The following is a 72,089-nucleotide window of genomic DNA, read 5'->3' on the forward strand; positions in this document are numbered from 1 at the left end:
TGTGTGTGTGTGTATGTGTATGTATACATGCATACATATAGCTATTTCAAGCATGGGTATTAATGTCCATGTAGCTTGTCAATATAGCAAAACACGTGTTCCCATAATAAGTTTCTAGGCTGTTCTTAAAAATATCTAAACTATTACTTGCTTTAATATATCATGTATGTAACATATACATGCTAAATCTAGAGCACTTAATAATAGTTTTCAACCTTACTCACAAACACTGGCTAATCTACAATGTATGTACTGTACCTGTGTACTATGTATGTATTCTACCTATGTTCCAAATTTCAGCTATACACCACAAATCTATTAATTACCTTTATTTTTAAAATTAATATTTTTTTGTTTGTTCTCTCCACTGTAACTGTTTATGTGCCACATACCACTGTAAAAACATGTCTCTTGTAATTTGTGTGTATACTGATCATGTCCAAATAACTAAATGTGTCTGCAATTTTTCTTTGTGGAGCTTTTCTCCCCAGGCCTCTGCTGAAAAAGGGCCTTTACAGCTCAGTCAGACACCCCCGGTTAACAAATGTAAAATAAATAAATAAATAAAATGTAATTTGGTAGTCTGTTCTATGCATCAGCTACTCTGTCAGAGAATTAATTAGTACATTTCTCATTCCTACAGAATCTTCTACATAGGTTGTCTGATGATTTTCTAGTACTTTTTGATAACCCCAAACATTCCCAGAGGTAGTTGTCTCTAAATGCCCTATATACCTGAATAAAATCTCCTCTTAGATATCTGTAAGAAACACTGTACAAGTTCAGATATTTTAGTCTTTCATAATAACTTAAATTTTCACATCCATAGATGCCCTTGGTATATTTCTGCTGTAATCTTTCCAGTTTACTCATGCTTGTTTTCCTGTAGGGTTTCCATATTGTTATTCCATATTCAAGTTTGGGTCTAATGTAATTAGCAAATAATGACTTTATCATTTTTTATTTCCTAGATTTTATAAATCTTTTTATGCAGCCTATAGTTCTGTAACTATCATTAACCAATTCGTTGATATGATTAGAAAAACTCATAGCTGGATCTACCCATATACTCCGGTCCTTTAATGAGTCTATAGTTTCAATCACTGTGTGTTGTGTTAAATATTCACCTTTCAATTTATGTCTCCCAAATCTCATATGCTTAGTTTTTGATGTATTTATCAGTATATTATTCTCCTGTGCCCAAATGATCAATTTGGTCAAGTTATTTTGCAAACACGCCTTATCTGTAGCACATGTAATCAATTTAGACAATTTCAGGTCGTCTGCATATAGACTTTGGAACACCTCAGATGAAAAAGGTAGGTCTGAAAGATACAATCTAAACAAGTAAGGGGTAGGACAGAGCCCTGTGGGACACCCTGACTGTAACCAAGGATTTCATCTGTCCAGTTGCTGTATGATACTTGCCATGTCCTATTTGTAAGCCATGCAGTTATCCATCTTATTAAGAGTACATCAATGCCTAGTTGTACTAATCTCTTGATGAGTGATTGTGTATGACCCTGTCAAATGCTGAAGTTAAATCTATATAAATTACATCATGACACAATTTTTCATTCATAGCTATTATTATATTGTTATAGAACATCATGTTACAGGTGGTAATAGATCTATTTTCAACATATGCATGCTGATATATGGTTTCATGTCCCAGCCTATCCAATTATGACAATAACTTATCCAATATTACCTTTTCCATTATTTTTCCATAACATGAAAGTAGACTTAAGGGTCTGTATGACTCTGGGTTTGTCCTACTCTCCTTTCCCTTAAAGACAGGCTTAATAAGTGCATGTTTCCAATCTTGAGGAATCTCCCCATATTTATATGACCTAGTGAATAATAGATATAATGGTATTGTAAATTCTTGCTGAAGTGTTCTCAGGTCATTGTTACTAATTCCGTCTCCTCCCTGTGCTTTGTTTTGATCCAGTTTTCACAGTTCTTTTTCAATATAATTTAATGTGATTACAGTATCTGGGGTTACCTGGATGTCATTAGGACAACCTACCACTCCTTTTGTGGAGCCAAACTGTTTTGCATAAGATTTTGTACATGTATCTATAATCTGCTTTGTCTGAGAATAACTTTTAGAATCTGCACACAGTTTATTGATTTGTATGTCTTTACTCCTCCCACACCTTATGTATCTATAAAAAGGTTTCCTGTTATGCTCAATATCTTTGTATACATTTTCTTCAAAATTTTCTTGATCTTGTCTCACACTGTGCTTAATCTGTTTGGCCAGCTTGTCTATTTCAGTTTTCAAAGTTGTAGTTTGACCTCTCTTCCATTGTTTATATTTTTGTCTCTCACCTTAATTAGATATCTTGTTCTTATGGAAATATATCACCTAATTTTGTATGCCTATATACTGATGTTAACATGTGTTTTGATTTTTTTGCACTCAAACAGTTTATCTTTCAAAACTTTCCACATTCCATCTGCAGTTTTTCCACCAAACACCTCACTCCAGTTAGTTTTACATAGTGACTGTTTTGCTTCCTTATAATCTGCAATTAACCTTCTGTGTGTTGGTTTAGATTTCAGTTTGGCAGAATTATCTAGCAACAAATTAACGTTTATAACCCCATGATCACTGCACATCAACGGTGGTAAAACCTGACTTGAAGTAACAGTAATTTCTTTAGAAACACAAACAATGTCCAGTATCTTCTCTTCCCTGGCATTTTTTTTACAAACTGAAGCAATTGTTGTTCCTGAATATATGTTGTGAATAATTTCCTGACTAACGTTGTTGAATCAATATTATTCCAGTCTGTTTCTGGTAAATTTAAGTCCCCAGCTAATATTCTTCTTCTCTCCTGTGTTTCATGCAAAAATGCATGAATTCCTCTAGGTCATCTGCACTTGACTTTATATACATCAAAAAACACATAGGATTAAGGAACATGTGGGCTGGAACAGCTGTCAACTGATTCAAGTGAAATTTAGCCTATCCACAGACAGCATGTCATTTCAACCACTATTTATTTCAGAAAATGTACTGTTTAAATGGTTGGAGAAGTTAAAGTACCAAAATATCAGCTAGTGCTCCACTGCCTGCTTTACCACTAAAGGATAAAACTTGGTACTGCATGCGCAGTGATGGAATCAATTTTCCAATATCTACAACATTGCAAAATAACAGTTTACCACCTAATGCTTTGTTCATGGAAATGTCTCCTCTCCAATTAATGCCATTTGTTTCTCTTTTTCTGAAAATTTGAAACAGGCACAGTAAAACATTAACTTAGATGCAGTCTGCTGAGTGTTGATATAACCTTACAGCCTACAGCAACAGTATCTCTATCAAGACATTATAATTAATTCATTCTAGTATGCTAGAGTTGCATTTCCTGAATATTTGACATACTTCCTGGAGATTCTAAAGAAAACTTCCAGATAATGTTTTTTTTTTTTTTTTGCTACATTGTGGAGTTTATTAGTAAGAGTATAGTGTTCAGGTCCAAATATGTGATTATTCCACTGTCCTCAGTACTTATTAGTTCGACCATTGTGACTAATGCCCCTTTTGGCATGTACCTGCCCAAACACTTGATACAACTTGAATGGTCACAGTATTTTCTCAATGTAAGGGATCATCATGCTTTTTTGGAGGATGCAGTTATACTTTTTTTAGGTAAGTTTTAGGCCCTGGCTTTGACATGAGCTATTTCTGGGTCTGTATTAGAACATCTAAGTTTCAGCACTTCGAATGTTCTAATATCGACCCCTATTCAGCGAAAGCTGAAAATAGCAAAGTGACAGAAAACCAAATTCTTTCCTAGGGAAAGAATTTGGTTGTCCTTTCCTTTCGCTTTGCTATTTTCAGCACTGTGGTGGAAAGTTACGGGTCAGGTTCAGGTAAGTGTGTGATTGTGTGGATGTGAGGGTTAGGGTGGGTTAGGTGAGTTAGGGTTAGGGTATAGGTGAGGTGTGTGTATGATAGTGACGGATCTTAGGGTTATGGTTTGGGTTAAGGTAATTGGGTGGATAGTGGTGTATGTACAGTTTAGTGTAGGGTTAGATGTAAGATTTTAGGTGTATGTGTGTGGATTGCTGTTTGTTTGGTGTGCTTATGTTGCACGTATGTGTTTCGGAAGAGCAATTTTTTTCCCTAGGAAAAAATTCGCTGTTCTGTATGTTCGATGTTTTCAGCGTTCGCTGAATAGGGGTCGATATTAGAACATTTGAAGTTCTGAAACTTCGATGTTCTAATATAGACCCTTATTTCTTTGGGAAAGGCCTTCCTGAAAGATCTTGGTATCTTCTGGAGAGGTTATGATGGCTTCAAGTTTTCAGTCATCTGCAGACTTGGTCAGCCATAAGCCCTTAACATTAGCTTTGTCTTTCAAGAAATACATGCCAAAGAGGAGTGGCAAAAGGACTGAACCCTGAGGTTCACTACTAGTGAAATGTCTTTTGGTGTAGTTAGATCCACCCACCCTAAATTAATGGGTCCCATTTCTGACCCAGTTTCCTTTCCAATGAGTTACACAAGGATTTACATTTCAACCATGTCTGAATGAGGAATGGTGTTGAATGCCTTTGCGTGGGTTAGATATGTGGTGTGTACAGATTTTCTTGTCATCCAATGCTTTGCTAACCTCTACAAAATAGTGGACTAGATTAATTAAAGTCTGCCTTTTACAAAAACTGAACTAACATGAATTGAGAGTTTGTAGGTTGCCTGTGTCCTTATTTATTGATTTCATAATACCCCATTCAATGGCCTTACAAATAAGGCTGATCAGGCTTATTCATTTATGGCTGCCTGGGTCAGTTGACTCCCTACCTTTGTGCAGGGGGATTATTGCTGCAGTCCTAATTTGGTACAAACCCTGATTGCAGGATAATATTTGAAAGCCTCTCTAGGGGGTTTGACTGGTCCTATTTTAGGCTGACCAGTTGACATCCTGGTGTGTTATCAAGCTCCACCGAAGCAGTGTTCTTGGCCTTGAACAGTGATTTCAGGACCTGTTCATGGGATATTTGAGGGATGGTGGTGCTGGTATGTTGTCTGGTAATGTGGGGGGGGGGTGGAGGTAGTGTGAAGTTAGAGCTAAATGTATCCATCAGTAGACTGGCTGTGTCCAAAGACTTATATCTTCAGGATGTATCCATCAGTAGACTGGCTGTGCCCAAAGACTTATATCTTCAGGATTGCTGTGTGTGAGTGTGTGATATAATTTACTATTTTCTCTGTACAGTTTTGAGGCTTACTTTTAAGGTTTATAACAAAGAAGGCTTTGTGATTATAATTTGCCCGAGTGGTTAGTTTTACCTCTTATCTAGCTTTGATGGATTCGATCAGGTACCATAGTTCCCTGTTAACTTTGGCAAGAGCATTTTTTTACTTTTGAAGAATTACATTAATTTTTATGTATAATGAGCATTTTCCTTTTATTTTACAGCCTGTTTATATTTGGATTCCATTACAGGGGTTTATTTTTAAATTTGGCATTATATTTATTTATTTATTTTTTGGGGGGGGGTGGCAGATGCTTCTGTACAGCTATTTACATTTTAATAGAATTTGGTGGTGAAGGGTTTCACATTTGTAAAGGGATTACCAGGTTGGAAGGGAGTACTGAATTTTTGCCAGGTCATCATACAGTTTTCGTAGTTTAGCTTTAGCATAATCTCTGAATACTGAGTTATTGGAGGATGCTTCTGGCTTCAGTCTTATGGTGACTATAACTGATTTATGATGTAATTTGACTAGGGAAGATGTTACAACTGGCAGGAAACAGAACTGTCACATATTGGTGAGAACCAAGTCCAGGATTTTGTTTCCTCTAGTAGGGGTGCAGACTAGATAGTTCAGAAAATTCTGGGTATACATGCTTGTGGACATGTAAGTTTCTCAACTGATGGAAGGGTAGCTGAAGTCCCCTGAAAGAATGGCTTTTGGCTGAAGGCTTAGGGCATCCACAACTAGTCAGGTCAGAGCTATTGGTGACATAAACAAAGTTCTATAGTTAGCTATAATTTGATATGGGTTTTGTTAATGATAAGTTGAACATGGAGGAGCGTCAGGTCATTATCCTGCCTAATGAGACTGGACATAAAAAAATGTTTTACAAATATAGAGACACAAACACCTTTAGTGCTTTTATCTGGTGAGGTGGGTCTGAACATGTGGCAGGCATTGAAAACTTGCACTAGGGCATTTTCAATATTCTTGAAGTAAGCCTCCATGACAATGCAAATATCAATTTATTCTAGGGACAGGAGTGCCTGTAGGAAATTTTGTCTGTTAAATCTCCTTAGCAGTAATATTTTCATGTTATCTAATTTTTTTTTGTAATGTTGGAAGCTTTCAAAGACTACTTTACCTAAAAAGCATTATGGAGGTGGATAAAGTTTTTGGCAGCATGTCCTCCATATTTGGGGGACAGGAGTAGGCCATCCCTGGCAAAGCAGTTTTGGACTGTCTACCCTGTTCTCCCAGGCAGATATATATATTGGAACCCCTTTGAATGACACTAGAAGCTAAGACGACTTTTGAAGTTACTCATCTTTTATTCATGTTGTGGTATCATTTGAGTTCAAGGTAAGCTGCTGCTCAGGGCTGGTTTATACCTATCTCAAACACATATTCTGAGAGCTCCATCATGTCTCACTTCATACAGTCAAGGGAGGTACATCTCAGGTCATTTCCTTCCACGTGTACTATGACTGTGCCATATGTGTACTTTTAGTGCAATGGCTTGGGTCACAAATTATGTGATGAATCCTGACCCCTAACAAGCAACTAACCATGACCCTCTTCCTGCTTAGCCTGCTGAGCAGTTTATCAGTGTGTCCCACAACTGAGTCTCCTATGAGTTGGACATTAGGTTGCATGGCACTTTGCCTTATGGACTTTTGAATTGAGACACCATGAGTTATTGGTGCATGCTTCATAGTGGGTGCTGCTTGAGACGGGTGTTTGTCAAGTTGTTGTGGACACTTGTTGGTATAGTATCTTCTGGATGGCCTTTGAGGTTTAGGTAGATTAGTTTAAAGAGCCTCAGAATATATGGGCCTATCTGTTTGGTCTGGTGAGTTATCAGTAAGTTTAGTGTAGTGATATGTGGTGCTGACATCCTTGTTATTTTTAGTGGCTTTGTGTGAGAGCTGTGCCTCCAACAACATTCTATAACCACATCTCTCACATACTGTGGTAGATTGTTTAAGTAGCAGGTGGTTGTTACTGAACATGTGACAAATGCTGCATTGTCTTAGGATGCCTGTTTCAACCAAGATGGCTACAGAGACAGTTGGAAGGTGCAGATGCATGTTTCCAGCTGCTTACTACTGTGGGCTGGAGCAGGCGTATTGCCTAAGAGATTAGGAGTTGCTTAACTGGAGTGCTATCTGTCTACATGAACAATAGAAGTCTACACCTGAAGAGGAACCACTGATCATTAAATATAGTTAGAATTTTTGAAGTAGATTATATAGAGGACGTTATGGTTCTAAGTGTCTGTGTCTCTCCAGTCCACAGTTAAACATCTGAATGAGGGGCAGTGCCTTATCAACCAAGCAACTTATGATAGCAGATAAATTCAAAACAATTCAACAAGCAGTCAGAGGCCTACAATCAGCTTAGCTCTTCCTCTACTCTCTCTAGAGTTTAAAATCAAAGCAATTCCAACTCAGATCAAAATAAATACCGATATACTAAAAATAGGGGTACTAAATGAGTGCTAATGAAATACAATTAATTAGTCAGACACTAAGATGAACAAGTTTTAAAAGAGTTATGGAAAAGGTTTAAACATTCTAGGCACTGCACACTAAGCCAGCAGGAATATAAGAAGCCGGGTAACTTGAACTTTAGCATTCAAACAGATGGAACCTTCCAGTTGACCTACTAGTTCTTACTGGTATAAGCAGATGAAATGAGACAATTTATGGTAAGGCAGATTAACTCAAGAGTGATACTGGCTGGCTGGGTGGGCACTCATTATTATGGATCTGTAGATGGGAGGGGAAAAATACTTAAATAGCTTACACAACTGACAACAACAATGAAAGAGAAGATGGAGGGACTTTGGCAGTCAGATTAGCACGAGGGGTAGAAAACAGAGACAATGGTTTAAATTCAACAGGATGGTAACAAGCCAGAAATGGTATCAGAAACTAAATCTTGTATCCCACAGTATTTCTGATCTACAAGCACTTTAGTTAAAGCAAAAATAATGAACTTATAACAAAATGCTTTAAAAATGATTCTGATTGAATATTAGAACACATCAAGTGCTTGCTTTTCTGGTTTAGAGATACGCATTACCTTGATTTCTTTTTGTTTAAATGGCCAATAAAGCATCCAACACCTAGTAATATATATATAGACTGAAAGAACCAAAAGCAGGAGAGCAATCTAATCAGTAAAATAGATATGTTAAACAACCAGACAGAGCCAGACATATGAGCTTGTAAAAGCACCCCCCCCCCCCCCATTGAGGCTGTGAAATTACTCTAGAGGCCTACTTAGTTAGTTAAAGCACAGAATAATTTACTTATAAGAAAGTCATCAGAACTATAACAAGTCAGAGATGGAATCAGACACTAAACCTTGCACTCCGCAGTATTTCAGGGCAGCAAGCTATTGTAGGCCATGTAAGCTGCCAAGGGTCCAGGAATTGGACAGTTTGTAAGACACGCAGAATGAAGCACTCCCTAACACCCGACTGCTGTCTTGCTCCACTGGAGGAAAAAAAGGAGCAGTTAGGTGCAAGCAGGTGGATCAATGCAGACTCAAAAAAAATTATAATCAACAGCAAAGGAGATTAAATTCTCTGTAGTTTTGGATATTGTTTTCTTGTTCTCTGGCACTTTGTAATATTGTCTCTCTATCCTCATAATTCATACAGCATGAAAATAAAGTTTCTATGCTTCTTATTTATAGGATCCTGTGTAGCAGTATTCCTGTGTGCTCGCTCTATAAATATGGTGCCATCAGATGCCAGAAACTGCTTTAGCTCCCTGGTGATGAAAGCCAGAGGACGACTGCCTTCCACTGTACCTAATAATCCTATTATTCGTAGGTTATTTCCTCATGTTCTGTTTTCCATCTAATTTAGCTTCTAAAGACACAGAGTGAGATTAATTACTTTAGAATGAGGCACATGAGAAAAAATTACCACATTGCGGTCCCCTTGTGGTGAAGTAATACTGTCCTTGATCAGTTTCATTTCATTCAGCTGGTTGGTGGTAATATTTCTTTTTTAATCAGTTGTAGATTTGATGCAGCTTATTGCATCAGCTGAGGTAGTTACTCCAGATAAATTCTCATATCTTTCAAATGTTCTTATGTATCATTTGCTAATGATGCTGTGCACACAGGCCAGCCACAATGAAAGAGCATTGTAGCTACAACTCAGTCTGTGCATTCTACTCCTAAAACTTTGCTTCATGAACTAAAATGTTTCTTAGGAAGAGTGGCAGGGTGATGCTTCTACTGTAAGTGCCCAGGGGACCCCAACTTTAGCCTGTTTGCCTAGCTCTAGAGGAGGGAAGGGGTGCTTTTGTGAATGGGCAGTTTGATCTCTTGATGTAGATCAGGACCTACCACACCATGTTCATTTTCAAAGGGGGGGTTAAGTGGCGGTAACATCACCATATTCTCAGGTACCCCCATCCCTTTACAGGCATCTCATGGTCATGTTCTGAATATATAAAATGGGGAGTAGTTCAGCTGGCAAAAAACCTTAGCCAAGCCAAGCCAAACCAACTGTATGACAGGTGTATGACACCTCAGGTTTCCTGCCTCCATCCTAGTGTGCTTGCTCACCCTATGGCCTTCCACACCAGGGAGGGAAACAGTCCCTATGGAGCAGCAATGGGGCTTGATATATGAATGCAAAAGGATCAAGCTGGACAAAGCATCTAGGAACAGTAAGGTGAAGCCTAAAGTCAATGGCAGCCCAGAAGAACAAAATGTAGAAAAAAAATACTATTACATTATCAGATATGAGATGCACTGTAAAAACAATGTAATATGCCAAGCAGAATTGGACTTTGTGAATCCACATGTCATTCTGGCTGCAATATACTCCTGCAGTGATGAGCCTTGCTTGGCCACCTCCATGCCAGATCACTGCAATAGTTGCCAAGGTAAACAGGTATGCATCATAGTACCTGGTAAGGGAGAGTAGAGTATTATAAAGGTATCTTTCTTGTTTGACATAGCTGCCCATAAACCACCCTCATAGCATGATGCACTTGCCATGTTCTTCATGACGTGAAGTTATTTACATAACTGTACAGATATGACAGCTATACACTTGAGGTCATGCATGCAGAATACAATTGCTGAGCTCAAACATTCATTGTTTAATGACCTGTAGTTAGCATAAGAAATACAGATCATGTCACAGGAATGCATTGCACCTCATGTACACTTTCACTGCAAATAACTAACAATATCCTTGTCAAGTTGGTAGAATTCTATACTGTCCTGTCAGTTTTATGTAGCCTATTTTTAATGGAATGTGTTAACTGGCCATGTAAACAGACGTGTTGAAAGTAAACTCCATTCGGTGAATGAGCAGAGAGAAGTGGCATGAAGTGAAATATTCCACTTAATCAATGAGTGAAACTCTTGCTCAGTATATGCTTGCTGATTCATATACAATTCTGTATCTTGATGGTATTTGTAAAAATGAACAGCTGTCTGCCATACTGTTATGGCAAATCTATGTGCAATTATGACTGTAGATAGTAACAGATGCTTACTAAATCTATCCAATGAAAGAACATGGTTTGCCAACAATCACATATCTACATATACTACTTCACTATTTACCTCTGTTGTGACTGACTGCACATTGCCTGTGATTGTATTTGTGTGGCATCCTTCAGATCTACAACTGTTAGGTCTGTACTATTATATGAATATCTACCCCCAGTAGTATTTCTTGTTCATGTGTCTTATGGTAGCTGTAAGCTGCATAGCTACTGTGACATGACAATTTCACAACTATGGAGAATAACATTCATACCTGTCAACATCTTAGTGCAAGAAATCTAGACAAAGCCTGACATAATGGGGAGAGGGCCCATAAATAGTGACACATTCTAAATACTGCTCTTATAAATTTAGAAAGTTGGCAAAATAACAGAATTTGCATTAGCATGCATTTTCTGAAGGAGATGAAGTCTGAAACTCAAATGCATGTCATTATTTAGTGACTTTAATTCTTAGATCATCCCAGTGATGTGTCAAAAACAAAAACAATTTTTATGAGGAACAGATCAAAAATATTTGTCAAAAATATGGGCATGCTGTGAAAATTTGTACAGTTGAGAGGTATGGGCATATTAATGACGACATTATAGCAACATAGAATGTTTTCTTGGGTCATGGTGGAAAGTGAGGTCATAGCTCGTATCTTTAGCACCATATAGTCAGGATGGTCAGTGTTACTGGCAGTCACAGATGCACAGTGTAGTCCTGTAGTTGCCTTGTCACAAACAGATAGGATCTTGCAATGCTGCATGAAAGCGAAATTGAGGAAACTTGAAATGCCACAGGTGGTAGCCCAGCCAGTACTCCACTGAATGATGATAAGAAGTTCTTTATTTCCCTTGAAGATCAGGGATCAAAGGGTAGGATACTGGGAGACAACATTGATGCTGGTGCCCTCAATGTGCAGTTCTGCGCTGTACATACAATCATGGCCACTTGGGTTGGGCAGTTGCATGATATTTTGTGTTGTTGATAATAAACAACCCCATATGCAACTAATGTATATAGTCCCTTGCAGCAAAGTTGCACATGTAGGTAGTGATGCAGAAGGCAGGTCAGGAATAGTGCATGATCTTGGATGTCACATTTGCCAACATGTCACCTTAGTGCACGTTTCATGCATATTATATGAGTTTTCCAGGGCCCAGCATTGTGGTACAAAGGTTATGTATTTCTTTAAGTGGGTGTGTACTTGGGGTATAGCTGCACGGGTTCCGTACTAATCCCCAATGCACTTTTTCCCGAATCACTGATGGTCGAGCCTACTTATGCGAAAATGCTGTTCACCGAAGCAGCATTTTCGTGTAAGTATGCCTGTTGTGGAGGCTGTACTACGGTGCAGATAAAGGAAGATTCCCTTTTTCCCACTGTAGTGTGGTCTCGAAGTGAGACTATTAAAGTAGGGGGTGTGGGGGGTGGAGGGGGGCATAGCCTCCCTGCATAAAGCTTTTTTTCTTTCTTTCTTTTTTTTTTTTTTGACACATTTTAATGAATGTGCTTTTTCGTTAAAAGTGCTTTCATTAAAATGTGTTAGGTGATGTTGGGGTCGACTATTGTAGCTTCGTGCAATAGTCCTAGACCAGCTGCACAGACTGATAGATGCTTACATGTCCTATATTGAGATGTTTTCACTTCAACAAATGGCATTTCATCAGAAATGCTGTTCATCAAATTCCCCTCACACCCCCCCGTTAATTATATATACCAACTCCGAAATTGCAATACAGTGGGGAAAGGGCAAATTTCCAGATCCTCACTGTACTGCGATCTCAGTATGAACAGTTTGACGAATGGCATGTTCGATGTAATTGCACTGAAAATGCCATTCGATTCAATGATTTTTTGCTGAACATGTTTTATCCCATCAACTTTCACCTTTCATGCAAGACTGCTATTACAGTGGTTGGGGCTCTCACTGATGGCATTGTGAAATAGTGCAATGATGTTATTGCCAGTGAGTCATGGGTGAGTGGACATGTCCCCATCAAATGGCAATGTGGAACAACACAATGATGCTACTAAATGTCAGACCTATTGCTATCCTCTCCCCTTTAGCTAAAGTCTTGGAGAAATGTATACATAAACAAGTTATGCAATATCTCACACAGGATCAATTGCTCACTCCGACACAGAATGGTTTCAGTCCAAAATATAGTACCTCTGCAGCTCTACTATCCTTCCTCAACACTATTTCTTTAGCCAGAGATGATTATAAACTTATCTCTTGCTTATTTCTTGATCTATCAAAGGCCTCCGACACAGTTCTCACTCTCTGCTTCTACCCAAACTGACCTCAACTTCGCCCAAGATACAGTTGCATGGTTCTCCAGCTATCTCACTGACAGATGTCAGTCAGTAAGATGGAACTCTGCTCATTCTACCCCCCTTCCAGTAAGAATGGGTGTCCCCCAAGGATCTGTTCTTGGACTACTACTTGTTAATATCTTCACCGATTTACTTTATTCTACCTGCCCACAGTCTACCATAGTCCAATGTGCTAATGACTCTACAGCCATTACCATTGCTAACTCCCCATCTGAACTTCTAACAGCCACCCAATCATCCTTCAATGCAGTCGAGACATGGCTCTCTAATAATCAGCTCATCCTCAACCCAAAAAATACCCAAAACTGTTACTCTTTCTCCCTAAAACAGTTAATCGCATCAAATCTTCCCTCTCCATAATGTCCCTTAACAATACCCCTTTTGAAATCGACACCAGCACTAAACTCCTTGGCATCGCCATTGATGATCAGCTAAAACTCGATCTTACATAAATAATTGTATCAGAACAAAACATCAGAAACTAGGACTTCTGTATAGAAATAAACAATTCCTCACCACTGAAGCCAGGATCACTCTCACACATCCCTATTTTCTACCTTGCCTAACTTATTGCTCACAAATACTTACAAATTTAAACTCTACTCTACTAGCAAAACTTTAATCAACCTATCAGAAGACAGAAAGATTTTGCAGACCACCAAACGTATAAATCCCACCAGTGTCTCTTCTTAAAACACTTAAATTGGCTTGAACTACCTCATCTGCTTCTTGTCTCCCAGCTCCAAACTATTCATTCCATTCTTTACCAGCCAGCCTACTGTCCAGCTTTAAGATCTCTCATCTCCCACTACTCTCAACTGCTAGGCACCTCAGGAGCTCAACCCAAGATCTATTATTTATCCGTAAACCCAAGTCTAAATCTGGGTGTAACATCTATAGTTACAACCCCTCTATAGCCTGGAACAAACTCCCACTTGAAGTCAGATCCCTTACACATCCCAAACAATTTAAAATGGCCACAAAAGAGTACTTTAAAGAACACTGGACCTGCCACTGTTCTCATCCTCCCTGAATACGTCTATCATACAAAGTAATTGTCTTTCTCTTCTCTCTTTACTTGTTCTCTCTCACAATCTTTCTCTGTCCTCTTACGTTACCCCCTTTCTTTCCCCTCTCTCTTCACTTTCTTTCCCTGCCATTTATCTGTAAATTCCTCCTAATATACTGGTACAGTGGGGCTCATGTACTACTTCATAAATAGTCCAACTTATCATGAGACTTCTTATACATTTATATCATAAAATTGTAACATCATACTGCTGTCTGCTTCCCTTTGACTTATGTCTTTCTGCCATTATGTACTACTGCATGTATTTTTAAATTACATTGGAATTGTAAATTGTTTGTATCATGTGGAGCTTTTCTCCCAGGGCCTCTGCTGAAAAAGGGCTTTAGCTCAGACAGACACTCCTGGTCAACAAATGTAAAATAAATAAATCAATAAATAAATAATAATGACTCACAGGGGAGTGGACATGTCCCCATCAGATGGCACTGTCAAATGGCACAATGATCCTACAGGTACGGAGATATGGTGGTGCTGAAACAAACTATGTGGAAGCAGGATAATCCAAAAGTACAGCTACAGTCACATAGGACATGGTAACTGCAGACATCCTAGCTGCTTCCATTGGAGGGCAGGCAACTGTTATGTATATATTTCCATTGGCACTGGTGGAACAGGTTCTCAGTCCAGTCCAGTTTTTCTAGTGAGAAGAATCAATAGAGAGTGATCATTTATCACAATGCACCATTACTTTTTTCAGTGTACAGGATCAAACATTTTTGGGATCATATGGCAGGAACTCACATGGACAGTGATGACTATGGGGATCAGTATTTCCATGGTATATGGGTATGCCATTACTAATACATGTTTTGCATATGCTCGGTAGGAGACTACAGCAACAGATACATCCCTCCTGTGTTTTGATTATTGATTATTATGACATTCCATGGTGCATCAAGCATGTGTGTTGCTCTTCATGATTGGGAAGGAAGAGAAAGAGATTTTCAGCTGATATGATAGGAGCTTTTAAAAGAATAATGCGTAACCCCATAACAAAGCTGGCTAAAAACACACACATCATTGTATGCCAGCAGTGCTGATATAGTCTCTGCATATGTGGCCTGGGCACTTGTGGCCATATTTTGTGTGGATGATATCTAGTACATGGCCTGGACCACTGCCAATAAGCTTCTAAGATCACAGTCCATATCAAATATCCTTTTGCATGTCTACATTGTGTATACAGTATAACATTTTATTCAGGGAGAATGGGTCATATGTATTTAAGTGTGCCATGACTGTCATGCATGTCTGTGAAGATCTTACAGCAATCTAATTAGGAAATTAATTTTATTTGTGAAAATAATGTTATGCCATTTTCAGAAGGTGTACCATTATGCAAGGCTAATGCCAAGGCTACAGTAACACAACTGGTAGTGTCATTCCCTGGATGCCCCCCCCCCCCCCCCCCCCCGTTGTAGAAGGATGCACAGGTTACAAAAATCACAAAAACTGAAAGGCCAAAAAAGAGTGCACTACTGAAGATAACAAAGAAATTATGTATTGTTACTATTATGCAAGAAGCCCAAAATTCCTAGATAGAAGATATTTAAAAAGATTAAAAGAGAAATTAGATGAAAAAATACTTACACAAGAAAAACTGTCAAAAGCTTCAAATGCATATCTGTGTTCTTTAATACAACAGATCCACGAAAACCATTATATAGATCAAGAAACTTTGGGCCATTGGGAAAACAAGCGACCAAGGAAGTTTAAAAATATAACCAACAAAACGTAGAGATTTTTGAAAGATACAAAAAAAGAAACATAGAGCTGGGAAAATGAGAGATCTGATCTAGTGCAATATTTAAGCAAAGGAGAAAGCCAAACCAATCAATACAAAAAAAAAAGCAGCACCAAAGATATTTGAAGAGGAAATACAGGCAGAGGCACTCAGATATGGAAAATTTCTCAATACAAAAAATAAGATCACAAAAGGAGAAGGTAGAACAAAAGAATAGTAAAGTAGAAGTTAAACAAATAGAAGCTGAAGTTATGGAATACCTGTGAAGTGAAGGATTTAGTGTAGAAAGTCTAACACAGGTCATGTACAGGATGATGGAATAATGAGTCCCCAAAGTAAGGAGAAACAGGTGGAGCAGGAAACATCTGAAGAAGAAATATAGAGATGGGAAAGGAAAAAAATATTTAATATTGTGCAATATTTATGTGAAGGAGAAAGCAAAACTAATTAATACAAAAAATAGCACTAAAGATATTTGAAGAGAAATATAGGCAAAGGCATCTGGATATGGAAAATTTCACAGTACAAAAAATAAGAAAACAAAAGGGGACAGTCAAAAGAGGATTAGTTATGGAGAAGTAAAAGAAATAGAAACTGAAGTTATGGATTACCTGCAAAGTAAAGGATTTAGTGTAGAAAATCCAACTCTTGTAATGTCACAGCATGATTGAAAACTGAGTTCCCGAATTAAGGAAAAACAGGTAAGGATCTGATAACTTGCCACATGACGATACTCTGGAGGTTTCAGTAGGAAACCAGTACAAAAGGTCAGTTTGAATTGCGTAGTAAGGGAAGGAGCAAGAAATGGTGGTGATGCTGATGCAGTTGATGCTATGGACTGACAAGCCAATGAGTTGCCATATGAAAGAGCAATGAATAATCTAGGATGCAGCTGAAGAGAATATGTCACAGGAAGATGTTTTGGAATTTTCTGTAGAATGTCCAGAGGAAATGAAGAACAAAGAATGTGCCTCAGTTTAGAAGAAAATGATCTAAGGAAAGAGTTGCTTGATTTAACTGAGATGGATAAAACTATTAAAATACATGAAAGAAATAGATTACAGAAAGCCATTAAGACCCAAAATTTTAGAAGCCTGATAAAACAAATGAGTATAGTAAGCAAGACTATTAACAGAAATTCATGGGACATAACAGAAGTAAATAGGATACATTACTGTGCAGCTAAATTATTAACAGATACATTCTTACCACAAAAACACGGGGCAATAAGGGAAAGGAAAGGAAGAAATCAAATAACATCATGGAAGTACTGAATAGAGAAAATGTAAAGCAATTTAAGACAAGAAGTGTCATTGTTAGAAGAGTATAGAAGAGGGAACAGATCGACAAAAACACTAAGAAAGAGAGATGTGATAAAAGCAAGACACAATATCAGAACAGACCAGGATCTATTGTAGACTATTGCAAATAATAAACTAAAGATATCAGCACAGGGAGAAAAAAACTTAAAATATAACTACAGAATAAACAATTCATTAATGACCCAAAAAATTATAGAGAATTTGGAAACAAAGTGAAAAGAACAGAAATACCATCAGAGAAAAAAAAAAAAAAGAAATAGACATATTTTGGAGAAATGTCTATGAAGACTCTGTTATGGAATATAACACAGATGATGAATGGATAAAAGATGTAAAAGAAACATTAAGAAGTTCAAATGTACAGTATATGAAATGGGATGAAGTAACATCCAGAGAATTTGAAAAAAAAATTAAGAAAAACTCGTAAATTAAAAACCCAAGCCCCAGATGTAATATTTAACTTCTGGCTTAAATTATTGGTATCTTTACACAAAGATTTAGAACTCAGTAAGAACTACTTATATGCCCATTCTGAATACACAGCAACCTAGTTAACAACAGGAAAAATGAAACTCCTCTTTAAGAGTGAACCTGCAAACTATCCTAAATACTATAGATCAATGACTTGCCTTCTGAAGATATCTAAACGATATATGGGAATTGATGCTGACAGAGTTTATAGTCATTTAGAAGAAAACTCAATCATGGCAATATAACAGAAGGCTAAAAAAAGAAAGTCACATGGAAAAAAGGATGGTTGGTTGTTAAATACAGTCATAATGCTGAAAATGGGCTTCTGTCCAAGTCGGGCTTTCCCGGTAAACAAATGTAAATAAATAAATAATAAATAGTATGGCATGGCTAGAGTTAAAAAAAAGCATTTGACAGCATCCCACATTCATGGATAAAGGAGTGTTTATTGATGTATAAGATACAGCCTACTGTGATCAGTTAAATTACGGTGACCATGAAACAGGGGTAAACCACCCTGCAGTTAAGCCATGATAAAGGACAAATTATCATTCCAAGGATAAAAATTCAAAGGGGAGATATTCCAGGGTGACTCATTATTGTTATTCTTTTGTCTTGCCCTTAACCAATTAAACTACCTACTTAACAGATTAGGTCATGGTTACAATTTGGATCCCAGAAAGCAGCAAATGTAAAGATGTCTCATCTTCTTTTTGTGGATGATTTAAAACCGTATAGTTAATCAGATAATCAGCTGAAAGCACAACTGCAACTGGTCAAAACTTTCTCAGACGATATAAGAATGTAATTTGGTCTGGAAGAATGTTCAAAAGCAAGATTTAAAGCAGGAAAGCAGCAGCACCAAGAAAATATTTGGTTCAGGAATCTGATATAAAGGAACTTGAGCAGGAGGAAGTATATAAATATTTGGGAATTGATGAAGGATTGGCAATAAAACATGACCAAATGTGAACAAAACTCAATAAGGAATATTTCAGAAGATTGAAATTAATGATGATTTCTGATGGCTATCTGTGGTTACATAATCCAGTATATATAAGTATAATTTCAAGGTGGTGGGTTGGTAGGGGGGGGGGGCAGTATCTAATTTATGTATGTAGCATGAGATATGTTTTTTATTTTTTTTTGAAACCTTGAATAAGTCAATTCCATCAAACCACATCACTGAAAACAAATGCCTGGAACACACAGGACAAAAAACTGAAATAGTGAGCATATTTCATAGGGCCAAGTTCCCTGCAGCCCAAAATATGTGAGGGTTACCCCCACCACTATCTAACTTACCTAAGTTAAATATATGAATATATATATATATATATATATATATATATATATATATATATATATATATATATATATATATATATATATATATATATATATATATATATATATAAATGTATATATATATATATATATATATATATATATATATATATATATATCTACACACACACACACACACACACACACACACACACATATATATATATATATATATATATATATATATAGATATATATATAGATATATATATAGATATGGGTCCCCTTGACATGGTCGACATTTCATAATGTCGAAGACCATATGGCCGAGACCATATGATCGACTTTTGAAATGCTGACCATGCGGAAATGGCATTTCCGTACAGTGTGGAATGTTAAGATTTCCATTCCTGCACTGTAGTGCGATCTCGGAGTTGGTATATTTAAGTTACATGGGGGGGCAGAGCCCCCCATGGGGGGGGTGCGGGGGGGCTAGAAGTGTTAAGGCGAGTGTTTTTTTTTTTTTTTTGTGCTTTACATTCGAAATGTCGATCATATGGTCTCGGCCATATCGTCTTCGACATTTTGAACCATTGTTCATGTAAAGTAGACCCATATAGATATAGATATATATATATATATATATATATATATATATATATATATATATTAGATAAAGATATATAGATAGATATAGGTAAATATATATATATATATATATATATATATATATATATATAGATATATATATATATATATATATATATATATATATATATATATATATATGGATATATCTATAGATATATTTTAATATTATGTATCTTGTGATTCGGGCACTTGATTCTTGAGGAATGTGTATCTGATGATCTGTAGAAAAGGTAACTTTATGGGTGATTTGTGTCTAAAATGTTCACACAGCAATCTAGTCAGGATGTTTATTATATTAATACAATTAATGACCATCCCTTAAACTTGTATAAAAGATGGAGCCAGAAAGGTAAACACAAGGAGTTCATTCCTCAAGCATGAAATTCAGTGTAAAGAAGAGCAAGGACTCTGCCCAGAGATTTGTGCTTCCTGAGGTGTGATGACCCAGATGGGGACAATGGAGAATGCAGACTGAGGCAAGCTCAGGTGAAGCTTTTGTTTGTGGAACTGAAAGGAGGGTCAGGCAAGGCCTGTAGCTGTATGTATTCATTTCCAGATTGTTGGAAAAGCAGTGCTAGACTAAACATCTGCAGTGGACATGGGTGTAGCTAGGCATACACTTTGTACTCTACTGAGTACAATTTTCTGTACATTACTTATCATAGGTTCATAGGAGGTTACTAGTCTAACTGCTCCAGGGTTGTTACAAGCCTAGCCAAGTTCAACCCATGTTCCCAAGGGTGTCTGGGTCAAGCAGACACAAAAATCAGCACCTATTGTCCCTGTCCAAGAGGGACACGGGTGAAACCCCTGGGGTGAATTTCCAGTTACCCATCCAATCATCCAAATTGTTCTTATACAGGGCCAGTGAGGGACTTTGTTTAAGATTAATAGGAAGCATGTTCTAAAGATGAAGCCACCTCTGAGAGACAAATCTGTCTCTCCAGCAAGTTTTTTTGATGTAACATACTTGGTTAAGGTCCTTTGAGTGAGTGATCTGTGTGCCATTTGACTTGTGAACGTACAGCATTTCCATTAAAGCTGGGTCAGAAATTGTTCTATATGCAAGGTGCAGGTCATCTCTAAACAGTCTATATGACACAGAGTAAAGTGACAATTATTTCAGTCCACAAAAGACAGATCTTGAAGACCCTGAATTTTCTTTGTAAGGAAAATTTGTGGTCTCGCCAATTGCTTCAGATGTTTTGAAAAGAACATACCAAAAGGAGCATTTCACTCTATTATTGACCTGATAAGGGAAGGGTACAGGGGGGTTATAACCTCTTTTTTTCTGTAGGCAAGGCTTTTTTAGGAGATACTATGCCCATAACTGTTCTCATTGATGCCTCCAGTAAGAGTTTCATAGACTGATAAAATACCTACGTAATAGTTTTAGAGTAAAAGTGATACAAACATTTGTTAAGTGAAGGGAGGAAATGTTTTAATTTTCAAATGACAGGTGGGTTCACGGAGTACTCTATTATGAATTTATATTCTCTGGCTAAACCTCTGGTGGTGGAGTTATTTCTGTGGACTGCAACTCTTACTTCTACAATACTATAAGAAATATAAATGGTTTGTGAACTGACTGAGAAAAGCCAAGAGAGATCTTTTCATTTGTTGCTTGATAAACCTCTGCTTTTGTTATGTGCTTGTGCCTCTAGTGTTTTAAAAAACTTACGTCAATCATAAATATCTCAACAATATGCACTAATATGCCCATAAATTCAGCCTGTTGTGAGGATGGCAGCCAGTCATGTGTGGCAGACCCTACCTGAAGCTTCATCTCTGTAATGTTGTGGGTGTCTGTATCACTGGATACAGCACTTATGCATGTATTATAACGTCTATTATACTGTAGCTACCTGTGTTGTATGCCCTCTGATGCCTGTAGAGATGATGAATGTCTTAAGTCTACATAGAAATATATTATGTTTTGAAAATACAGGTACTATATGATTCCTTTGCCATTCAGGACATACACAAATTTACATTCTTATAGGTGAATACTAGGCTAACTACCCAGAAGCGTCATTTTAAGCCTAGCCAATCGCTTGCGGTCAGACTCATACCTTGTACTTTGTGTCTGTGAGGTGAAGACATTATCCATTATACCAAATCCTTGGTTAGGTATCCACAAGACAGCCTTACCAGTGTTGTTCTCATGTTTTATCTGTATAGTGCTTAGCCTGCATTAGCACACAGGTTTGCACCAAACCTTGCCATATTGCATGTATAAAGACATATTGCCATTCTGTTCTCTGGCATACTGATGTTCTTCCTCCTTTGCCTTTTTGTTGTCACAAGGCAGTGTGTCACATTTCTGTTATGGCTTATTTATCTAAGGCTCATAGCACAGTCCTCCTACACTCTGGATTGAAAGGCAGTCATGCTTTGAAGTTGCAATATTATACAAAAGTGCACATAAGGTACCTATCTGGGATGACTCAAGAAGCACTTAAGGATATGGCCGAACACCTGAATCAAAAATTCAGCACTCCAAACCTTTGCCTGGCCGCATTTGTAATAAAGATATGTAGTTGATTGTAGATGTGATCTGCAGGTGTCTGGGAATTACATATGCATATCAATGGCTGAGGGTGCAGGGATTAGCTACAGTCACCTGAAATACATAATTGTATGTTATTATTAAGAGCTCACCAATGCACATATATGGTGTACGGTCATAGTCTGCAAATGTGTATATTTTGACATATACATGGCATGCACTTCTCAAGCTAGGTGACCTTGTGGAATGGCAATCTTTATGAACCTGGGTCTCAGGATCCAGGTCTGCCAGATGTAGACCTCAAGTACACTGCCACAGCTGGAAGTTTCATTATTCTGTATATCATCCAAAATGACTATTCTCAAATGTTTTCTTTTATGATCTAACTATGGGGTTAGGGTAACCAAGAAACCAATATTGTGAAACTTTCACTTAAATATACTAAGTTAAATTAAAAAAGGAATCAATATCACATACAAAGTTCAATCTCAGTTTGGAAAGCAAATACAGAAGAGAAACAATTAACCAAATTCATATGACACATCAAGGCTTCCTATGAGCATAACTCAACAGCAAAAATAGAAAAAAAAACCAACCTGTTAATCAGTGGCCCTAGCGCCCTTACAAACCTAGCCATATTTATCCTGAGTTGCCCCAATTGTTGGTGGTTAGGTGAATAAAATTCACAGAAGTAAAGGTCTATGGTGGTTAATAATGACTTCCTCTATCCAGGAGGGAAATGGGCCCCACCCCAAGGGTGAATTTGCGGTCAGCCATCCATTGATCTAGGTTGCATTTGAAGATGGTCAGGGAGGGGCTCTGTTTCAAATAAATTGGAAGCTTGTTCCAGACAAGTGGCAGTCTCTGGGAGATGTAGCTATATCTCCAGAATGACCTGTTCATGTCAGAGGCTAGGTTAAGATCCCTGGAGTGAGTGGTCCTCGTGCAGTTTGATTTACGAATGTGTAGCATTTCCCTCAGGGCCTGGTCAGACATTGCCCTATAAGCCAGGCACAGGTCACACCTTAGTAACCTGTAGGAGAGAGAATACAGTGACAGAGCTCTAAGTCTTTCTGCATAAGACTTATTTTGTGTACAGTGCAATTTCTTGTTGAGAAACCTGTGTGGTCTCTCCAATTGTTGCAGGTTCCTGGTGAGGTGCATGCAAAGGGGAGCATTGTACTCAATTACTGGTCTGATTAGGGATGAGTATAATGGAATTATAACATCCTTAGATCTAGATGCAATGACTCTGTACACAAATTCTTAGTGTATGTGTATATACATGCATACATGCATATGTGTGTGTGTCACTCTGTGTGTGATGTATGTGTAGTGGATGATTGTTCTCTGACATAACCTGTAGCTTGTGTGAATAGCAAGAAGATATGTTTGTGGGTAATGGTGTGCGTGTGTGTGTGTGTGTGTGTGTGTGTGTGTGTGTGTGTGTGTGTGTGTGTGTGTGTGTGTGTGTGTCTATGTGCATGTATGCACCTGCATGTCTCTGGATGATTGTGAGTGAGAGCCAGAGTGTCTACGTAAGAGGTATGCCTGCGCATATGTGTGTGTGGTCTAATCTGTTTTACAGACTGGTTATTTAGATCAGAGCTATGACTTGTAACATGATCCTGATATACATAACCTTTTCTGTCTGACAGTACCTGAGGTAAGGTCATTAGAAAGCTATCAACTGGCAGTTAGTGCAGAGGATTAAGTATCTCGGCTGTTATTAAGTTGTTTCTTGTAGTCAAGCATAGGGTTTGCCTACTTCCAATTCCATTTGCTTACTGTGCAACTCTGTGCAAGTCTATTCACCATACAGTACTCTCAGGTTGAACCTGAAATGGGATACTTGTGTCCATTGGGCCTGCCTGGTTAACAAATGTATAAAAATCCTGCAGGTATCTGTATGAGTATTATATGCGTACAAGTATGTGTGTGACTGTATGGGGAAAGGTCTGCATCTGTGTGTCATGTGGTAGGACCAGTGCTTCTTTAAGGTGCACTCTGTCTGATGATACCCCAAGAGATTGATTAAAGTTCTTATTACTAAAGCTTTCCCCTCCAATTGAGTGCTTTTTCGTTGTGTGTTTCGACTTTAAATCTCAGTTTGTAAGACAGTGAAATGAATACCAAAGCTGGAAAGGCTTCTTAGCTATGCAATTCATAGTGGTGCCACTTTCTTGTCACAGGAGGTTGTGACTGAAGGTGAAGGTATACTTGTGAATCACAGAATGACACAGTACCACAAGTGCGCACATTAGTGCTGCATAAATTCAACTGCTGCACCATTTCCTTTCAATCATGTCTCGAATGTTTTACTGTTTATATATTGTATTTTTACTAAATCCCAGCTCATGGCTGAACAAGGTCTCTGGACCAGTCTGTTCACCCACTTAATAAATAGACAAATAAATGCCATCTGATATTTTCAAGTGAGACTGAAGCAAGGAGGAACATGGAGTGGTAGCTTTGTGTCTTAGGCTTTATCTACTGTCTCAAGCCTATTCCCAATGTTATTGCTTACTGTTGCATCAAACAGTTAGACAGACATATGCTGTGCACTGTCTGCTCTGTGAAGAGCCTGGAATATGTACCCTTAACGATTATGTGCATATAACTTGTACAGAGTCTGCTGTGGACATAATGCTTGTATATGAGGTATTATTTCACCAGGTCATGCTGTATCTTGGTATTGGGCCCTAATACACAGTCTCTAATGCCTAGAGTACCCCCAGTCTTTTGCTTTCAATCAGGATCTATCCCCTTCGGACCATATTGTGGCCGTTTAGAAAAAAATAATAGCAAAACAAAGAAATGCTAAAAAGTTCTGCAAAGGTAAAAATCAGATGCACTATTTAGAACTTTGCCAACAGAGTAAAACATTTCAATATCTTTATCAGAACAGATATTCATTGGAGAACAAGTTAGAAATGTAAGGGGAATTTCCATAATTCTCATCTTCCAGTTTTAACATGAATCAAAGTGTGTACAGTCTATAAGTATATCAGAGTCCATGGTTACATGCAAATACTAAAGGCATTTATATATGTGGACATCAACAAATTACTTTCTTGTTGGTGCTCTTGAGCTATTACAAACTTTCTTGTAACATGGTCAACTAGTCAGCTCTTGCCAGAAAGCATAATAATGAAAGAACACACATTTGGCAAAAAAGAATAAAATGGGTTGGGAGGGTGGCCGAACGGTTAAGATGTTTGCCTTACAAACACAAGGTGCAGGGTTTGAGTCTCACAAGGGATAATTGGCTAGGCTTAAAATGGCTAGCAAGGGCAGTTAGCTTAGTACTAATCTATGATCTATGATCACCTACTCTGGTACCACAAAATATTTAAACAAATGACAAAATATCACACAATGCAAATCCAAGTTATGTGTCTTTTATTTCCATTGTAGCTGCTTCACTATGTGAAAAATGTCCATTTTAAAGCACAGAATGGTGATGATATATTTTTTGATGCAAATGGTGACCCACCAGCTGTTTATGATCTGCTTCTGTGGCATATTAAATTGGATGAAACATTGCAGTATTTGGAGATTGGCCAATTTGATTTTAACGCTAAAGAAGTCCTTACCTTCAATAATACTGCCTTTGTTGTAGCATCTGGGAAAACAAAGGTGAGGAATTGATATCATTATGCCAAACAATAAAATTATAACATAAATGATATTCACATGCTTTTTACTTCATCAGCTGTCATAGATTATTAAGTGCCATATTCCAAATTCATTAATGCAGTTGTGTAACTGCCTAAGATATTCTGATAGGCCTTACAATGTTTTGAGAGAATATACAAATGAATGAAGGAGCTGAATATATCAGTAGGACAGAAGCAAAGTTACAAACGATGTAGCACACTTCTATTATTAATGGCTTCAATGACATACAAAAGTAAAAGTATGCTTCCCATAAAATTATGCAGCACAGATGCATCTTTGTTCTATGTTATGCTGCATTTATTGATTTCCAGCTTCACATAATGCCCCACTAGATACAATTATATATATACTTTATTTGCCAATTTAGTAAGGCTGCATGTGTGGCATTTAACCCCTAAGGAAATGGCAGGGCAAGTGCTATAGGATAAGCCCATGCTTTATGTGGAACTATCAAAAACCAAATGAGATTTTGGATATCATCCTGTAGCCAATACCCTGGAGTATATAACTGATTATTCAGTGCAATTCAAAAGGAAACAAAGTAAAATCAATTAGAGGGTTGTTGTAGGAGATACTGAACTCATATGACATGCTTTAATGAAGCTACAATATTTCACATCTCCATCATAATATGTATATTTCTATGTCCATTTTAAATCTGACTTTATAAGTTGTCTTTTCGCATGAGAAAAATAAGCCTAAACCATTTGTTACACTACATACACTAACAATATTTTCTGACTTTCAGTTTCCACGCTCTGCATGCAGTAAAAGCTGTTCACCTGGATACAGGAAAGTTATTCAGCAAGGGCTACCGGCCTGCTGCTTTGACTGTGCTGCGTGTTCATCTGGTGAGATTTCCAACCAGACAGGTACCCATGAAGTCTGTGCAATAAAAATAGCATGTCTGTTTAAGTTTATTGTTAAATTTGTCCAAGTAAAATATATTTATTTGCACTTCCTTTTTATAGTTACATTATACATAAAGAGAAGAGCACCCCTTAGACCTGATTTACATATATGATATGAAAGACCTATTTATATTTTCTTAGATAAGCAGAACCACAGCATGGTGTCAGCTGAGAAATCTAAAACACAGGACTGATCAGTGCTAGTGTTAACATTTTGGGGGCACCAGCAAATGTTAAGTTGGGGGCCCCCTAGGCACTTCCAGAGTAAGTATCACCCTCAGACACTCTGTCACTGCGACCCCTCCTAATCAACCTTTTAATTCATGCTACAAGCTTTTAGGAGTAGTAAAAAGAAAAAAAATGAATTGGGAACAAAAGAATGACTGTCCACACTAAATTAATAGTTAAGCGCTTTCATCTGATTTAATATAACAAACTTCTTCAGAGCTAACAAACAATCCCAAACGAACCATTTAAATACAAATACATTAATTGATCCAATCACAATTGTTTAACTAAATTAATCAGTTAATACACATTATTTAAAAGGGTATTGTCCAAAAATAATTCTGCAAACTAAAATAAACCCCCAGAAAAATGTAGACATTAATAATAAAGCCTGTCATTTAAAAGACACTTAACATTTAAGGTGCCAATTAATCCAGGAGCTTTGTCAGCATTGCCATCTCAATTCTTTGATTTCTAGAGCATTGTTATACCCTGTCACATATGGCAATGAATCAACATAATCCAAAACAAAAAATACAAATTTCTTAAAATTAACATATTCTAGAGCATGCTTAGCTAAAGCATTATTTAAATCTTTGCTTTTGATAGCTAAGCAATGCTCATAAATCTTTTTGTATAATGCTCTTATAGTTTTGTCAACATAAAAATTATAGCAGGTGGTACAAGAAGGTAAGTACAGTATTCCACAGCTTTCACAATTAAATCTACCTTTACTAGTCACCATTTTCCAAATATGGAGGAAAAAATACTTTTAGAGGAATCAATGAATTTACTTTGTCTACAATCATAACAGGGGTATGTACCCACTGGGCCACTGAATGCCTTATTTGCCCCATATTCCCCTATCTCTAATATAGACTTTACACTAGCTACTTTTTTATAAATATATAAATAAAGCCAAAGGGAAGGGGAACATTGGGAACAAAAAGAAGGGAAGTATTGGAAGAGATAGTCCCCATGTGTAAAATCTATAATTTAAGTGATTTAACTCTTAGTGTAGCTCAACACAAGGTATTGGAAAAAGGTTTTTCTTTTCTTCTCCCAGTCAAGACACCATTAATAGACACTGTTTTAGATTTCAAGCTTTAAGTTAGAAAATTAAATTTAAGCTATGCCTTTGATCGGATGGAACCAAGGGTCAACACTGAGTGTAAGAAGCCTAGCAATATTAATCCAAAACTGATGCCTACGTTAAATACATTTTATGAATTATGTGAGAATGATATTAGGTCTGTTTGTAACAATCATAAAATTGTCACAGCTAATAATAACAAGAAATGTTACTGTGATGGAATCCTTGAGAAATCTTAGAAATAATCAGCAATATCGGTTTATGAAAACTGATAAAGTGAATGGGCTAGTTATTATGAAAGTATCTATTAAACTAACATAAAAACATGTTGAATGATAAAAAGGGTTATAGATGCTCTGGGATGTACTTTAGAACATTTTCAAACCTTTTAATCCAGTGGTGCCCTAAACTAAAATGATGAGTAAGTAAAGAATTTCAGTCTTTTTTTATTTCTTTTTTGTCTTTTAAGGAAAGTATTAAATTGTACCCAAGGCTAAATGTTCAAATCTGACAAAATAGTAGCTCACAATAAACTAATAAGCTAATTGTGAGGATACACAGGTTTATCCCAGAATACTGCATGCATCCATAACTGCCCCCCCCAAAAATGACACTCACTACCTATGTATCCCACTGGTGCTACATTGGGATGAAAGCAGAGGTACAAATTGCCACAGTCATGTATTTTAAGTGGTCTGTTTTAGTAGGCCAACATTTTACTTAAGAAACACAAATAGGCGAAAAAAACTCTCAGAGCCACAAGAAATAAATGTTAGCCCTTTCGTTTACTGTCATAAGCAAACTTCTTCATACAAAGTACAGGCAACACTGCTTCATTAAATACAAACAATTAATTACATCACCAATAACTAAATTGAGTTCCATGCAAACATTTAAAGGGAAAAAGTAAAAAAAAAAATATATATATATATATATATATATATATATAAAGCTCAATAAACCCTTTCTACACATGGAATGCAGACTTTAACATGAACATCACAACTAAATATTAAACATTACATAATTTCCAAAAGTGCTTATAATACTTGCTAAAAGCCAACTTTTAAAAATTATAAATGTATCAATGTAATAAATAAAATAAATGCATAAACTAGAAAGTCAGAATTCATCTTTCAAGGGATTTCAGTTTAAGAATACATTTAATGGAAAGAAAGTCATTGAAGCCTGGGGGTGCATGTGCATTGAGCCTTAATTGCCAAGCCAACTCTTTCTCATCCAATCTTAAAGACCAGGGTCCACCCCTCCAATTCTCTCCTATTTTGTCAATGGCACAAAACAGAAATTCATGTGTAGGGAAAGACATTACATGCCTAGCCAACGCATTGTTCAAATTCAATTTATTCATGTCATGTCCTAGAGGAGCTAAATCCGCCCATAAGAACGCTGTTTAATCTTAGCCTTGCTACAGGATACGTCCCTGAACACTGGCGTACAGCTACAGTGGTCCCACTCCACAAAGGTGGCACCTCTACAGACCCTGGAAACTACCGCCCCATAAGCTTGACCAGCCTGGTCTGCAAAGCTATGGAAAGGATCATTACGGAACTCATAAACAAAGACATCGGGGACCTACAGACAATTGACCCTACCCAATTCGGCTTTGTAAAAGGCAGATCCTGTCTTTTAAACCTGGTGGATTTTTTGAAACATTCACTAGAGCCATCGATGAAGGCAAAGCAGTTCATACAGCCTACCTGGATCTGGCAAAAGCCTTCGACACAATACCCCACTCAGGCATCATAGACAAGCTCAACAGCTTAAATGTAAACCCATTTGTCACAAGATGGGTTGCAAACTGGCTAAAGGACAGAACCCACAAAGTCAGAATAGCTGGAGCTATGTCAGACTCTAAGCTAGTCACAAGTGGAGTCCCACAGGGCTCTGTCTTAGGACCCCTCTTGTTCGGCATTTATTTCTCAGATGTGCAGACAAACATAGGGGGGTTGTGGCTGACAATGTTCGCAGACAACTGCAAACTAGGCGCCATAGTCGACACTCCAGCTGACACATGCATCCTCCAGAAGGGCCTCACAGAAACAGATGACTGGTGCCAGAGTCATGGCCTTAAACTAAATGCCAAAAAATGTATAGTCATCCCCTTTGGAAAAAACAAAGTACCCACAAATTACCACATAGGTGGTAATCCATTAAGTACGGAAAAAGTAATCAGAGACCTGGGGACCCAAGTTGACAGTGACCTCTCATTTGACACCCACGTCACCAAAGTGGTTAGAAAGACCTTCTACCTTGCCCACCTTATCATGAAGGGATTCACATCCAGATCAAAGGATGTCATTGTACCCTTATATTCCTCCCTTATCAGGCCTATGATTGAGTACAATGCCCCCTTTGGTATGTACCTCATCTGGCACCTGCAGCAGCTGGAGAGACCCCAAAAGTACCTTACCAAGAGGATCAAGGGTCCCCAGCATTTGTCATATGCTGCCAGACTGAAAAAGCTCCAGCTCTATTCAGTAGCATACCGCCTGCTCAGAGGTGATCTGTGCCTTACGTACAAGGCCATGTCAAATTCAGAATTAATGGACATGCTCCACATCAAAAATTCCAAATCCATCAGAGCAACGAGAGCTAAAGATCTAAACCTCAGCACAAATATGAATAGGACATGCTGGAGGGACAGATTCATAACCCAGAGGCTTCCCGCACTCTGGAACAGGATACCTATCCATGTTAGGCAGAGCCCCTCACTGACTCTCTTCAAGAGAAACCTGGAAGAATGGATGGGTGATCGTAGGTTTACCCCGGGGGTCATCTCTATGTCATTGATAGATAGAGGCACAGTAAACTAAATTTAATTTAAATTGTACACTTTTGTATCATTACATGGGGTGGCGAAAGCCACATACACTTTGGCTAGGCTTACAAATGCCCTAGGGCAGATAGCCTAGTACTATACTATGAAACTATGAAATGTGCTCATAGAGTCTCTCTTTCAAACACCTTTCAGTCTTACCGACATAGAAAGCAGAACAACCCTGGCACAAAGCTAAATATACCACTTTGCTAGATTCACAATTAAATTTACTTTTCAAGTAAAACCTCTTGTTCTGAACAGTGAATGATTTAATCACATTCACATATTTGCAAGAACGACACCTCCCACATTTCACCATCTCACAATGAAATTAATTCATGACCATAAATCTTTCCAATTGGAGCTTCAAATTACAACCCTTTCTAAAATTAATTTTTGGTGGGTCACCCAACTTATTCCCAATACAAGGGTCCTCCAAAAGGAAGCACCAATTTTTATTTAAAATCACCTTTAATAATGGTGCATCCATTGAAAAGGTGGTAATGAAGCTGGTAATTATAGCCACGTCCGTACCAGGGACTTCAACTCTTAGGGTTGCTAAAGGGGAATCCCCCACAGAGGAATCAATACTAATTACATGTTCATCAGATTGAAAATGCAGGGGTTCAGACCTCTTATCATTGTGTGCATGAAAGTCAATCACCACACTGTTCTCAGGAAGTAGGGGTTTATAAATTCCCACTTTCCTTTTAAAGTGAACTTAATCCATCAACTGGGTAAAAAGGCCTGCAGGATATCCCCTTTTAGTGAACATTTTCATTAATAAATCACATTCCATCAAAAATTCAGACTCAAGTGAAAGCATCCTAGCAGCCCTCACTAATTGGCCCTTCACTACTGCTCTTTTCTGGTGGTAAGGATGTGAGCTTGAAAAATGTAGGAAGTCATTTGAATAAGTAGGCTTCCTAAAAATCCACGATAAATACCACTTATTAAACTGATCTTTGTATAAGTCAATGTCCAAGTAAGTGATATTATCACTACTGAATTCCCAAGTGAAATCCAGGAACCCAGTAAACTTGGTAATGCACTTGACAAAGTCCAATGCTAGTACAGAATCACCATTCCAGATGATAAAAATATCATCCAGGTACCGGGTGTACCATACCACCCTCTGTTTAAACATAGCATCTTTGAAGAGAAAAGTTCTCTCCCAGTGGGCCATAACCGTGTTAGCAAAGGTGGCTCCACAGGGTGAACCCATGGCTACACCCATTTTCTGTAAATAATATTCACGGTTACACATAAAATAATTATTTCTCAAGACCCAAGTCAAGCAAATATTCAATCAAGTTAATTTCTTTACCATCCACTTTTTTATCCAGCAAAAATTCCCTTACCCATTCACTACCTATCCCTTGAGGGATCGTAGTATATAAATCACGAACATCGATGGTGAGAAAGTTATAATCATCATGATAGGAATGGTTGGCAACAGAATCAAGAAAAGCCCAAGAGTCTTTACAAATATGCAATTCACCCCTAAGATGTTGTTTAAGTTTACTATCCACGACCTTAGCACAACCAAAGGTGATGGATTGTCTGCCATCAACAATTGGGTGCAGAGGTGGGTTTTCCAGATCCTTATGGATCTTTGGCAATCCGAAAATGACTGGTGCTAGTGGGCACACAATGCTTAAATAATTGTACATTTCCACACTAATGGAGCCCTCAATGAATAAGTCATTAATGAAGCCCCTAACATGCTGATAGGCTCCATTAATGATGTTTTAGGTACTTTCTCATAAGCCGGACTAGCCAACAATGTGCACATTCTCCTGTTATAATCAGTTTCATCAATAAAGATTAAACCGCTCCTTTTATCGGGTTTAATAATGCGGATGCCAGCAAATTTCACCCCGTCCAAAGCCTCTCTCTCACAAGATGACAAATTATTGAATAAATCATGATGCCTATTACTCAATACATTCCTAATGTCAATCTCACACACTTTTTCATACAACAAGACAGAATTATGCAATGGAGGATAATAAGTACTCGCCACTCTAAAATTATCGATCACATTGCCAGTGTTACCTAACAAAATGTTTAAGTTAAGCTTGCGAGTATAACTTTTAAGATCAATCAAAGTTTTCACAAAATCAGATCGAGCAGATGGTACAAAAGTTAAACCTCCCGCTAACACTTCAATTAATGTGTCGGAGGGAACAAAAGACAAATAATTAAAGATCTTAAAATCACCCAATTTGTTGTAAAAAAAATTGTACACCAGTCCCAAGTTTGTCATTCAAGAATCCATTTAACTGAATGCCGTCCCCTTCCGTTATCTCCTCCGCTTGTTCTGCTTCCTCCTCCATTGCCTTCCGTTTGCTCCGCCCCTTTGTTTGAATTGATGGTTGCTGTTGGCCCCGCGAAAATCCTGAGGGCCTGATTAGTCGTCAGAAGTAGTGGTCGGATGAACAGAATGCGCGGAATTCTGCTTATTCATGAGTCTTTCGCTTAGCCTCACGGGCAAGTTGTCATTGCTCGTATCATTAAAGGAACCACCAGAAATGATTTGTGATGCATGGTCATCATTATTACTAAACCCATGCCCACTCATATCGGCATCAGCCAAATTGTTCTGTTTGTTAATCGGTGGGGAGAGGTATGCCAAGCCATGCTTATAATCATATTTGTCCCTATTGAGCTTCTTAAACTTAATTGCTTTAAGTCTAGTTAGCGAAGACTCAGTGCTGCTGAATATCCGAGAATATTCAAAATGGTAACGGGAAAATTCATTATCAGCTTGTATAGCCAAATCCAAAGGGGTTAATTCAGTTTTAAGTTTTTCCAACTGAAAGCTGTAGTCCTTAATAAGGTGTTCTAGAAATTTGCATCCTTGCCAATCAAAAAGATGCAATAAATCAGCATGAAAAGATGAATTAGGAATTAGACCGGTCGGAAACTGCCACTGTCTCAAACCTTTCGGTACTTGTCGCCTATGCAAACATTCTTGCAAGTATTGGATTTCCAACTGTAATTTTTTACATTTTAAAAGTTTCTGATCAAATAACTTTAAGTTAGTAACAATAATGTTTTCCCCAGTCACTGCATTATCAGCTAACCCAGTTAAATGTCCATTTTCCAGGCAGAATTGCACAGAATTCTTAAGCCAGTTGCTCAAACAAGGAACCACACAACTTAAGTTGCCCGAAGTGGGTTGAGAACTCCCCGGTCATTGTGCCAAGTTAATGTTATTACTAGAAACAGTAGTCGGTGGTGATGTTGAACCAGGTTCAGTCAGGCTCAATGGAGAAACATTAATATGAGTGGATACCCTCCGATCCTGCAATCCTGGAGGCTGATTAGATGAACCAAAGCCAGATCAATAGTCACATGTCCAGCAATCTGATTAGACAAAGAATCCACTCGTTGGGTAAAACATTATATCAGCAAAGTAAGTTTCCCAATAGAATCAGTCTCTGACGCTGACTCAACACCCTCATTAGAAAACAAGGGTTGTGACCCAGGAGAAGAGTTGTTCGCCATGACAAACAACAAGAAAACCAAGTAAATTCAAACAAACCAAAGAAACACAAATAGGTGAAAAAAACTCTCAGAGCCACAAGAAATAAATGTTAGCACTTTAATTTACTGGCATAAGCAAACTTCTTCAGACAAAGTACAAGCAACACTGCTTCATTAAATACAAACAATTAATTACATCACCAACAACTAAATTGAGGTCCATGCCCATATTTTACTCAAAAATCTAAAGTGCCTTTATTACAAGAAGAGGCGCAACCTGTAATGAAGTTTAATTTTGCATTGACATAAAGTACCAAAGATTCCATCTTTTTTAAAGCACCTTTATTAAATTATCATTTAAGACCAAGGCGCACATGCATTAATAGAAAAGAAAACATACCATGTTAACATTTTTTTCATTTGCACACCTTATACATTACACTTCTGCCTTCCCTTAAAACTCACTCCCCTCCTGAACATTATTCAGCATGTATTTTTTCCCACAAATTCCATTAAGGTACCATCTTGGGATTTATTGCAAACATTACACCTAGCTCCCAGGGTAGTTGCCCCCTTTGATCTATCTTAGGTACACTACTGGTTCAGAGCATAGTTTGGCATTTTTTCTTAGTTTGTTAATGTAGCTAAAGAAGAATTTATGATTGTCCTTAGCTTGAGAAGCTAACATAAAGTTCATGGGTTGCTTTAATAGACCTAATAATATTTCTCAAGTGGTTTACTATCAAAAGATTGAAATTAATTTGGTCTACGTTCATTTGGTTGAAATCATTACATTGACAGGTCATAATATCAATGGCAAAATGACTACATTTAAATGGTCGACACACACCTCAAACTAACTCTAGTGTTTTTACAGGGGGGGCTGCACCCCCAACACCCCTGCTACTTATATATTACAACTCCAGCATCGCACAACAGTGCTGACAAGGATAAAACCTTGCCTGTCTGTCAACCAAATGAACTACTTAATATTAATTAGTCGACTAAATGTGTCGACCAAATGAACGTTAGACCAAATGAATTTCAACCTTTTGATAGTAAATCTTTCTCAAGTTTTTATTCAAGCTTCTGATGCTATCCTTGATATGATTGCCTTTTGACCAGCCATATACTTTAAGGACTTGTTTTATTGTCAAGTTTACTTATATTTGTGGACCAACAGAATATTTTGTTTTTAAATTTCCCATTAAATTTAGATGTGTCTGAGACTGTTAGTTCTATACATTTAGCAAAGTGGGGATCAAACTCGTTTGTGAAGTTACCTGCGACAAAAATTGCTTGGGGTGAAGCTTCTATAACTGAATTTTGAAATTTTGTCATACAAGTTGATGACATTAGTACATCTAAAATCCTTGAATTCTTAGATATTGGTTCATTGATTGATAGATTAATAATAGATTGTCGAGCCCATGGACAATGACAATTTGGCAATACAGGATGACTCTGGCAAGCACTTCAGTGAAGGATAGGGGAATGGAATGCAAAACTGTGGCATGAAACTCAGTACAAATAATATAGTCATAAATAATGGGAGCAAATAGGGAAATCAGAAGAAGCTGAGACTTGAAATAGAAGGGAAAATAGTGGAACAGGTGAACAGCTTCAAGTATCTGGGATGGGGGATTGAGGAGAAGAGAAGTCTGAATGATGAGGTCAAAGCTAGAATCAGAGAGGTTGCAGCCAATTATCACAATGTCAGGGGTAGTATATAACAGAAGAAGGACAAAGAAGCTGAAACGTAAGTTGTAGAAAACACTGATGTGACCAGTACAGCAACCTGGACAGACCAGCTGAGGAAGCTAGAGGAGATGAACATGAAGTGCCTGAGACAGGTGGTAGGATGCACACTGTGGGACAGAAGAAATGAGAACATCAGAGCAGAGCAGAAGCTAAAGTAGCTCCAATGGCAGAGTAGGTCAAAGAGAACAGATTATAGTGGTTTGGGTACATGTGCAAAAAAGAAGACAAGCAGGTGAGGAAGATTTGGGACAGAAAGGAAGAAGGCAAGAGGAAACGAGGGCATCTAGCAAATAAGTGGATAGATTGTATGAAAGAAGACCTGCAACAGTCAGCCATGACTATCAAAGAAGGGAGGAAGGTGGCTTTGAATCAAGAGAAATGGTGACAGTTGACATGACACCTCAAGCTCATGTAGAAAATGGGAAAAAAGGATGCTGATGATGATATGATCCAGGGGACGATTTGCAACTCTGTTAAATGATCCCACACTGTATTTATCAAGACATAGCTTATTTCAAGACCCCCCAAAAGGGTGAATTACTTTGGACATAGTTTCAGTTTCAATGGGTTTAGAGAATTTGAAGGTTCAGATCACTGATTCATGATCTAGCTTAACTAGAGAAGGATACGCCAGAGGAATAGTATTCAAAGAAGCTATATTCTTAAGAACCAGGTCAAAAGTTCTATGTTCTCCAGTGTGTTTGTTAACAATCTGTTCTAAGGAGTTTTTATTTATTAAATCTAGGAAGTTTTAGGCATATTCTACATTGGAGGTGCAATTAATCCAGATTATTGAGAAATAGTTGAAGTCTTCAAAAATAATACGATTGTTGTTTATAAGAAATTCATCAAGTACATTAAAGAACCTTACATGATTTTCAGGGGACATAGAAAATGTTCTGTAGTAGTTTATAAACTCATAATCAGTCCAGTTTAGTGTAATATAAAGCTCATTAAGTACCGATTGTGGGTCTCTGGAATTCTAACATAGTCGTCAATTAAAAAGTTAGACCAATAGAAACTGATTATAGAATGATCAACAACCATGCTGCATGATAGTTTTATTTAAGGAAGAAAGTACTTGTATTTGCTAAATAGATCTGACTGGCTTCAGCTGGCACATTATAAATGTAGCACAGAGCATCCCTCACCAAAGCCACCAACAAAGGTAGTAAGGCAAATTCACAAATGCAGGTATCTTTACAAGCAAAAGGAACACATTAAAATTGCTCTGTGAGTCAGAAACAATTAGATTTACTATGGATAATTGTGTCATTTTACTGACACGATTAAGCAAGGATGAAAGATTTAAAACCTTGGAAGGTGGCAACTCAATAAAGAGACACTGTCATAGAGAAAATACACATTTTATAAGTGGATATGCCCCCTCCTCCTGGAGCTCCAGTGTGGGAGAAATCCCCATGCCTGAATATTTATTTAATTATATGTGTGTGTGTGTGTCTATATATATATATATATATATATGGGTCCCCTTCATATAAACAAAATCCGACTTAACCGACTTTCATAACATCGAGCCAAGAACACTGAATGTCCAAAACACCGACCGCTCAGAACACTGACATGTAACTAAATATAAGTCACTGCTTGGCCAGCATGTTGATGTTTGCCCCTGACCTCCACGGTAGTGCAATCTTAGAGTTAGTATATTTAGTTAGGGGAGTGTGAGGGCAAAGACCCCCATGTGGGTGAGTTTTCTTTGCTTCCATTTCAATTTGTTTGTCAGGTTGGCCAGTGGCTTGCTTACTTTTAGTTAAATGTCGGTGTTCCGAGCGGTCAGTGTTTTGGACTTTTGGTGTTCTCGGCTTGGGATTTTGTTTATTTGAAGTAGACCCATATATCTACACACACACACACACACACACACACACACACACACACACACACACACACACACACACACACACACACACACACACACACACACACACACACACACACACACACATATATATATATATATATATATATATATATACATATCTACACACACACACACACACACACACACACACACACACACACACACACACACACACACACACACACACACACACACACACACACACACATCTATATCTTCATAAGCCCACAGTCTTGAAAATCATAATCATGAGACCATAATATCAGGGGTAAAAAAATGATTAAGACCACAATGTCTAAATATTTTGAATAATGAATCTCTCTACCTCTGTCAACCTGGAAAACAGTGCTAACATCTTCCAAGGGGACAAGTCCAGGAATCTGATATTGTTATCTTCAGCATTTTGGTCTTTCGATAGTATGGTCTTGGGATTATGATTTTCAAGACTGTGGGCTTCAAGATTGTGACAGAAACCATATACAGATACTAATTTTAAGGCCATAGAAACTCATAAACGATGGAGAAAGTGAGAAAATAAACATAAAAATTCCTTCATTTCCCTGACTCAGACACGATACTCAGTCTGGGACCTAGCCATTGCTAATATCCTAAAACAATCATTGCAACCTAGAATCCTTCCATTTCCAATATTCTGAGTGTCTCTTAGTTGGATGATGACAAACAACAGTGTTTCCAAAAATAAGATCTCAGGCAACCCCCAAGAAAATAGTTTCCAACAATGAGGAAAATTACTGCTTTTATAGACTAATAAAATAAGCCATAATCGCTCCATGAGTTAAGAATTAGATTTCTAATCAAGTCCCAACAAAAGCTCCAGTTGCTCCAGCAGTCAGAATTGATTTTCCAAACAAGTCCTAACAAAATAGTTCCTATCAAACTACAGGATAATTAAAATACAAGTGATGGGAAAAATATAGAAAAGCCATGCTGGCTCACTAACAGAAAACACAAAAACAGTGGAACACAGACATGGTGTAATATCTTTTTTTGGACCCTCATAGATTTTGCAATTACTCGAGCATGAGCCCGTTGTCAGGAGTTATTAAGTTGCTGATATTAAATACAGTGTTTAAATATCCACTTGCATCTAGCAAGTGAAGCACATCATTTATTTCCAATTGACTAAAAAAGAAATCATGAAAAATGCTAGTTTGGAAAAAATGTACTGCTTGGGCTATCTCAGAGATGGATGTTATGTGTAATTATCAGTTGCAAGAACCGAACAGATAAAGTCAAAAACACAAACTGAAAATGTCAGTAGTTGAAGAGACTACCTGCAAGTTGTAGACCTAGGTTCTGCAATGGCCTAGGTAACTGTAGGCTGACTAAGGTTTGGAGGATTGAAAAGTCCTTCCCTCTTCCTCTCCAGCAGAGAGAAGATGGCGGTAGTCTCTGCTAGTAGGTTCCTTCTAGAACAAGGATGTTCCTAGACACTATGGATTTACTAAGTGTTAGACTGAGAGTTTTCAGTTTATTCTTAGTGAGTTCACTATAGTACACTAAGGTAGAATTATAGGCCTGAAAATATAGAGTCAGACTTGTGTTTTCATGCAATCATTCAGTTTCAGGGAAAGACATTTAGTAGAAAGGAAAAGGTAATCTTGCTGGCTAAGCATGAGATGTGCAGAAATAACAGTTTGCAGGGAAAGCTACAGAATGTGCCCTTTTCAAGGGAAAGATATGTGTACTTGCAATGGAATGCTGGATAAAGAAAATACAGTTAGGCACTGTGAGGCACATGCAAGACAAGGCTTGAAAATCAAGGCTAAAGAGGCATATAAAACATTACAGGGTTTTGGTATTATTAGGAAATACTTCAAACACAGTCAGTTGCATCGGTTAAGTTAGTTTTTGGACTGATATTCAAAATGTCTTTGCTATATAGACACTTGAGCCTGAGTACAAAAGTCAGTTCAAATTTCCAGCATTAATCAGAATATATGTGCAGAAACTTCTGATATATTTTTTAGCACTGTTATATTTATCAGCTCTGTTGCTGTTATCCAACATTCCAGAATTTCTACAGACTGTTATTGTTTATCAGCACTGTTATTATAGGTTCATAGGTGTTTACTAGGCTAACAACTACAAGGGCAATTTTAAGCCTAAACATGCATCCCAAATCTCTGACAAGTTCAGATACCCTTGATAAGTGTAAGCAGGGGCTTTGGAGGAGAAACATTTACAAGCAGGGGCCTGGGAGATGAACCATTTACAGGTTGACTGTCTCCATTAGAGACACAGGTGCTACACCAGGGATGAATGTCCTGTTCTCCATCCAATTGTCCAAGTTGCACTTGAATTGGGTTGGGGAGGAACTCTGCTTCACATGGATGGGGAGTCTGTTCCATAAATGGGGTATTCTCTGGGATACATACCTGTCTCTCCAGCAGGTCCTATTTATATTACAGACAAGGTTTAAGTCTTTAGAATATAAGACTTGTGCGACTTATGAGTCTGTAATTTCCAGGGTCTGTAGATGGCCTACCTTTGTGCAGAGGGATGACTGTTGCTGTTCTCCATTCATAAGGCATGAAGCCTGTTTGGAGGCTACAGTTAAATAGTAATTCCAGAGGCCCAGATAGGTCATGTTTCATGCTATTTAGAAGACATCCTGAGATATTGTCTGGACCCATTGATGCAGTGTTCTTGGCATTAGAAAGAGCATTAAGGACCTGTTCCATAGTGATAGCAGGGGGAGTTATATTTGATGGTATTTCCTGAGGGAAGGTTGCGGGGATAGAAAGGTATAAAGTTGGAGCTGAATTTATCATCCAGTAGGTTTGCTGTATCTTTTGACTCAGTATGGGTGGCTCCATTCACAATGAACTCTGTACACAATTGTGTATTGCCTTGAAGGATGCAGACATAGCTAAATAATGCCTTGTGGTTGTCCTTGGCCTGGGAAGCCAAATTTACTTCAAATATGGCTTTGGTAGACTTTACTTGTCCTCTGGGTTCTTTGTTTAGTTTGATGAGAGTGCTTTTATCTTGCTGGGTGCTGTATCTCCTAATTTATGCCATGATTTCCTTCCTTCTGTTATACAGCCTATTGATTTTGTGATTCCACCACGGTGGCTTGTTTTTTGAGTTAGTTTTGTACTTCTTCCTGGTGGGCACAGCTGCCGCTGTGCCACTATTAACATGCTTGTACGGGGTTTCTGTGAACAGTTCTGCATAGGATGCAGTGTTCTCAGGGTTTATGGGGGCTTGAAATGTTGCTTTTTTCAGGTTATCACTTAATAGCTGGAGGTTAGCCTTAGAGTAGTGTCTGAATATTCCAGGTTTATCTAGGGGTCCCAGTTTTGTTTTTACTTTAAAGGGGACCATTTTGTGGTCTGCTCTTCCCAGGGAAGATATCACAGAACAGGATGTGCAACACTCTCCAATATTAACGAGGACCAGATTCAGTATGTTTGCACCCCCTGGTTGGTGTATTGACTATCTGGTCCAGGGAGGTTATAGTTACAAAATCCACAAATCTCTGTGCTTGTACATTTGGTGTCATATAGGATTCCCAGTTAACAGTGGCATAATGAAAGTCACCCATAAATATGGCATTAGGTTGGAAGGTTAGTGTTGCTATAAGTTTAAATACATGGTATGGGTTTCCTGGGTGATAGAGGGGGACCTATAGCTTGCAAGGAAGTAGTATTGGATTTTGCTTAAGGTGATTTGAACATGGAACAGCTCAAGTGCATTGTCCCGTTTGACCAGCCTTGGGGTATATTTATTTTTTTTATGTAAACAGAGACACCTCCACCTTTATTCCCTGCCTGTGTAGTAGCTGGTTTAAATGTGTGGCAAGCATTAAACCCTTGCACTGCTGGTGTGCTCTCCATGGCTTTAAACCATATTTCAGTGACTGCACAGACATCAGCATTCTCTAGGGTGAAGAGAGCTTCTGGGTAGTAAAGTTTTTTGTACTTTCAGTTTGGTATTGCTTAAAAAAGGCACTATGGGGGAAGATAATGTTTTAGCTCGTATTTGAAAGCCTAGAGGGGAGAGGTGCAGACCATCCCTGGCAAAGCAGCATGGTCTGTTGACCATCTCCTTCCATACTGACAAATATTGCATCCCCTTAGTGAAACTAGAAACTAAGCCAATTATTAAAGTCAATCATCTTTTGTTCGTATTGTGGCATCACCTTGGAGAAGGTAAAATGCTGCTCAGTGATAGTCTCATACCAGCCTGAGACACATATTCTGAGAACTCCACGATGTCTCTCTTTATATAGTCTAGGGAGGTACATCTCAGGGTATTTACTCCCACATGGACTATGACTAAGTCATCCTGGTACTTGTGGTCCAATGACCTGAGTGCATGTGTAATGTGGAGGATCCTAGCCCCTGATAAGCCACTGACCGTGAGTTTCTCCTTACTCAGCCTGGTGAGAGGTACATCAGTGTGTCTCTTGATGGAGTCTCCAATGACTAGAATGTTGGATTGTGTGGTGGCTTGTCTTATGGGCTTAGAGGTAGTGGCTCCATGAGATGTAGCTCTATGTGTTGATGTGGGTGTTGTTTTGAAAGAGTGCATTTGGAGCTGCTGAGGGTATTTGTTATATGTTTTTCATCTATGAGATCCTTGTGGTTTAGGAAGGTTACATTTACGTGCCTCAGCATATGTGGGCCTATATGCCTGCTTTGAATTGTGCATTATGGGTGCAGTGTGTGCGCTACTGACAACCTTACTGACATGAGGATTACTTTTACGTGAGAGCTTTGTCTCCATTGACATTGCATAAATACATCTCTCACATACCATATCAGTTTGTTTGAGAATTAACTGGTTGCCAGTAAAGATGTGACGATTTCTACATTGCCTAAGGATGCCCATATCCACCACGCTGGTGAAGTAGATAGTGAGAAAGTTCATATCCATGGCAACAGACCCTTTTTTATTGATTAGAAAGTTGGAGTGAAAATATAAAGCAATGTCAGGAGTACCTGGTTTGCAACTCTGGGGACAGTGCTTGTCACTGAAAACTAGTTGTCCTGTGTGAAACTAGGTATTGGAGAAATTTCAGCTGTGCATTTACAGGAAAATGTCACTTAGGGTGTTTGAATCTGTACAGGTCAATGCCAAACACTTGTGGGGGAAGTAATATATAGACCCTAAACATTTAAGGATAACGTTTTTAGGCAGATATTCTGAAGTTGCAAACAAATCAAGCAGTACTTACTTAAAACAAAGAACTGATGAAAAGAGGGAAGTGGCATGAATGGCTACTTCCAGGCTACTACTAGTGCTGGTCTCACGACAGCTTCACTCTGCTGGGGTACAATGTTCCTTTGTTTCTTCTCTAATCCCAAGATGAGTACTGAAAGGCACAATGTGGGCTCTGCAATAACTGGTGGTCTTGCAGTAGATGTTTAAAGGTAACATAAAAAATGGGTTAATATCCTAAACATTAAAATGTGCACTAAGCAGTTAGATATGAATGTGGGTAAATTAAGTTTTAGCTGTCTAAGCAGACAGCCACTAATTTTAAAACAGCAAGAGAGATATTGAAAGGGGGTGGGAACTTTTGCATTCTGGTTCAATGGAATACAGTGTGATGGCCAATAAAATTAAATAGTTGAATGGGAGTGATTTCACAAAATGAGAACTTTGTGCTTACTCACACCAGCCAGTGAAAGGTGAGAGTGAAGGATATATGTGGTCAAATTAACATAAAGGCCAGGCAACTAGAAAGACAATTGTTTTTAACAACACAGGAGCAACAGGGTGGGAGGCTGGGGAAAAAAATTCTGTGTGACTCACAAGAGACACAGCTGTGGTTTCTTTCCAAGTTATAATATGCAATTAAGAACAGAATACAAGTAAAACACAGTGTAAAGAAAACAAATCACAGTATACAAAATTGAAAAAAAGCAATGAAGTAATACAAAATACAAGAAATCAAAAGCAAACTAACCTTTCCCACACAGCAAGCTGTGACAGAGCCCGGGTAAGCTTTTCCAGTAAAGCTGGACACAGTTTTTGGATACTGTTAACATCCAATAAAGCATTCTTAACTGAACTACAGCATTTGCAGAATTCATTCTGAAAAGTACAAACAGACTTGGCCCATAAAGGAGAGACTGTCGCCTGTTCAGCACAAGTTTGGGTAGTTAACAGGTAAAGACATTCGTTCCACTCCCATTTCAGTTGTTTTCGGTTAATTCTTATATAATACAGTCTTATCAGTTCTTACACTGATATATCATAAAAAAGGCATAATTCCTTAAAGCTGTCCTAATCAGTAGAATGTAATCATACCCTTAGATCATTCTAGGCACTGAACACAACAGAGTACAGAGGTGTGAAAAAAAAATTGTCCCAGCTGAGCTATAATGTCTCCTGCTGTAAAATCTAATTATTACCACCATCCTGGCCCCATTAATAAAATTGCTGAGAGGGTAATTCCAACTGTAAACCAAGTTCTGTTGTGGGAGACAGTATCTAAAATTCTGAGTGTTGAGTTTGCATCTCCACCACAAACTCTAAATCACAAAAAGAAAAATACATGAGTAAGAGGAAGTGAGATCATATATCTGTCTAGCTCAGCAAGGATTTCCCCATTTTGGTAAATAACTTGGCAAGGTTTCTCCTTAGTAGAGCATGGCAAGGTTTTTCCCTATAACTGACTTATTTACAAATTAGTAGAACTGTCCTGTACAACAAAATTAAATTATAGTAATTAATAAAGATATCGTTGAATAAGCTGAGATAAACAGTATTTCTACATTTAGTGACTTCACAGTGCTTTTACAATATTAAAAGTCACAGTCCCTCTGTTCATATTATCCTGATTCTGCCACCCTTGCTTGGTCCACAGTACACAGAACTACCTTCTGTGTCACTATCAGGTGTGACTCACACTGATCTCATGTTTTCTTCAGTTCTTAAAATTGAATATGTGTGCTTAAAACTTCTAGCCTCTATCTGGATTACTCCTTCCTTGAATACAGGCTACTTCTAACTCCCCATTTAAATAAGGTGAGCATTACAAAGCACCTCCTCCTCCCTTTTTACCCAACATTATAACAAGACCATTCCTGATGTCATATTATTATTACCTTATTAAAAACAACATGGTTACACCCAAACATCAAAAGGGAGTCCAGAGGTTAATCAACAAATTATTGTTGTCACTTAGAACTGCTATAATTTCAAATACAAAAGTGAGATAGTCATTGAAATATGAGGCTTTGCAGGACACTCGGTACCCTCATCTGGTATATAATTTACTTGTTTTCTCAAATATGACTCCTTGTTCTCGACTATGTGTTCTTTGTATTGCATCATATTATTACAGAACATTTTAGTTGGCTTCATTATACAATTCATAAGACCTGAATTGTGTGCATCAGTGTATCAGTAGTACTGCATTTGCAGTTATCAGAAAATAGATACCAAGTCCTACTCTCTTGTATCTTGGATTATTTCTTTTACTTTGGGAATCTTGGACTTCCATCCAGGATGAAACAAGAGGGTAAAATCCCCCTGCAAAACATGTCTAAACATTTGAAAATGAGTTTTTTTTTTTTCTTGTTTTTGAATCACACTTTATTTTTTGAAATGTCAGTGATAGATTGTCCTATAAAGGCACACTATTTTGTGATTCAGCTGCATTGCCTTTAATTACTAACCATACATTTTATTTTCATACACTCTGCATATATCTTCTTTTTTATTATTTTTATCTTCTTTTTTAAACATTTTAAGCTAATATGTAGTAAAATGTTATGCCTTGCCTATAGAGGAGAACTGCACTTAAGATATCTAATGTTAAATTTAATGTTTTTATTTCAGATTCAAATGACTGTTTTACATACACAGCAGCTTACTGGCCTAATGAACAGCGAGATGCTTGTATCCAAAAAGTAATATATTTTCTAGCATTTGATGAACCCTTGGGGACAACTTTGGCTGTACTGTCTACATTTATTGCATTTATACCTGCTGCCATTCTGTTAATTTTTATAAGAAGTAAAAATACTCCAATTGTAAAAGCGAACAACCGAGAGCTTAGCTATCTTCTTCTATTTGCTCTTATCCTCTGCTTTCTTTGTTCCTTACTGTTCATTGGACAGCCAACAACCATAACTTGTCTTCTTCGCCAGGTCATTTTTGGAATTAGTTTTGCTCTCTGTGTCTCATGTGTTCTAGCAAAAACAATGATGGTTATCATAGCATTCAGAGCCACAAACCCAAACAGTAACCTGAGACAGTGGGTGGGGCCTAGATTACCCTCTATTGTTGTGTTCACCTGTACTTTACTTCAAGTTGTGATTTGCTCTGCTTGGTTGGCTAGCACACCGCCATTTCCAGAACACAACATGACATCTCAGAATGGGATTATCATCCTCGAATGCAATGAAGGATCCAATGTGGCTTTCTGGTTCATGTTGAGTTATATGGGACTTTTGGCTGTAGCTAGCTTTGCTATGGCCTTTCTGTCTCGGAACCTACCTGATAGCTTTAATGAAGCCAAGTTTATCACATTCAGTATGTTGGTCTTTCTCAGTGTCTGGCTGTCATTTATACCAGCATACCTGAGTACAAAAGGCAAGTTCTTGGTAGCTGTAGAAATATTTGCAATAATATCATCAAGTGCAGGTTTGCTTACTTGCATTTTCATTCCTAAATGCATAATTATACTGTTGCAGCCTGAAAATAACAGCAGAGATTATTTAATGAAAAGGGGTAATAAATAACATATAGTCACATATTTGAATGAGATATTTACTACTGATATATACTATGAGTACTCAAATGCATTATGGTTGCATGTATATATAAAGCTGTAATAAAAAGGAAGTGAATTGAGTGAGTGATTTTAATGCTAAGTTTGTCAAAATTGCATTCACCTTTAAACACTGCACTGCAATAGATATGACTTTCATTGATAAGCAAATTTAGATACCTGTACCTGAAAGAGTACTGTATTGTAGGGTCCCTGCATAAAATCAAGTTAGAAGATTTCATATGTTCATAGGTGTTTACTAGGCTAACGACCATAAGGGCCATTTTAAGCCTATCCATGCATCCTAAATCTCTGAAAAGTTCAGATTCCCCTGATAAGTGTAAGCAAGGGTTGGCATCAAATCCAAGTTTTGTGTCTCTCATAGAGTGAAGAGATGTTCATCAAAGGCACCTGACAGAAAAAAGGATCTCTAAGCTTTCTGACCTGTGTCTGATAATCCCAACACATTTTGTCACAAACCCAAATAACTGAGTTGGTAATTCCAGTGACAAATATATGCTTACAATGTCCTTCTGTATTTTGCCTTGTTGAGATACCACTTCTCATTTTGCAATAATAATTTAAGTAAAAATTCTATATAACAGAAACCATTAATGACACCTTTTTATTTAACGAATAGGAGCTATACAGCAGCAAGCACTGGAAGAAGTTGACAAAAATTATTGCTTTGCTCAAGATTCCACTTTAAAGGCAATCTCACTTCTCATTCCTCTGTCCTCTTTTGTTAGAAATGCAGTGTTGAACCATTAAGTATAATGGGTTCTCTGTATGTCTTCAAGACCATGAATCTCAGAAATCTCCTGCTTAGTCATATTAGGAACTAATCAATACAAAAAGAGGAGCACCAAAGATATTTGCAGAGAAATATAGGCAAAGGCATTTGGATATGGAAAATTGCACAATAAAAAAAAGACATCAAAGAGGAAAAGTAGAAAAGAGGATTAGTAATGGAGAAGTTAGAGAAATAGAAACTGACGTTATGGATTAATTGTGAAGTGAAGGATTTAGTGTAAAAAATCTAACTCTGATAACATCACAGCAGGATAGAGCAATGTATCCCCAAATTAAGGAGAAGCCAGTGGAGTGGGAAACATCTCATAAGTTGCCAAATGAAGATACTTTGGAGCCTTTCATAGGAAACCAGTACAAAAGTTCAGTTGGATTTTTACAGCAAGGGAAGAAACAGGAAACTGTGACAACTCTGATGCAGTGAATGTTGTAGAGTGATAGGTCATTGAGTTCCCATATGAAAGAGCAACAGATGACACAAGATGAAATCAAAGAGCATGTGGTGCAGGAAGATGCTCTGGATTTTTTTGTAGAATGCCCAAAGGAAATGGGGAACAAAGAATGTGCCCCTCAGTTTAGAAGAGATGAGTTACTTGATTTAATAGAGATGGACAGACATATTAAGAGCAATGAAAGAAATAGACCTGAAAGTCAATAAAACCCCAAAAGTTAGAAGTTTGATAAAGCAAATAAACAGTATTTAGGATTGTTCATAGAGATTCATACTATATAACAGAAGTAAATAAGATATATTACTGTGCAGCTAAATTAATAACAGATAATGTCTTGCCACAAAAACACAGGGCAGTAAGGGAAAGAAGGGAGAAATCAAATGCCATAATGAAAGTATCACATAGAGAAAACTATAAATCAATTAAAACAAGACGTGTCTCTTTTAGAAGAGTATAGAAGAGGGAAGAGATCAACAAAAACTCAGAAAATAATCCTTGTGGATAAACAAGTGGCAAACCAAGGAACAATTGAAGAGCAAAACCACTTGAAGGCACTGTCCTGTAACCCAAAGAAAGATAGGATGTCCGAGTAAAAGTGCTTTAATGCACAGCCATAACAACGACAAGTACAAAGTGTAGGATAAGCGCTTTCGTCTGCATCAATTGTAGACTTTATCAAATCTACTAGTGCTTTCTGCCACTACAATTAAATAGTCAGTACAATTAACTCATTAAAAACTTTTTAAAGGAATCATGACACACTAAATACTTAATAAAAATAATACATACATCCTTTCATAATTTAGTAGCCTTCTCTATTAAAATTGGTTTCAAAGACAAGTAGTCATTTAAGCCAGGTGGATACCAGGCATTTAAACAAAGCTGCCATTTAAGCTCACCTTTTTGAATAATATTAGAGGAAGGTTTGTAGTTGTTCCATGAAGCCTTATTGGCATATTAAAAATTGAGCAATACAATGGTAAACTTTGTCATGGAACTAATGGAATGGATACTTTACAATAATTTCATCTCTTTTGAAGATGGGTACTTCAAACAAGTAAAGGGTGTGGCAATGGGGGTTAGTTGTGCCCAATTTATGCAAACCTTGTTATGGTCACGTGGGAGGTTAAGTACATTTCTAACACCAGATTTAAACAGAAGTGGCTGTTCTATGGTCGATACCTTGATGACATTTTTATTCTTTGGAAATGTGACAAGTCTATTGTGGATGAATTCATAAAATACATCAGTGAGGTATGTCCTTACTTTAAATTTACTCACATATTTAATTAATTCACTATAGATTATCTGGATGTTAGCATTACTCGGGATCTCCAGTTAAGGCAGTTTTCATCTAGGGTGTTTCTCAAACCCACTTATTCTAACTGCATTTTAGTTTCTACAGTCAACACCTTTTCCATGTTAAAAGAAATTTGGTTAGGGGACAAATGATAAGAGGGCAAGAATGTGCTCAACCCTTGACAGTCTCAAAAGGAAACTGGGTTTGTTGACACAGATGTTTAAATCAAGGGGATATTACGATCATTTGTTGGGACAGATGAACAGCGAGGTGTTGGAAGGTTGGGGTCATAAATTCTTACCCCTGTTAGGACAGGAAACCACAAATGTGAGAACTAGTAGTCATACCATCTTCAGTGACCATCAATTGTCTGACACCCATGATTTTTTTGAATTCCATGTCTATACAATTTGGTTCTTTTGGGAACAAGGTTAAAAACATCCTGTGTAAGAACTGGGTGATCTTGGAGTGTAACAATGAACTCACTCAAACTTTGGGTCTGGGTCCCACATTTTCCTTTAAGGTGGGCAACAACATTATTTTTGTTAGACCACCCAATTATTAGGGGGAACGATAATGGTACTAAACCGTGTGGTAGGTGTAATTACTGTTCTTACATATTGAATACATGAGAGATCACTTTGGGGACCCAGTTCACAAAGTTAGAATAGTGGGGGGCAATTGCAACACTACAGGGTTGGTGTAATTGTGTGTTTGTACTGGTTGTAAAGCACACTATGTGGGTAAGACAGAAAGGGCCCTCAAGAAGAGGGTGTATTAACATTTATATGCAATTAATACTCAAAACACTAATAATTCCCTTTACAGACATTCCCTTACATGTGTCATTTTCTGGCTACAAGTTTGGCATACTAAAAGTGATTTTGAAAAGTGCCAGTGGGGGTAATTGGGCTAATATTATTCAAAAAAGCGAGCTTAAATGGCAGCTTCATTTAAATGCCTGGTATCCACCTGGCTTAAATAACTACTTGTCTTTTGAAACCAATTTTAATAGAGAAGGCTGCTAAATTATGAAAGGATGTATGTATTGTTTTTATTAAGTATTTAGAGTGTCATGATTCCTTTAAAAAGTTCTTAATGAGTTAATTGTACTGACTATTTAATTGTAGTGGTGGAAAGTACTAGTAGATTTGATAAATTCTGCAATTGATGCAGACGATAGTGCCTATCCTACACTTTGTACTTGTCGTTGTTGTGGCTGTGCATTAAAGCACTTTTTACTCGGACACCCTGTCTTTTTTTGGGTTACAGGACAGCACCTTCAAGTGGATTTTGCGGGTTCCGGCGTGTAGCCCGCAAGACAATTCCCTGCGTGCTGCATCGCCGAACCCAAATGGCTGCAGCGGCACATTGCCGTAGTGCATTACGGCTGAAAAGCCTAGCCACTGCAGCTGTAATCTATGTACAGGCAAAGGCAACCGTACTGGATGTGTAACACATTCCTTATTTACATTCAAGGAATGCATTTATTGAAGTATTTATTTATTATGTTGTCAGACTGACAACAAAATAAATAAATAAGTAAATAAATGCATTTCAGCCGTATTGCACTACAGCAATGTGCCACTGCAGCCATTTGGGTTCGGCGATGCAGTTCGCAGGGAATTGTCTTGCAGGCTACACGCCGGAATCCGGATTTTGCTTTTCAATTGTTCCTTGGTTTACCACATGTTTATCCACAAGGATTATTCTTAGTTTCACTTGTGTAGGTTTGGCGCTTTTCCTGGTTCCGGCTGTGGTAGTCGTTTACCGAGGATGGAGGACAACGGTTCTTTTGATAGTATGGTTAATTCCATACTTTTGGTAAATTCCTCACCTAATAAAAACAAGGATGAGAATAGTGTGATGTTTGGACAACTTACCAAGATGTTGGAACAGCAATGTGATCATATGCAGCATATTTGGACATACTAAAAAATCCCAGGTGCCTTAGGGTTGCAGGCACCACTGGGTGCAACGTCCACGTCTGGATTGGTTAATGGGAAACCTTCAGGTTCGGATAAAATGGTTGTTTCTTTAACACAAACTAATAATCCCTATGGACAGTTAACAGGGGAAGCTAAGTCGCAAGAGCCATCTAGGTTATCTCGTTTTTATCAGATGGATTAACAATGAACCGGTTATTTTCAACCACACTTAAGCCAAGCAACCTACTGACATTAATTATCAGCTCCGGGACATTGAAACAAAAATGAGCAAGGTATGTAATTTGCAAACTAACAACGCATACCTTGCTGAATGTATTAAATTGCAGAGGGTCCTGAAGGGCCTTCGTATGTACAAATTTCCCAACGGGCTTTCCGTTGGTCAACAAGAAGTTGAATAATTATTACTAATGTCCGACAGGCATGGTGTTGAGCTTTTACATTTTATTGTTACGGTTAATAATAACAAAATTAAGAACCTGTTGGACAAGGTTAATGTTTTAAATAATGACATTTTAAATTATGTGAATTTTGCCAATTTTAAAGCCAGATATGACACAATTTTTGAAAAAATAGAGGATCAAGTTAAGGAGAATGTTAGTAGGAAGACAAAAATTTAAAAAGAGATGAAATAGAGTATAAGTACAAGGAAGCATATCCCTTCCCTAAGAGTTACTACGGGTTGAATGGGAGTAATGAGAGGGAGAGGATCGATGAACAGGACCCTGAACCAGCTGGTTATGATCAGAAGAGGGTTGATGACAATTTACCAGATGAGTTTTTTGATATTGAGGTAGACGAAGAGTTTGGGCAGGATTATCCTCCACTAAGGAGGTCAGAGAGGATCCTTAATCAAAATAGAAATAGGCAGAATTTTTTATGGGGGCAACATGCTTCCCCCAGGGGTCAACCCCAGAGAGGGAGGAAGAATTACAGGAACACTCGGAACCAGAATAGGTTTTAGAATACCTAGAACAAGAAGTACAACCACAATGCATTCTTTCTAGTTTTAGTGGCAAACTACTTAGTTTGAATGGGTTCAACATTTTTAATTATACAAACAGGACTATAACAGAGGACTATTTTTCCTTATTAGAGAAGGGGTTTAAATTTGTTCCAGCTAGGATACCTGATGTTTCTAAAGCACTTATTGATTTCAAACTGTACATCAGGAAACTCAGTTTTCAACCTCTTTTTAAAGACAAATGTGAACAGTCTAGGGAGCCCTTAGGGTTTAGGAAAAAGAGTCTCTGTAACCCTCCCTTAAATTCTACATTGGCCCATTATGAAAAAATTTGCATGAGAGAGATTTATTATGAGTATAAGAAACATAGGAATGATTATTACAATTTGACTAATGTAGAGCCGGTGTTACTCAACAGCCTTAGATCAACAGATGAAATACAAATTATGAAGCCAGATAAGGGGGAGGGGTAGTACTAGTTGAGAGAATGGACTACGTTAATAATATTATGAATATTCTATATGACACAAAGAAATATACCTCTGTTTCTTTGAATGAAATTCATATTGCGCATAGGAGATTACAGCTCTTCTTAGAAGACAGTTTATATCAGGGAGTTATTAATGAAGACACTTTGAATTTCTTAAAGAATGATTTTCCACTCATCCCTACAGCTTTTGGAATCGCAAAGGTACACAAAAATGTGGACAACCCCCTATATAGGCTTATAGTGGCTGGTCAGAACAGTTCTACTTACCCTTCAGGTGCTTTTGTTTATAGGTTGATCAAGGATGTTTTGGGTTCAGTTACTCAAGTCATCAAGGACTCTTGGGACTTTCTAACCAGGATCAAGTCCCATTTTTCCTCTGACACCAGAGGATTTTCAGTGATAGACATTGTTGATTTATTTAGTTTGATCCCACATGAGGAAGGTTTGGAGTTGTTCCATGAAGCCTTATTGGCATATTTAAAATTGAGCAACACAATGGTAAACTTTGTCATGGAACTAATGGAATGGATACTTTACAATAATTTCATCTCTTTTGAGGATGAGTACTTCAAACAAGTAAAGGGTGTGGCAATGGGGGCTAGTTGTGCCCAATTTATGCAAACCTTGTTATAGCCACATGGGAGGTTAAGTACATTTTTAACACCAGATTTAAACAGGAGTGGCTTTTCTACAGTCGATACATTGATGATATTTTTATTCTTTGGAAATGTGACAAGTCCATTGTGGATGAATTCATAAAATACATCAATGAGGTATGTCCTTACTTTAAATTTACTCACACCTTTAATGAATTCACTATAGATTATCTGGATGTTAGTATTACTCAGGATCTCCAGTTAAGGCAGTTTTCATCAAGCGTGTTTCGCAAACCCACTTATTCTAACTGCTTTTTGAGTTACTACAGTCAACACCCCTTCCATGTTAAGAGAAATTTTGTTAGGGGACAAATAATAAGGGGGGCAATAATGTGCTCAACCCTTGACAATCTCAAAAGTGAACTGGGTTTGTTGACACAGATGTTTAAAGCAAGGGGATATCCCGATCATTTGCTGGGCAGATGAACAGTGAGGTGTTGGAAGGTTGGGGTCATAAATTCCTACCTCTGTAAGGACAGGAAACCACAAATGTTAGAACTAGTAGTCATACCACCTTGAGTGACCATCAATTGTCTGACACTTAGGATTTTATTAAATTCCATGTCGATACAATTTGGTTCTTTTGGGAACAAGGTTAAAAACATCCTGTGTAAGAATTGGGTAACAATGAACTCACTCAAACTTTGGGTCTAGGTCCCACATTTTCCTTTAAGGTGGGCAAAAACATAAAATTTTTGTTAGAACACCCAATTATTTGGGGGAACGAAAATGGTACTAAATCATGTGGTAGGTGTAATTACTGTTCTTACGTATTGAATACATGAAAGATCACTTTGGGGAACCCAGTTCACAAGGTTAGACTAGTGGGGGGCAATTGCAATACTGCAGGGTTGGTGCATTTGTGTTTGTACTGGTTGTAAAGCACACTACATGGGTAAGATGGAAAAGGCCCTCAAGAAGAGGGTGTATGAACATTTATATGCAATTAATACTCAAAACACTAATAATGCCCTTTACAGACATTCCCTTACATGTGTGTCATTTTCTGGCTACAAGTTTGGCATATTAGAAGTGGTTTTGAAAGAATGCCATCAGGGGGTAATTAGGCTAATATTATTCAAAAAGGCGAGCTTAAATGGCAGCTTCGTTTACATGCTTGGTATCCACCTGGCTTAAACAACTAATTGTCTTTGAAACCAATTTTAATAGAGAAGGCTGCTAAATTATGAAAGGATGTATGTATTAAGAGGAAGTGAGATCATATATCTGTCTAGCTCAGCAAGGATTTCCCCATTTTGGTAAATAACTTGGCAAGGTTTCTCCTTAGTAGAGCATGGCAAGGTTTTTCCCTATAACTGACTTATTTACAAATTAGTAGAACTGTCCTGTACAACAAAATTAAATTATAGTAATTAATAAAGATATCGTTGAATAAGCTGAGATAAACAGTATTTCTACATTTAGTGACTTCACAGTGCTTTTACAATATTAAAAGTCACAGTCCCTCTGTTCATATTATCCTGATTCTGCCACCCTTGCTTGGTCCACAGTACACAGAACTACCTTCTGTGTCACTATCAGGTGTGACTCACACTGATCTCATGTTTTCTTCAGTTCTTAAAATTGAATATGTGTGCTTAAAACTTCTAGCCTCTATCTGGATTACTCCTTCCTTGAATACAGGCTACTTCTCACTCCCCATTTAAATAAGGTGAGCATTACAAAGCACCTCCTCCTCCCTTTTTACCCAACATTATAACAAGACCATTCCTGATGTCATATTATTATTACCTTATTAAAAACAACATGGTTACACCCAAACATCAAAAGGGAGTCCAGAGGTTAATCAACAAATTATTGTTGTCACTTAGAACTGCTATAATTTCAAATACAAAAGTGAGATAGTCATTGAAATATGAGGCTTTGCAGGACACTCGGTACCCTCATCTGGTATATAATTTACTTGTTTTCTCAAATATGACTCCTTGTTCTCGACTATGTGTTCTTTGTATTGCATCATATTATTACAGAACATTTTAGTTGGCTTCATTATACAATTCATAAGACCTGAATTGTGTGCATCAGTGTATCAGTACTGCATTTGCAGTTATCAGAAAATAGATACCAAGTCCTACTCTCTTGTATCTTGGATTATTTCTTTTACTTTGGGAATCTTGGACTTCCATCCAGGATGAAACAAGAGGGTAAAATCCCCCTGCAAAACATGTCTAAACATTTGAAAATGAGTTTTTTTTTTCTTGTTTTTGAATCACACTTTATTTTTTGAAATGTCAGTGATAGATTGTCCTATAAAGGCACACTATTTTGTGATTCAGCTGCATTGCCTTTAATTACTAACCATACATTTTATTTTCATACACTCTGCATATATCTTCTTTTTTATTATTTTGATCTTCTTTTTTAAACATTTTAAGCTAATATGTAGTAAAATGTTATGCCTTGCCTATAGAGGAGAACTGCACTTAAGATATCTAATGTTAAATTTAATGTTTTTATTTCAGATTCAAATGACTGTTTTACATGCACAGCAGCTTACTGGCCTAATGAACAGCGAGATGCTTGTATCCAAAAAGTAATATATTTTCTAGCATTTGATGAACCCTTGGGGACAACTTTGGCTGTACTGTCTACATTTATTGCATTTATACCTGCTGCCATTCTGTTAATTTTTATAAGAAGTAAAAATACTCCAATTGTAAAAGCGAACAACCGAGAGCTTAGCTATCTTCTTCTATTTGCTCTTATCCTTTGCTTTCTTTGTTCCTTACTGTTCATTGGACAGCCAACAACTATAACTTGTCTTCTTCGCCAGGTCATTTTTGGAATTAGTTTTGCTCTCTGTGTCTCATGTGTTCTAGCAAAAACAATGATGGTTATCATAGCATTCAGAGCCACAAACCCAAACAGTAACCTGAGACAGTGGGTGGGGCCTAGATTACCCTCTATTGTTGTGTTCACCTGTACTTTACTTCAAGTTGTGATTTGCTCTGCTTGGTTGGCTAGCACACCGCCATTTCCAGAACACAACATGACATCTCAGAATGGGATTATCATCCTCGAATGCAATGAAGGATCCAATGTGGCTTTCTGGTTCATGTTGAGTTATATGGGACTTTTGGCTGTAGCTAGCTTTGCTATGGCCTTTCTGTCTCGGAACCTACCTGATAGCTTTAATGAAGCCAAGTTTATCACATTCAGTATGTTGGTCTTTCTCAGTGTCTGGCTGTCATTTATACCAGCATACCTGAGTACAAAAGGCAAGTTCTTGGTAGCTGTAGAAATATTTGCAATAATATCATCAAGTGCAGGTTTGCTTACTTGCATTTTCATTCCTAAATGCATAATTATACTGTTGCAGCCTGAAAATAACAGCAGAGATTATTTAATGAAAAGGGGTAATAAATAACATATAGTCACATATTTGAATGAGATATTTACTACTGATATATACTATGAGTACTCAAATGCATTATGGTTGCATGTATATATAAAGCTGTAATAAAAAGGAAGTGAATTGAGTGAGTGATTTTAATGCTAAGTTTGTCAAAATTGCATTCACCTTTAAACACTGCACTGCAATCGATATGACTTTCATTGATAAGCAAATTTAGATACCTGTACCTGAAAGAGTACTGTATTGTAGGGTCCCTGCATAAAATCAAGTTAGAAGATTTCATATGTTCATAGGTGTTTACTAGGCTAACGACCATAAGGGCCATTTTAAGCCTATCCATGCATCCTAAATCTCTGAAAAGTTCAGATTCCCCTGATAAGTGTAAGCAAGGGTTGGCATCAAATCCAAGTTTTGTGTCTCTCATAGAGTGAAGAGATGTTCATCAAAGGCACCTGACAGAAAAAAGGATCTCTAAGCTTTCTGACCTGTGTCTGATAATCCCAACACATTTTGTCACAAACCCAAATAACTGAGTTGGTAATTCCAGTGACAAATATATGCTTACAATGTCCTTCTGTATTTTGCCTTGTTGAGATACCACTTCTCATTTTGCAATAATAATTTAAGTAAAAATTCTATATAACAGAAACCATTAATGACACCTTTTTATTTAACGAATAGGAGCTATACAGCAGCAAGCATCTTTGAGAAAGCACTGGAAGAAGTTGACAAAAATGATTGCTTTGCTCAACATTCCACTTTAAAGGCAATCTCACTTCTCATTCCTCTGTCCTCTTTTGTTAGAAATGCAGTGTTGAACCATTAAGTATAATGGGTTCTCTGTATGTCTTCAAGACCATGAATCTCAGAAATCTCCTGCTTAGTCATATTAGGAACTAATCAATACAAAAAGAGGAGCACCAAAGATATTTGCAGAGAAATATAGGCAAAGGCATTTGGATATGGAAAATTGCACAATAAAAAAAAGACATCAAAGAGGAAAAGTGGAAAAGAGGATTAGTAATGGAGAAGTTAGAGAAATAGAAACTGACATTATGGATTAATTGTGAAGTGAAGGATTTAGTGTAAAAAATCTAACTCTGATAACATCACAGCAGGATAGAGCAATGTATCCCCAAATTAAGAAGAAGCCAGTGGAGTGGGAAACATCTCATAAGTTGCCAAATGAAGATACTTTGGAGCCTTTCATAGGAAACCAGTACAAAAGTTCAGTTGGATTTTTACAGCAAGGGAAGAAACAGGAAACTGTGACAACTCTGATGCAGTGAATGTTGTAGAGTGATAGGTCATTGAGTTCCCATATGAAAGAGCAACAGATGACACAAGATGAAATCAAAGAGCATGTGGTGCAGGAAGATGCTCTGGATTTTTTTGTAGAATGCCCAGAGGAAATGGGGAACAAAGAATGTGCCCCTCAGTTTAGAAGAGATGAGTTACTTGATTTAATAGAGATGGACAGACATATTAAGAGCAATGAAAGAAATAGACCTGAAAGTCAATAAAACCCCAAAAGTTAGAAGTTTGATAAAGCAAATAAACAGTATTTAGGATTGTTCATAGAGATTCATACTATATAACAGAAGTAAATAGGATATATTACTGTGCAGCTAAATTAATAACAGATAATGTCTTGCCACAAAAACACAGGGCAGTAAGGGAAAGAAGGGAGAAATCAAATGCCATAATGAAAGTATCACATAGAGAAAACTATAAATCAATTAAAACAAGACGTGTCTCTTTTAGAAGAGTATAGAAGAGGGAAGAGATCAACAAAAAAACTCAGAAAATAATCCTTGTGGATAAACAAGTGGCAAACCAAGGAACAATTGAAGAGCAAAAACCACTTGAAGGCACTGTCCTGTAACCCAAAGAAAGATAGGATGTCCGAGTAAAAAGTGCTTTAATGCACAGCCATAACAACGACAAGTACAAAGTGTAGGATAAGCGCTTTCGTCTGCATCAATTGTAGACTTTATCAAATCTACTAGTGCTTTCTGCCACTACAATTAAATAGTCAGTACAATTAACTCATTAAAAACTTTTTAAAGGAATCATGACACACTAAATACTTAATAAAAATAATACATACATCCTTTCATAATTTAGTAGCCTTCTCTATTAAAATTGGTTTCAAAGACAAGTAGTCGTTTAAGCCAGGTGGATACCAGGCATTTAAACAAAGCTGCCATTTAAGCTCACCTTTTTGAATAATATTAGCCCAATTACTCCTCCTGGCATTTTTCAAAACCACTTCTAGTATGTCAAACTTGTAGCCAGAAAATTATACACATGTAAGGGAATGTCTGTAAAGGGCATTATTAGTGTTTTGAGTATTAATTGCATATAAATGTTCATACATCCTCTTCTTGAGGGCCCTTTCCATCTTACCCATGTAGTGTGCTTTAGAACCAGTCCAAACACACAAATACACCAACCCTGTAGTGTTGCAATTGCCCCCCACATGTCTAACCTTGTCAACTGGGTCCCCCAAAGTGATCTCTCATCTATTCAATACATAAGAACAGTAATTACACCTACCACACGGTTTAGCACCGTTATCGTTCCCCCTAATAATTGGGTGTTCTAATAAAAATTTAATGTTGTTGCCCACCTTAAAGGAAAATGTGGGACCCAGACCCAAAGTTTGAGTGAGTTCATTGTTGCATTCCAAGATCACCAAATTCTTACACAGGATGTTTTTAACCTTGTTCCCAAAAGAACCAAATTGTATAGACATTAAATTCAAAAAATCCTGAGTGTCAGACAATTGATGGTCACTCAAGGTGGTATGACTACTAGTTCTCACATTTGTGGTTTCCTGTCCTAACAGGGGTAAGAATTTATGACCCCAGCCTTCCAACACCTCACTGTTCATCTGTCCCAACAAATGATCGGGATATCCCCTTGCTTTAAACTTCTGTGTCAACAAACCCAGTTCCCTTTTGAGATTGTCAAGGGTTGAGCACATTCTTGCCCCCTTATCATTTGTCCACTAACCAAATTTATCTTAACATGGAAGGGGTGTTGACTGTAGTAATTCAAAAAGCAGTTAGAATAAGTGAGTTTGCGAAACACCCTAGATGAAAACTGCCTTAACTGGAGATCCTGAGTAATACTAACATCCAGATAAACTATAGTGAATTAATTAAAGGTGTGAGTAAATTTAAAGTAAGGACATACCTCATTGATGTATTTTCTGAATTTGTCCACAATGGACTTGTCACATTTCCAAAGAATAAAAATGTCATCAAGGTATTGACCATAGAACAGCTACTCCTGTTTAAATCTGGTGTTAAAAATGTACTTAACCTCCCACGTGGCCATAACAAGGTTTGCATAAATGGGGGCACAACTACCCCCATTGCCACACCCTTTACTTGTTTGAAGTACTCATCTTCAAAAAAGATGAAATTATTGTAAAGTATCCATTCCATTAGTTCCATGACAAAGTTTACACGTGTGTTGCTCAATTTTGAATATGCCAATAAGGTTTCATGGAACAACTCCAAACCTTCCTCATGTGGGATCAAACTAAATAAATCAACAATGTCTATCACTGAAAATCCTCTGGTGTCAGAGAAAAAATGGGACTTGCTTCTGGTTAGAAAGTCTCAAGAGTTCTTGATGACTTGAGTAACTGAACTCAAAAAATTGTTGATCATCCAATCAACAAAAACACCCAAAGGGTAAGTAGAACTGTTCTGACCGGCCACTATAAGCTTATATGGGGGATGGCCCACATTTCATTCAAAGAAACAGAGGTATATTTCTCTGTGTCACATAGAATATTCATAATATCATTAACGTAGTCCATTCTCTCAACTGGTACTACCTCTCCCCCCTTATCTGGCTTCATAATTCGTATTTCATCTTTTTATCTAAGGCTGTTGAGTAACACTGTCTCTACATCAGTCAAATTGTAATAATCATTCCTATGTTTCTTATACTCATAAGAAATCTCTCTCATGCAATTTGTTTTCATAATGGGCCAACGTAGAATGTAAAGGAGGGTTACAGAGACTCTTTTTCGTAAACCCTCATTCTTTGAATGAAATTCATATTGCGCATAGGAGATTACAGCTCTTCTTAGAAGACAGTTTATATCAGGGAGTTATTAATGAAGACACTTTGAATTTCATAAAGAATGATTTCCCCTCATCCCTACACCTTTTGGAATCCCAAAGGTCCACAAAAATGTGGACCACCCCCCATATAGGCTTATAGTGGCTGGTCAAAACAGTTCTACTTAGCCTTTGGGTGTTTTTGTTGATAGGTTTATCAAGGATGTTTTGGGTTCAGTTACTCAAGTCATAAAGGACTCTTGGGACTTTCTAACCAGGAACAAGTCCCATTTTTCTCAGACACCAGAGGATTTTCAATGATAGACATTGTTGATTTATTTAGTTCGACCCCACATGAGGAAGGTTTGTAGTTGTTCCATGAAGCCTTATTGGCATATTCAAAATTGAGCAATACAATGGTAAACTTTGTCATGGAACTAATGGAATGGATACTTTACAATAATTTAATCTCTTTTGAAGATGGGTACTTCAAACAAGTAAAGGGTGTGGCAATGGGGGTTAGTTGTGCCCAATTTATGCAAACCTTGTTATGGTCACGTGGGAGGTTAAGTACATTTCTAACACCAGATTTAAACAGAAGTGGCTGTTCTATGGTCGATACCTTGATGACATTTTTATTCTTTGGAAATGTGACAAGTCTATTGTGGATGAATTCATAAAATACATCAGTGAGGTATGTCCTTACTTTAAATTTACTCACATATTTAATTAATTCACTATAGATTATCTGGATGTTAGCATTACTCGGGATCTCCAGTTAAGGCAGTTTTCATCTAGGGTGTTTCTCAAACCCACTTATTCTAACTGCATTTTGAGTTTCTACAGTCAACACCTTTTCCATGTTAAAAGAAATTTGGTTAGGGGACAAATGATAAGAGGGCAAGAATGTGCTCAACCCTTGACAGTCTCAAAAGGGAACTGGGTTTGTTGACACAGATGTTTAAATCAAGGGGATATTACGATCATTTGTTGGGACAGATGAACAGCGAGGTGTTGGAAGGTTGGGGTCATAAATTCTTACCCCTGTTAGGACAGGAAACCACAAATGTGAGAACTAGTAGTCATACCATCTTCAGTGACCATCAATTGTCTGACACCCATGATTTTTTTGAATTCCATGTCTATACAATTTGGTTCTTTTGGGAACAAGGTTAAAAACATCCTGTGTAAGAACTGGGTGATCTTGGAGTGTAACAATGAACTCACTCAAACTTTGGGTCTGGGTCCCACATTTTCCTTTAAGGTGGGCAACAACATTATTTTTTTGTTAGAACACCCAATTATTAGGGGGAACGATAACGGTACTAAACCGTGTGGTAGGTGTAATTACTGTTCTTACATATTGAATACATGAGAGATCACTTTGGGGGACCCAGTTCACAAAGTTAGAATAGTGGGGGGCAATTGCAACACTACAGGGTTGGTGTAATTGTGTGTTTGTACTGGTTGTAAAGCACACTATGTGGGTAAGACAGAAAGGGCCCTCAAGAAGAGGGTGTATTAACATTTATATGCAATTAATACTCAAAACACTAATAATTCCCTTTACAGACATTCCCTTACATGTGTCATTTTCTGGCTACAAGTTTGGCATACTAGAAGTGATTTTGAAAAGTGCCAGTGGGGGTAATTGGGCTAATATTATTCAAAAAAGCGAGCTTAAATGGCAGCTTCATTTAAATGCCTGGTATCCACCTGGCTTAAATAACTACTTGTCTTTTGAAACCAATTTTAATAGAGAAGGCTGCTAAATTATGAAAGGATGTATGTATTGTTTGTATTAAGTATTTAGAGTGTCATGATTCCTTTAAAAAGTTCTTAATGAGTTAATTGTACTGACTATTTAATTGTAGTGGTGGAAAGTACTAGTAGATTTGATAAATTCTGCAATTGATGCAGACGATAGTGCCTATTATACACTTTGTACTTGTCGTTGTTGTGGCTGTGCATTAAAGCACTTTTTACTCGGACACCCTGTCTTTCTTTGGGTTACAGGACAGCACCTTCAAGTGGATTTTGCGGGTTCCGGCGTGTAGCCCGCAAGACAATTCCCTGCGTGCTGCATCGCCGAACCCAAATGGCTGCAGCGGCACATTGCCGTAGTGCATTACGGCTGAAAAGCCTAGCCACTGCAGCTGTAATCTATGTACAGGCAAAGGCAACCGTACTGGATGTGTAACACATTCCTTATTTACATTCAAGGAATGCATTTATTAAAGTATTTATTTATTATGTTGTCAGACTGACAACAAAATAAATAAATAAGTAAATAAATGCATTTCAGCCGTATTGCACTACAGCAATGTGCCACTGCAGCCATTTGGGTTCGGCGATGCAGTTCGCAGGGAATTGTCTTGCAGGCTACACGCCGGAATCCGGATTTTGCTTTTCAATTGTTCCTTGGTTTACCACATGTTTATCCACAAGGATTATTCTTAGTTTCACTTGTGTAGGTTTGGCGCTTTTCCTGGTTCCGGCTGTGGTAGTCGTTTACCGAGGATGGAGGACAACGGTTCTTTTGATAGTATGGTTAATTCCGTACTTTTGGTAAATTCCTCACCTAATAAAAACAAGGATGAGAATAGTGTGATGTTTGGACAACTTACCAAGATGTTGGAACAGCAATGTGATCATATGCAGCATATTTGGACATACTAAAAAATCCCAGGTGCCTTAGGGTTGCAGGCACCACTGGGTGCAACGTCCACGTCTGGATTGGTTAATGGGAAACCTTCAGGTTCGGATAAAATGGTTGTTTCTTTAACACAAACTAATAATCCCTATGGACAGTTAACAGGGGAAGCTAAGTCGCAAGAGCCATCTAGGTTATCTCGTTTTTATCAGATGGATTAACAATGAACCGGTTATTTTCAACCACACTTAAGCCAAGCAACCTACTGACATTAATTATCAGCTCCGGGACATTGAAACAAAAATGAGCAAGGTATGTAATTTGCAAACTAACAACGCATACCTTGCTGAATGTATTAAATTGCAGAGGGTCCTGAAGGGCCTTCGTATGTACAAATTTCCCAACGGGCTTTCCGTTGGTCAACAAGAAGTTGAATAATTATTACTAATGTCCGACAGGCATGGTGTTGAGCTTTTACATTTTATTGTTATGGTTAATAATAACAAAATTAAGAACCTGTTGGACAAGGTTAATGTTTTAAATAATGACATTTTAAATTATGTGAATTTTGCCAATTTTAAAGCCAGATATGACACAATTTTTGAAAAAATTGAGGATCAAGTTAAGGAGAATGTTAGTAGGAAGACAAAAATTTAAAAAGAGATGAAATAGAGTATAAGTACAAGGAAGCATATCCCTTCCCTAAGAGTTACTATGGGTTGAATGGGAGTAATGAGAGGGAGAGGATCGATGAACAGGACCCTGAACCAGCTGGTTATGATCAGAGGAGGGTTGATGACAATTTACCAGATGAGTTTTTTGATATTGAGGTAGACGAAGAGTTTGGGCAGGATTATCCTCCACTAAGGAGGTCAGAGAGGATCCTTAATCAAAATAGAAATAGGCAGAATTTTTTATGGGGGCAACATGCTTCCCCCAGGGGTCAACCCCAGAGAGGGAGGAAGAATTACAGGAACACTCGGAACCAGAATAGGTTTTAGAATACCTAGAACAAGAAGTACAACCACAATGCATTCTTTCTAGTTTTAGTGGCAAACTACTTAGTTTGAATGGGTTCAACATTTTTAATTATACAAACAGGACTATAACAGAGGACTATTTTTCCTTATTAGAGAAGGGGTTTAAATTTGTTCCAGCTAGGATACCTGATATTTCTAAAGCACTTATTGATTTCAAACTGTATATCAGGAAACTCAGTTTTCAACCTCTTTTTAAAGACAAATGTGAACAGTCTAGGGAGCCCTTAGGGTTTAGGAAAAAGAGTCTCTGTAACCCTCCCTTAAATTCTACATTGGCCCATTATGAAAAAATTTGCATGAGAGAGATTTATTATGAGTATGAGAAACATAGGAATGATTATTACAATTTGACTAATGTAGAGCCGGTGTTACTCAACAGCCTTAGATCAACAGATGAAATACAAATTATGAAGCCAGATAAGGGGGAGGGGTAGTACTAGTTGAGAGAATGGACTACGTTAATAATATTATGAATATTCTATATGACACAAAGAAATATACCTCTGTTTCTTTGAATGAAATTCATATTGCGCATAGGAGATTACAGCTCTTCTTAGAAGACAGTTTATATCAGGGAGTTATTAATGAAGACACTTTGAATTTCTTAAAGAATGATTTTCCACTCATCCCTACGGCTTTTGGAATCGCAAAGGTACACAAAAATGTGGACAACCCCCTATATAGGCTTATAGTGGCTGGTCAGAACAGTTCTACTTACCCTTCAGGTGCTTTTGTTTATAGGTTGATCAAGGATGTTTTGGGTTCAGTTACTCAAGTCATCAAGGACTCTTGGGACTTTCTAACCAGGATCAAGTCCCATTTTTCCTCTGACACCAGAGGATTTTCAGTGATAGACATTGTTGATTTATTTAGTTTGATCCCACATGAGGAAGGTTTGGAGTTGTTCCATGAAGCCTTATTGGCATATTTAAAATTGAGCAACACAATGGTAAACTTTGTCATGGAACTAATGGAATGGATACTTTACAATAATTTCATCTCTTTTGAGGATGAGTACTTCAAACAAGTAAAGGGTGTGGCAATGGGGGCTAGTTGTGCCCAATTTATGCAAACCTTGTTATAGCCACATGGGAGGTTAAGTACATTTTTAACACCAGATTTAAACAGGAGTGGCTTTTCTACAGTCGATACATTGATGATATTTTTATTCTTTGGAAATGTGACAAGTCCATTGTGGATGAATTCATAAAATACATCAATGAGGTATGTCCTTACTTTAAATTTACTCACACCTTTAATGAATTCACTATAGATTATCTGGATGTTAGTATTACTCAGGATCTCCAGTTAAGGCAGTTTTCATCAAGCGTGTTTCGCAAACCCACTTATTCTAACTGCTTTTTGAGTTACTACAGTCAACACTCCTTCCATGTTAAGAGAAATTTTGTTAGGGGACAAATAATAAGGGGGGCAATAATGTGCTCAACCCTTGACAATCTCAAAAGTGAACTGGGTTTGTTGACACAGATGTTTAAAGCAAGGGGATATCCCGATCATTTGCTGGGCAGATGAACAGTGAGGTGTTGGAAGGTTGGGGTCATAAATTCCTACCTCTGTAAGGACAGGAAACCACAAATGTTAGAACTAGTAGTCATACCACCTTGAGTGACCATCAATTGTCTGACACTTAGGATTTTATTAAATTCCATGTCGATACAATTTGGTTCTTTTGGGAGCAAGGTTAAAAACATCCTGTGTAAGAATTGGGTAACAATGAACTCACTCAAACTTTGGGTCTAGGTCCCACATTTTCCTTTAAGGTGGGCAAAAACATAAAATTTTTGTTAGAACACCCAATTATTTGGGGGAACGAAAATGGTACTAAATCATGTGGTAGGTGTAATTACTGTTCTTACGTATTGAATACATGAAAGATCACTTTGGGGAACCCAGTTCACAAGGTTAGACTAGTGGGGGGCAATTGCAATACTGCAGGGTTGGTGCATTTGTGTTTGTACTGGTTGTAAAGCACACTACATGGGTAAGATGGAAAAGGCCCTCAAGAAGAGGGTGTATGAACATTTATATGCAATTAATACTCAAAACACTAATAATGCCCTTTACAGACATTCCCTTACATGTGTGTCATTTTCTGGCTACAAGTTTGGCATACTAGAAGTGGTTTTGAAAGAATGCCATCAGGGGGTAATTAGGCTAATATTATTCAAAAAGGCTAGCTTAAATGGCAGCTTCGTTTACATGCTTGGTATCCACCTGGCTTAAACAACTAATTGTCTTTGAAACCAATTTTAATAGAGAAGGCTGCTAAATTATGAAAGGATGTATGTATTATTTTTATTAAGTATTTAGAGTGTCATGATTCCTTTAAAAAGTTTTTAATGAGTTAGTTGTACTGACTACTTAATTGTAGTGGTGGAAAGCACTAGTAGATTTGATAAAGTCTGCAATTGATGCAGACGAAAGCGTTTATCCTACACTTTGTACTTGTCGTTGTTGTTGTGGTTGTGTATTAAAACAATTTTTACTCGGACATCCTGTCTTTCTTTGGGTTACAGGACAGTGTCTTCAAGTGGTGTTTGCTCTTCAGAAATACTCAGAAAGATAGACGTGATAAAAGCAATGAACTGTATCAGACCAGATCAGTATCTATCATGTACTATTACAAATAATAAACTAAAATTTTCAGCACAGGCAGAAAAACTTAGAAGATATGCAGATAAGTATAAAGGAAAAGTACAAAATAAGCAATTTATTGATGACCCAAAAAGTTTCATAGAGAATTGGAAAACAAGGCAAAAGAACCAACTAAAAAGAAATAGATACCTTTTTGGAGAAATATCTATGAAGATCCTGTGGAACATAACAGAGATGCTGAATGGATAGAAGAAGTAAAAGAAAGAATAAGAAGTTCAAATGTACAGGATATGAAATGGGATTAAGTAACGACCAAACAGACTGAAACAAAGTTAAGAAAAGTTCCTAACTGGAAAACTCCAGGCCCAGATGCAGTACCTAACTTCTGGCTAAAAGTATTAACACCTTTACATGAGGATTTAGCCATGAGTAAGAACTATTTCTATGCACACACCAAACAGACATAATGCAGAACTGTAAAAAGGGGAAGAATCTAAGTATTGTATAGATGGACTAGAAAAAGGATTTGATGGTATTCCATGTTCATGGATAAAAGAGTGCATAAAAGTGTATAAGGTGCACCCTACACTGATCTATTATATTACAGCAGCCTTGAAACAGTGGCAAACCACTTTGTAGTTAAGTCATGATAACTGACAAAGTATTATTCTAGGGATAATAATTCAAAGGGGGGGTTTCCAGGGTGACTCTTTGTCACTGCTGCTTGTCTGTGTTGCCCTTAACCCATTAAGCTGTCTACTGGACAGATTAAACAAGCAAACACACAAACTGAGCTGAGACCACAGCGAGGAGGTCCCACAGTAAGAATAAAATAAGTACAAATTTAATGTAACTTAAATCACAGCACTTATCTCCTGTTGTTTTATTTCATTTTATTATTTATATTTTGTACATTGTGATTAAAGTTTTTACTTATTTTATTCTAACTGTGGGACCTCCTCACTGTAGTGTCAGCTCAACTTATGTGTTTGCTTGTTTTGTTTGTTCAGTTAACTGCTTTAGCAATTCCTGGAGAGTTTGTCCTGTTTAACATTTTTACTTAACAGATTAGGTCATGGCTGCAGTTTGGATCCCAGAAAAAAATGAAGTATAAAGACTTCTTATTTTCTATTTCTGGATGATTTAAAACTGTATAGTTCATCGGATAAGCAGCTAAACGTACAACTGCAGCTGGTCAAAACTTCCTCATATGATATAAGAATGTCATTTGGTCTTGATAAATATGCAGAAGCAACATTTAAAGCAAGAAAGCTGCACCACCAAGAAAACATCAGTCTGGTAGAGGAATGTGACATAAAAGAACATGAGTAGGAGGGAGTGTATAAATATTTGGGAAATGATGAAGGATTGACAATAAAACATGACCAAATGTGCACAAAACTCAATAAGGAATATTTTAGAAGATTGAAATTATTACTGAAAACAGCCCTGATATCTAAAAACAAAGTCAATAAACCAATTTGCTCTTCCTGTTCTTACAGTTTTGGGGCAACTGATTTCCCCAAAAGGTATTGGATCAGTTGGACAGAAAAATAAGGACATACTTCACACTCATCAAATGCCATATAAAAATCAGTGTATATCAAGATTTTATATTCCTTAAAGGAAGTATGGGCCTCCTCAAAATTTATTACATGTATAGATTTGCAATTGTAGGACTGCATACATATCTGGTGACCTTACAAGACCTAAATGTAATGAAAGTTTTAAAACATGATGAGAGTAAGTCTAAAAGGCATTCCCTGCTTAGTTTAGCAGTCACATATTAGTGTCAATTAGGAATGGAAATCAAACCAGAAGTAGATAAAAATCAGGCAACAACTTAATGTGCCAAAAAACAAAAGAAAAAATATAAGGTAAAGGATCAGATGAGAAAGCAAGAAATGTGGAAAATGCATAAATATAGTTGCAAGTTTAGAAAACTCTTGGAACAACCCGATGTTGATCAGGATCAAATGCAGGCATGGTTAAAGAGTGGTGAATTTAAACCAAAAGACAAAAGGTTAATATTGGTGGCCCAAGACAGTGGACTACGTGCACGTTGATTTACAAAGTCCATAGAGCATGTGGGAAGAACAGACAAATGTAAATTTTGTAAAACAGAGTTAGAAACAGACGCACATCTTGTTGCTGGGTATGATATACTAATGGCAGAAGTACTGTATACTGAAAAGCATAATAATGTGGCAATACTGTTGCATTGGGGACTGTGCAAACATTATAATATTGAAGTAGCTGAGAAGCATTGGAAACATAAGCCACAAAGCATTATAGAAAATGATGAAGTTTATATCACATGGGATCACCCATTACCAACAGTTCAAAAATAGATGCAAGAAAATCAGATCTAGTTGTCCATGAAAAGAAGACAAAAGTAGGATCGATCAATGAAATGGTATACCCAGTGACTACAGTGTCTTATGTACAGAGAGACACAACATCATAAAATGCCAGAATTTGCAGGCAGAGATGAGGGCAATGTGGAAGAAAGATACACAGTTCCAATACTAGTAGGAGCAATATGTCATATAAAAAATAATTTACAGTCATACTTAGATATGCTACTGAAACATTTAACGATGTATTAATTGCAGAAGGAGTCAGTACTGTGGGTGTTGCAAAGAGCACTTCTATCTAACATCAAGGACTGAAACAATGGTAATTTCATGAGCATTTATCATACTTTGACTTAAGAATGAGTCAATTCCCTTCATGGTATTAGAAGCTCAAAAGACTTAGAGAAATTACAAAAAGAGTAAACCATGCAATTATCTCAAACTGCTGAAAAGTTTGTTTGTAGAGTTTATCTGCACCTTAGTCCCCCGGATTTACTAATCTTCCGTGCAGGACTAAACTTGTCCTGCACAGAAGTGGCAGTTTAAGAGGAGGATGGCAGCGTGCCATGCATATTAATGAAGGCGTGCTGCCTGAACTCCTAATGTTACACGGATCGTGGACGAGTGCAGGGGGCGTGTCTGAGAGCAGAGCTCTCAGAATAAACATGCCCCTGCAAAGTACAACAGAAGAATGTGTAAATAAAGAGCGAGACCGCTCATAATTGTCTGCATATCCCCACCAACAGTCCCCATGTGTTCAACAGCAACAGTACACTTAAATAAAATGAAGAAACCATAGTAGTAATTGTTTTAAAACCCTGAGTACAGCTAACCATAGATGTGCGGGTTTGCTCATCGCTTAGCTATGGGTAAAGCAACTGAAAAGGCTGAAGAGGATAACAAGGAATATATATACAAGTGAAGCAGCATAGTAATAGTGTAGTGGTTAAAGCATCCGCCTAACAAACAGGCATTCCTGGTTCGAGTCCCACTGCAGCACATATCATTTTCCATGTGAAATCTGTATATGAACATATTTTTACATCTTTTCGCTGTATAACCTACATAATAAAATTGAAATGTGACCTGGAGTACTGCATTAAATGCACATGTGAAGTGTCAGTGTCATAATGAATAAGGCACTAGTAAGCAGGTATAAGCACAAATAAGCAGTAATAAGCATATATAAGCACTAGCAAGTGTGTTTAAGTGCATTTGCACAGGGGTAAGCATTGCCCACACAGATTAAGCAATGTAGAAGCTAACTGAGTGTAAGAAACTGTAACCGGAGGTTAGCAGTGCTTACCTCTGCGCAAACCCATGCAAAGCTGCTTACAAATAGGTTCATAGGTTCATAGGTAGATACTAGGCTATCTGCCCTAGGGCATTTATAAGCCTAGCCAGAGTGTATTTGGCTTCTGCCTCCCTATTAGATTAGCCTACTGTGCCTCTGTAAAGTAGGTCACAGAAGGTACCCTTTTAAGATTAATTTACTGTGCTTCTGTCTAGCAGGGACACAGAAGAGATCCCGGGGTGAATTTGCAATTTCTCATCCACACATCCAGATTTCGCTTGAAGAGGGTCAGCGAGGGGCTATGTCTAACATGAATTGGGATTCTATTCCAGAGTGAGGGGAGTCTCTGGGAAATGAATCTGTCCCTCCAGCATGTCCTATTTATTTTTGTGCTGAGGTTTAAGTCCCTGGAGCATGTAGCTCTAAGGGACTTGGATTTTTTGAGGTGGAGCATGTCCATTAATTCTGGGTTTGACATGGCTTTGTATGTCAGGCATAGATCGCCTCTGAGTAGGCGGTAAGCAACTGAGTAGAGCTGGAGTTTCTTTAGTCGAGCTGCATAGGACAACTGTTTGTAGCCCATGATCCTCTTGGTGAGGTACTTTTGGGGTCTCTCCAGTTGCTGCAGGTGTCAGGTAAGGTACATCCCAAAAGGGGCATTGTATTCAATTATGGGCCTGATGAGTGATGAGTAGAGGGGCACAATGACCTCTCTTGATCTAGATGAAACCCTTTCATGATAAGGTGGGCTATATAGAAGGTCTTTCTAACCACTTTGGCAACGTGATTATCAAAGGAGAGATTACTATCTACGTTGGTCCCCAAATCTCTAATTACTTCTTCCGTACTTAATAGATTACCACCTATGTGGTAATTTGTGGGCACCTTGTTTTTCCCAAAGGAGATGACTATGCACTTTTTAGTATTTAGCTTGAGGCCGTGGCTCTGGCACCAAGCATCCATCTCTGTGAGACCCTTTTGGAGGATGCTTGTGTCAGCTGGAGATTTGATTATGGCTCCCAGTTTGCAGTCATCTGTGAACTTTGTCAGCCATAATCCCCCCATGTTAGCCTGAACCTCAGAGAAGTATATACCAAACAAGAGAGGTCCCAGAACTGAGCCCTGTGGGACGCCACTTGTAACTGGTTTGGATTCGGACATGGCACCTGAGATTCTAACCATGTGGGTTCTATCTCTGAGCCAGTTTGCAACCCACCTTGTGATATAGAGGTTGATATTTAAGCT

At 37.6% G+C, this 72,089-nt stretch overlaps 2 protein-coding genes across 2 annotated transcripts; both read left to right on the top strand.

Annotated features, from left to right (window-relative positions):
- Positions 1 to 9,845: 9,845 nt before the first annotated feature.
- Positions 9,846 to 46,779, top strand: LOC122815043 (vomeronasal type-2 receptor 26-like). Its single transcript, XM_044087291.1, has 4 exons — positions 9,846 to 10,139; positions 25,581 to 25,802; positions 26,593 to 26,716; positions 45,875 to 46,779. The coding sequence occupies exons 1-4, from the start codon at positions 9,846 to 9,848 to the stop codon at positions 46,777 to 46,779; spliced, it is 1,545 nt and encodes a 514-aa protein (XP_043943226.1).
- A 5,988-nt stretch (positions 46,780 to 52,767) lies between these two features.
- LOC122815044 (vomeronasal type-2 receptor 26-like) lies at positions 52,768 to 56,814 on the top strand. The gene is made up of 2 exons (XM_044087292.1): positions 52,768 to 53,353; positions 55,910 to 56,814. The coding sequence occupies exons 1-2, from the start codon at positions 52,768 to 52,770 to the stop codon at positions 56,812 to 56,814; spliced, it is 1,491 nt and encodes a 496-aa protein (XP_043943227.1).
- Positions 56,815 to 72,089: the final 15,275 nt, after the last annotated feature.

Source organism: Protopterus annectens, chromosome 11.part0 (assembly GCF_019279795.1).
Source record: "Protopterus annectens isolate FY-2018-M chromosome 11.part0, PAN1.0, whole genome shotgun sequence".
NCBI classification, from domain to species: domain Eukaryota; kingdom Metazoa; phylum Chordata; order Ceratodontiformes; family Protopteridae; genus Protopterus; species Protopterus annectens.

What these genes read in the sequence shown, in the direction of transcription:
- LOC122815044 (XM_044087292.1), top strand. Translation starts at nt 52,768, where the DNA reads ATGGACTACGTTAATAATATTATGAATATTCTATATGACACAAAGAAA. An exon ending in GTACTTCAAACAAGTAAAGG is followed by an intron (nt 53,354 to 55,909) that starts GTGTGGCAATGG and finishes TTTTTATTTCAG; the next exon opens with ATTCAAATGACTGTTTTACA.
- LOC122815043 (XM_044087291.1), top strand. Translation starts at nt 9,846, where the DNA reads ATGGAGCAGCAATGGGGCTTGATATATGAATGCAAAAGGATCAAGCTG. An exon ending in TAGCATCTGGGAAAACAAAG is followed by an intron (nt 25,803 to 26,592) that starts GTGAGGAATTGA and finishes TCTGACTTTCAG; the next exon opens with TTTCCACGCTCTGCATGCAG. An exon ending in TGAGATTTCCAACCAGACAG is followed by an intron (nt 26,717 to 45,874) that starts GTACCCATGAAG and finishes TTTTTATTTCAG; the next exon opens with ATTCAAATGACTGTTTTACA.